We start from the raw sequence: 72089 nt of genomic DNA, 5'->3' as shown, positions 1-72089 counted from the left end.
CATCACATTGGCCGCTCTTCTCCCTGAAACGGTTGTACTTATCGTCTGAAAGCTATGTCGCGTGCTGCGGTATGCGGAGACACTAAAAGCACCATAGCAGAACACAGATGAAGCTTCTAAGATGATGTAATAGCCAGTAAGAATTAGTAAAACTCAAGTTTTAGGTATCGATTATTGACTTTTTAGCTGGCTTTGGTGCCTTGGACATGAGCTAGGACCTTAAGATTCTGCATGAAAGGAGGACTAGCAGCCGAATTGCACAGGAGAATGTGAAAAGTGTTCATATGTAGTAAAAACCTGAGAAATCCGTCCGTTTTCGTCATTTGTTATCGAATCGACTTAAAGCCAGATCGTCACATTGGCCGCTCTTCTCTCTGAAACGGTTGTACTTATCGTCTGAAAGCTATGTCGCGTGCTGCGGTATGCGGAGACACTAAAAGCACCATAGTAGAACACAGATGAAGCTTCTAAGATGATGTAATAGCCAGTAAGAATTAGTACAATACCAGTTTTAGGTATCGATTATTGACTTATTAGCTGGCTTTGGTGCCTTGGACATGACCTAGGACATTAAGATTCTGCATGAAAGGAGGACTAGCAGCCGAATTGCACGGGAGAATATGAAAAGTGTTCATATGTAGTAAAAACCTGAGAAATCCGTCCGTTTTCGTCATTTGTTATCGAATCGACTTAATGCCAGATCGTCACATTGGCCGCTCTTCTCTCTGAAACGGTTGTACTTATCGTCTGCAAAGCTATGTCGCGTGCTGCGGTATGTGGAGACACTAAAAGCACCATAGTAGAACACAGATGAAGCTTCTAAGATGATGTAACAGCCAGTAAGAAGTAGTACAACTAAAGTTGTATGTATCGATTATTGACTTTTTATCTGGCTTTGGTGCCTTGGACATGAGCTATGACCATAAGATTCTGCATGAAAGGATGACTAGCAGCCGAGTTGCACGGGAGAATGTGAAAAGTGTTCATATGTAGTAAAAACCTGAGAAATCCGTCCGTTTTCGTCATTTGTTATCGAATCGACTTAAAGCCAGATCATCACATTGGCCGCTCTTCTATCTGAAACGGTTGTACTTATCGTCTGAAAGCTATATCGCGTGCTGCGGTATACGGAGACACTAAAAGCACCATAGTAGAACACAGATGAAGCTTCTAAGATGATGTAATAGCCAGTAAGAATTAGTACAACTCAAGTTTTAGGTATCGATTATTGACTTTTTAGCTGGCTTTGGTGCCTTGCACATGGGCAAGGACCTTAAGATTCTGCATGAAAGGAGGACTAGCAGCCGAATTGCACGGGAGAATGTGAAAAGTGTTCATATGTAGTAAAAACCTGAGAAATCCGTCCATTTTCGTCATTTGTTATCGAATCGACTTAAAGCCAGATCGTCACATTGGCCGCTCTTCTCTCTGAAACGGTTGTACTTATCGTCTGCAAAGCTATGTCGCGTGCTGCGGTATGCGGAGACACTAAAAGCACCATAGTAGAACACAGATGAAGCTTCTAAGATGATGTAATAGCCAGTAAGAAGTAGTACAATTCAAGTTTTAGGTATCGATTATTGACTTTTTAGCTGGCTTTGGTGCATTGGACGTGAGCTAGGACCTTAAGATTCTGTATGAAAGGAGGACTAGCAGCCGAGTTGCACGGGAGAATGTGAAAAGTGTACATATGTAGTAAAAAAATGAGAAATCCTTCCGTTTTCGTCATTTGTTAACGAATCGACTTAAAGCCAGATCGTCACATTGGCCGCTCTCCTCTCTGAAACGGTTGTACTTATCGTCTGAAAGCTATCTCGCGTGCTGCGGTATGCGGAGACACTAAAAGCACCATAGTAGAACACAGATGAAGTTTCTAAGTTGATGTAATAGCTAGTAAGAAGTAGTACAATTGGAATTTTAGACATCGATTATTGACTTTTTAGCTGGCTCTGGTGAATTGGACATGAGCTAGGACCTTAAGATTCTGCATGAAAGGAGGACTAGCAGCCGAGTTGCATGGGAGAAAGTGAAAAGTGTTCATATGTAGTAAAAACCCGAGAAATCCGTACGTTTTCGTCATTGGTTATCGAATCGTCTTAAAGGCAGATCGTCACATTGGCCGCTCTTCTCTCTGAAACGGTTGTACTTATCGTCTGCAAAGCTATGTCGAGTGCTGCGGTATGTGGAGACACTAAAATCACCATAGTAGAACACAGATGAAGCTTCTAAGTTGATGTAATAGCCAGTAAGAAGTAGTACAATTCAAGTTTTAGGTATCGATTATTGACGTTTTAGCTGGCTGTCGTGACTTGGTCATGAGCTAGGACCTTAAGATTCTGCATGAAAGGAGGACTAGCAGCTGACGTGCCTGGGAGAATATGAAAAGTGTTCATATGTAGTAAAAACCTGAGAAATCCTTCCGTTTTCGTCATTTGTTATCGAATCGACCTAAAGCCAGATCGTGACATTGGCCGTTCTTCTCTCTGAAACGGTTGCACTTATCGTCTGCAAAGCTATGTCGCGTGCTGCAGTATGCGGAGACACTAAATGCAGCATAGTAGAACACAGATGAAGCTTCTAAGTTGATGTAATAGCTAGTAAGAAGTAGTACAATTGAAATTTTAGATATCGATTATTGACTTTTTAGCTGGCTTTGGTGCCTTGGACATGAGCTAGGACCTTAAGATTCTGCATGAAAGGAGGACTAGGAGGCGAGCTGCACATTAGGATGTGAAAAGTTTACATATGTAGTAAAAACCTGAGAAATCCGTCCATTTTCGTCATTTGTTATCGAATCGACTTAAAGCCGGATCGTCACATTGGCCACTCTTCTCTCTGAAACGGATGTACTTATCGTCTGCAAAGCTATGTCGCGTGCTGCGGTATGCGGAGACACCAAAATAACCATAGTAGAACACAGATGAAGCTTTTAAGTTGATGTAATAGCCAGTAAGAAGTAGTACAATTCAAGATTTGGGCATCGATTATTGACTTTTTAGCTGGCTTTGGTGCCTTGGACATGAGCTAGGACCTTAAGATTCGGCATGAAAGGAGGACTAGCAGCCGAATTGCACAGGAGAATGTGAAAAGTTTTCATATGTAGTAAAAACCTGAGAAATCCGTCCGTTTTCGTCATTTGTTATCGAATCGACTTAAAGCCAGATCGTCACATTGGCCGCTCTTCTCTCTGAAACAGTTGTACTTATCGTCTGAAAGCCATGTCGCGTGCTGCGGTATGCGGAGACACTAAAAGCACAATAGTAGAACACAGATGAAGCTTCTAAGATGATGTAATAGCCAGTAAGAATTAGTACAATACCAGTTTTAAGTATCGATTATTGACTTTTTAGCTGGCTTTGGTGCCTTGCACATGAGCTAGGACCTTAAGATTCTGCATGAAAGGAGGACTAGCAGCCGAATTGCACGGGAGAATGTGAAAAGTGTTCATATGTAGTAAAAACCTGAGAAATCCGTCCGTTTTCGTCATTTGTTATCGAATCGACTTAATGCCAGATCGTCACATTGGCCGCTCTTCTCTCTGAGACGGTTGTACTTATCATCTGCAAAGCTATGTCGCGTGCTGCGGTATGCGGAGACACTAAAAGCACCATAGTAGAACACAGATGAAGTTTCTAAGTTTATGTAATAGCTAGTAAGAAGTAGTACAATTGGAATTTTAGATATCGATTATTGACTTTTTGCTGGCTCTGGTGCCTTGGACATGAGCTAGGACCTTAAGATTCTGCATGAAAGGAGGACTAGCAGCCGAGTTGCACTGGAGAATGTGAAAAGTGTTCATACGTAGTAAAAACCTGAGAAGTCCGTCGGTTTTGTCATTTGTTATCGAATCGACTTAAAGCCAGATCGTCACATTGGCCGCTCTTCTCTCCGAAACGGTTGTACTTATCGTCTGAAAGCTATGTCGCGTGCTGCGGTATACGGAGACACTAAAAGCGCCATAGTAGAACACAGATGAAGCTTCTAAGATGATGTAATAGCCAGTAACAATTAGTACAATACCAGTTTTAGGTATCGATTATTGACTTTTAGCTGGCTCTGGTGTCTTGGACATGAGCTAGGACCTTAAGATTCTGCATGAAAGGAGGACTAGCAGCCAAGTTGCACGGGAGATTGTGAAAAGTGTTCATATGTAGTAAAAACCTGAGACATCCGTTCGCCATCGTCATTTGTTAACGAATCGACTTAAAGCCAGATCGCCACATTGGCCGCTCTCCTCTCTGAAACGGTTGTACTTATCGTCTGCAAAGGTATGTCGCGTGCTGCGGTATGTGGAGACACTAAAACCACCATAGTAGAACACAGATGAAGATTCTAAGTTGATGTAATAGCCAGTAAGAAGTAGTACAAATCAAGTTTTAGGTATCGATTATAGACTTTTTAGCTGGCTTTGGTGCCTTGGGCATGAGCTAGGACCTTAAGATTCTGCATGAAAGGAGGACTAACAGCCGCGTTGCACGTGAGAATGTGAAAAGTGTTCATATGTAGTAAAAACCCGAGAAATCCGTCCGTTTTCGTCATTTGTTATCGAATCGACTTAAAGCCAGATCGTCACATTGGCCGCTCTACTCTCTGAAACGGTTGCACTTATCGTCTGCAAAGCTATGTCGCGTGCTGCGGTATGTGGAGACACTAAAAGCACAATAGTAGGACACAGATGAAGCTTCTAAGTTGATGTAATAGCCAATAAGCAGTAGTACAATTCAAGTTATAGGTATCGATTATTGACTTTTTAGATGGCTTTGGTGCCTTGGACATGAGCTAGGACCTTAAGATTCTGCATGAAAGGAGGACTAGCAGCCGAGCTGCACGGGAGGATGTGAAAAGTGTTAATATGTAGTAAAAACCTGAGAAATCCGTCCGTTTTCGTCATTTGTTATCGAACCGACTTAAAGCCAGATCGTCACATTGGCTGCTCTTCTCTCTGAAACGGTTGTACTTATCGTCTGCAAAGCTATGTCGCATGCTGTGGTATGAAGAGACACTAAAATCACCATAGTAGGACACAGATGAAGCTTCTAAGTTGATGTAATAGCCAGTAAGAAGTGGTACAATTCAAGTTTTAGGTATCGATTATTGACTTTTTAGCTGGCTTTGGTGCCTTGGACATGAGCTAAGTCCTTACGAATCTGCATGAGAGGAGGACTAGCAGAAAAGTTGCACGGGAGAATGTGAAATGTGTTAATATGTAGTATTAACCTGAGAAATCCGTCCGTTTTCGTCTTTTGTTATCGAATCGACTTAAAGCCAGAGCGTCACATTGTCCGCCCTTCTCTCTGAAACGGTTGTACTTATCTTCTGCAAAGCTATGTCGTGTGCTGCGGTATGCGGAGACACTAAAAATACCATAGTAGAACACGGATGAAGCTTCTAAGTTGATGTAATAGCCAGTAAGAAGTAGTACAATTCAAGTTTTAGGCATCGATTATTGACTTTTTAGCTGGCTTTGGTGCCTTGGACATGAGCTAGGACCTTAAGATTCTGTATGAAAGGAGGACTAGCAGCAGAGTTGCACGGGAGAATGTGAAAAGTGTTCATATGTAGTAAAAACATGAGAAATCCGTCCGTTTTCGTCATTTGTTATCGAATCGACTTAAAGCCAGATCGTCACATTGGAAGCTCTTCTCTCTGAAACGGTTGTACTTATCGTCTGCAAAGCGATGTCGCGTGCTGCGGTATGTGGAGACACTAAAAGCACCATAGTAGAACACAGCTGAAGCTTCTAAGTTGATGTAATAGCTAGTAAGAAGTAGTACAATTTAAATTTTAGATATCGATTATTGACTTTTTAGCTGGCTTTGGTGCCTTGGACATGAGCTAGGACCTTAAGAATCTGCATGAAAGGAGGACTAGCAGCCGAGTTGCACCGGAGAATGTGAAAAGTGTTCATATGTAGTAAAAACCTGAGAAACCCGTCCGTTTTCGTCATTTGTTATCGAATCGACTTAAAGCCAGATCGTCACATTGGCCGCTCTTCTCTCTGAAACGGTTGTACTTATCGTCTGAAAGCTATGTCGCGTGCTGCGGTTTGCGGAGACACTAAAAGCACCATAGTAGAACACAGATGAAGCTTCTAAGATGATGTAATAGCCAGTAAGAATTAGTACAATACCAGTTTTAGGTATCGATTATTGACTTTTTAGCTGGCTTTGGAGCCTTGGACATGAGCTAGGACCTTAAGATTCTGCACGAAAGGAGGACTAGCAGCTGACTTGCCTGGGAGAATATGAAAAGTGTTTATATGTAGTAAAAACCTGAGAAATCCTTCCATTTCGTCATTTGTTATCGAATCGACCTAAAGCCAAATCGTGACATTGGCCGCTCTTCTCTCTGAAACGGTTGTACTTATCGTCTGCAAAGCTATGTCTCGTGCTGCGGCATGTGGAGACACTAAAAGCACCATAGTGGAACACAGATGAAGCTTCTAAGTTAATGTAATAGCCAGTAAGAAGTAGTACAACTCAAGTTTTAGGTATCGATTATTGACTTTTTAGCTGGCTTTGGTGCCTTCGACATGAGCTAGGACCTTAAGATTCTGCATGAAAGGAGGACTAGCAGCCGAGTTGCACGGGAGAGTGTGAAAAGTGTTCATATGTAGTAAAAACCCGAGAAATATGTACGTTTTCGTCATTGGTTATCGAATCGTCTTAAAGCCAGATCGTCACATTGGCCGCTCTTCTCTCTGAAACGGTAGTACTTATCGTCTGCAAAGCTATGTCGAGTGCTGCGGTATGTGGAGACACTAAAAGCACCATAGTAGAACACAGATGAAGCTTCTAAGTTGATGTAATAGCCAGTAAGAGGTAGTACAATTCAAGTTTTAGGTATCGATTATTGACTTTTTATCTGGCTTTCGTGCCTTGGACATGAGCTAGGACCTTAAGATTCTGCATGAAAAGAGGACTAGCAGCTGACTTGCCTGGGAGAATATGAAAAGTGTTCATTTGTAGTAAAAACCTGAGAAATCCTTCCGTTTTCGTCATTTGTTATCGAATCGACCTAAAGCCAGATCGTGACATTGGCCGCTCTTCTCTCCGAAACGGTTGTACTTATCGTCTGAAAGCTATGTCGCGTGCTGCGGTATACGGAGACACTAAAAGCGCCATAGTAGAACACAGATGAAGCTTCTAAGATGATGTAACAGCCAGTAACAATTAGTACAATACCAGTTTTAGGTATCGATTATTGACTTTTAGCTGGCTCTGGTGTCTTGGACATGAGCTAGGACCTTAAGATTCTGCATGAAAGGAGGACTAGCAGCCAAGTTGCACGGGAGATTGTGAAAAGTGTTCATATGTAGTAAAAACCTGAGACATCCGTTCGCCATCGTCATTTGTTAACGAATCGACTTAAAGCCAGATCGCCACATTGGCCGCTCTCCTCTCTGAAACGGTTGTACTTATCGTCTGCAAAGGTATGTCGCGTGCTGCGGTATGTGGAGACACTAAAACCACCATAGTAGAACACAGATGAAGATTCTAAGTTGATGTAATAGCCAGTAAGAAGTAGTACAAATCAAGTTTTAGGTATCGATTATAGACTTTTTAGCTGGCTTTGGTGCCTTGGGCATGAGCTAGGACCTTAAGATTCTGCATGAAAGGAGGATTAACAGCCGCATTGCACGTGAGAATGTGAAAAGTGTTCATATGTAGTAAAAACCCGAGAAATCCGTCCGTTTTCGTCATTTGTTATCGAATCGACTTAAAGCCAGATCGTCACATTGGCCGATCTACTCTCTGAAATGGTTGCACTTATCGTCTGCAAAGCTATGTCGCGTGCTGCGGTATGTGGAGACACTAAAAGCACAATAGTAGGACACAGATGAAGCTTCTAAGTTGATGTAATAGCCAATAAGCAGTAGTACAATTCAAGTTATAGGTATCGATTATTGACTTTTTAGATGGCTTTGGTGCCTTGGACATGAGCTAGGACCTTAAGATTCTGCATGAAAGGAGGACTAGCAGCCGAGCTGCACGGGAGGATGTGAAAAGTGTTCATATGTAGTAAAAACCTGAGAAATCCGTCCGTTTTCGTCATTTGTTATCGAACCGACTTAAAGCCAGATCGTCACATTGGCTGCTCTTCTCTCTGAAACGGTTGTACTTATCGTCTGCAAAGCTATGTCGCATGCTGTGGTATGAAGAGACACTAAAATCACCATAGTAGGACACAGATGAAGCTTCTAAGTTGATGTAATAGCCAGTAAGAAGTGGTACAATTCAAGTTTTAGGTATCGATTATTGACTTTTTAGCTGGCTTTGGTGCCTTGGACATGAGCTAAGACCTTACGAATCTGCATGAGAGGAGGACTAGCAGAAAAGTTGCACGGGAGAATGTGAAATGTGTTAATATGTAGTATTAACCTGAGAAATCCGTCCGTTTTCGTCTTTTGTTATCGAATCGACTTAAAGCCACATCGTCACATTGTCCGCCCTTCTCTCTGAAACGGTTGTACTTATCTTCTGCAAAGCTATGTCGTGTGCTGCGGTATGTGGAGACACTAAAAAAACCATAGTAGAACACGGATGAAGCTTCTAAGTTGATGTAATAGCCAGTAAGAAGTAGTACAATTCAAGTTTTAGGCATCGATTATTGACTTTTTAGCTGGCTTTGGTGCCTTGGACATGAGCTAGGACCTTAAGATTCTGTATGAAAGGAGGACTAGCAGCAGAGTTGCACGGGAGAATGTGAAAAGTGTTCATATGTAGTAAAAACATGAGAAATCCGTCCGTTTTCGTCATTTGTTATCGAATCGACTTAAAGCCAGATCGTCACATTGGAAGCTCTTCTCTCTGAAACGGTTGTACTTATCGTCTGCAAAGCGATGTCGCGTGCTGCGGTATGTGGAGACACTAAAAGCACCATAGTAGAACACAGCTGAAGCTTCTAAGTTGATGTAATAGCTAGTAAGAAGTAGTACAATTTAAATTTTAGATATCGATTATTGACTTTTTAGCTGGCTTTGGTGCCTTGGACATGAGCTAGGACCTTAAGAATCTGCATGAAAGGAGGACTAGCAGCCGAGTTGCACCGGAGAATGTGAAAAGTGTTCATATGTAGTAAAAACCTGAGAAACCCGTCCGTTTTCGTCATTTGTTATCGAATCGACTTAAAGCCAGATCGTCACATTGGCCGCTCTTCTCTCTGAAACGGTTGTACTTATCGTCTGAAAGCTATGTCGCGTGCTGCGGTTTGCGGAGACACTAAAAGCACCATAGTAGAACACAGATGAAGCTTCTAAGATGATGTAATAGCCAGTAAGAATTAGTACAATACCGGTTTTAGGTATCGATTATTGACTTTTTAGCTGGCTTTGGAGCCTTGGACATGAGCTAGGACCTTAAGATTCTGCACGAAAGGAGGACTAGCAGCTGACTTGCCTGGGAGAATATGAAAAGTGTTTATATGTAGTAAAAACCTGAGAAATCCTTCCATTTCGTCATTTGTTATCGAATCGACCTAAAGCCAAATCGTGACATTGGCCGCTCTTTTCTCTGAAACGGTTGTACTTATCGTCTGCAAAGCTATGTCTCGTGCTGCGGCATGTGGAGACACTAAAAGCACCATAGTGGAACACAGATGAAGCTTCTAAGTTAATGTAATAGCCAGTAAGAAGTAGTACAACTCAAGTTTTAGGTATCGATTATTGACTTTTTAGCTGGCTTTGGTGCCTTCGACATGAGCTAGGACCTTAAGATTCTGCATGAAAGGAGGACTAGCAGCCGAGTTGCACGGGAGAGTGTGAAAAGTGTTCATATGTAGTAAAAACCCGAGAAATATGTACGTTTTCGTCATTGGTTATCGAATCGTCTTAAAGCCAGATCGTCACATTGGCCGCTCTTCTCTCTGAAACGGTAGTACTTATCGTCTGCAAAGCTATGTTGAGTGCTGCGGTATGTGGAGACACTAAAAGCACCATAGTAGAACACAGATGAAGCTTCTAAGTTGATGTAATAGCCAGTAAGAGGTAGTACAATTCAAGTTTTAGGTATCGATTATTGACTTTTTATCTGGCTTTCGTGCCTTGGACATGAGCTAGGACCTTAAGATTCTGCATGAAAAGAGGACTAGCAGCTGACTTGCCTGGGAGAATATGAAAAGTGTTCATTTGTAGTAAAAACCTGAGAAATCCTTCCGTTTTCGTCATTTGTTATCGAATCGACCTAAAGCCAGATCGTGACATTGGCCGCTCTTCTCTCTGAAACGGTTGTACTTATCGTCTGCAAAGCTATGTCTCGTGCTGCGGTACGTGGAGACACTAAAAGCACCATAGTGGAACACAGATGAAGCTTCTAAGTTGATGTAATAGCCAGTAAGAAGTAATACAACTCAAGTTTTAGGTATCGATTATTGACTTTTTAGCTGGCTTTGGTGCCTTGGACATGAGCTAGGACCTTAAGATTCTGCATGAAAGGAGGACTAGCAGCCGAGCTGCACGGGAGGATGTGAAAAGTGTTCATATGTAGTAAAAACCTGAGAAATCCGTCCGTTTTCGTCATTTGTTATCGAACCGACTTAAAGCCAGATCGTCACATTGGCCGCTCTTCTCTCTGAAACGGTTGTACTTATCGTCTGCAAAGCTATGTCGCATGCTGTGGTATGCAGCGACACTAAAATCACCATAGTAGGACACAGATGAAGCTTCTAAGTTGATGTAATAGCCAGTAAGAAGTGGTACAATTCAAGTTTTAGGTATCGATTATTGACTTTTTAGCTGGCTTTGGTGCCTTGGACATGAGCTAGGACCTTACGAATCTGCATGAGAGGAGGACTAGCAGAAAAGTTGCACCGGAGAATGTGAAATGTGTTAATATGTAGTATTAACATGAGAAATCCGTCCGTTTTCGTCTTTTGTTATCGAATCGACTTAAAGCCAGAGCGTCACATTGTCCGCCCTTCTCTCTGAAACGGTTGTACTTATCTTCTGCAAAGCTATATCGTGTGCTGCGGTATGCGGAGACACTAAAAATACCATAGTAGAACACGGATGAAGCTTCTAAGTTGATGTAATAGCCAGTAAGAAGTAGTACAATTCAAGTTTTAGGCATCGATTATTGACTTTTAGCTGGCTTTGGTGCCTTGGACATGAGCTAGGACCTTAAGATTCTGTATGAAAGGAGGACTAGCAGCAGAGTTGCACGGGAGAATGTGAAAAGTGTTCATATGTAGTAAAAACATGAGAAATCCGTCCGTTTTCGTCATTTGTTATCGCATCGACTTAAAGCCAGATCGTCACATTGGAAGCTCTTCTCTCTGAAACGGTTGTACTTATCGTCTGCAAAGCGATGTCGCGTGCTGCGGTATGTGGAGACACTAAAAGCACCATAGTAGAACACAGATGAAGCTTCTAAGTTGATGTAATAGCTAGTAAGAAGTAGTACAATTTAAATTTTAGATATCGATTATTGACTTTTTAGCTGGCTTTGGTGCCTTGGACATGAGCTAGGACCTTAAGAATCTGCATGAAAGGAGGGCTAGCAGCCGAGTTGCATGGGAGAATGTGAAAAGTGTTCATATGTAGTAAAAACCTGACAAACCCGTCCGTTTTCGTCATTTGTTATCGAATCGACTTAAAGCCAGATCGTCACATTGGCCGCTCTTCTCTCTGAAACGGTTGTACTTATCGTCTGAAAGCTATGTCGCGTGCTGCGGTTTGCGGAGACACTAAAAGCACCATAGGAGAACACAGATTAAGCTTCTAAGATGATGTAATAGCCAGTAAGAATTAGTACAATACCAGTTTTAGGTATCGATTATTGACTTTTTAGCTGGCTTTGGAGCCTTGCACATGAGCTAGGACCTTATGATTCTGCATGAAAGGAGGGCTAGCAGCTGAGTTGCACGGGAGAATGTGAAAAGTGTTCATATGTAGTAAAAACCTGAGAAATCCGTCCGTTTTCGTCGTTTGTTATCGAATCGACTTAAAGCCTGATCGTCACATTGGGCGCCCTTCTCTCTGAAACGGTTGCACTTATCGTCTGCAAAGCTATGTCGCGTGCTGCAGTACGCGGAGACACTAAAAGCAGCATAGTAGAACACAGATGAAGCTTCTAAGTTGATGTAATAGCTAGTAAGAATTAGTACAATTGAAATTTTAGATATCGATTATTGACTTTTTAGCTGGCTTTGGTGCCTTGGACATGAGCTAGGACCTTAAGATTCTGCACGAAAGGAGGACTAGCAGCCGAGTTGCATAGGAGAATGTGAAAAGTGTTCATATGTAGTAAAAACCCAAGAAATCCGTACGTTTTCGTCATTGGTTATCGAATCGTCTTAAAGATAGGTCGTCACATTGGCCGCTCTTCTCTCTGAAACGGTTGTACTTATCGTCTGCAAAGCTAGGTCGAGTGCTGCGGAATGTCGAGACACTAAAAGCACCATAGTAGAACACAGATGAAGCTTCTAAGTTGATGTAATAGCCAGTAAGAGGTAGTACAATTCAAGTTTTAGGTATCGATTATTGACTTTTTAGCTGGCTTTCGTGCCTTGGACATGAGCTAGGACCTTAAGATTCTGCACGAAAGGAGGACTAGCAGCAGAGTTGCACGGGAGAATATGAAAAGTGTTTATATGTAGTAAAAACCTGAGAAATCCTTCCGTTTTCGTCATTTGTTATCGAATCGACCTAAAGCCAGATCGTGACATTGGCCGCTCTTCTCTCTGAAACGGTTGTACTTATCGTCTGCAAAGCTATGTCTCGTGCTGCGGCATGTGGAGACACTAAAAGCACCATAGTGGAACACAGATGAAGCTTCTAAGTTAATGTAATAGCCAGTAAGAAGTAGTACAACTCAAGTTTTAGGTATCGATTATTGACTTTTTAGCTGGCTTTGGTGCCTTGGACATGAGCTAGGACCTTAAGATTCGGCATGAAAGGAGGACTAGCAGCCGAGCTGCATGGGAGAATGTGAAAAGTGTTCATATGTAGTAAAAACCTGAGAAATCCGTCCGTTTTCGTCATTTGTTATCGAATCGACTTAAAGCCAGATCGTCACATTGGCCGCTCTTCTCTCTGAAACGGTTGTACTTATCGTCTGCAAAGCTATGTCGCATGCTGTGGTATGCGGAGACACTAAAATCACCATAGTAGGACACGGATGAAGCTTCTAAGTTGATGTAATAGCCAGTAAGAAGTGGTACAATTCAAGTTTTAGGTATCGATGATTGACTTTTAGCTGCCTTTGGTGCCTTGGACATGAGCTAGGACCTTACGAATCTGCATGAGAGGAGGACTAGCAGAAAAGTTGCACGGGAGAATGTGAAATGTGTTAATATGTAGTATTAACCTGAGAAATCCGTCCGTTTTCGTCTTTTCTTATCGAATCGACTTAAAGCCAGAGCGTCACATTGTCCGCCCTTCTCTCTGAAACGGTTGTACTTATCTTCTGCAAAGCTATGTCGTGTGCTGCGGTATGCGGAGACACTAAAAATACCATAGTAGAACACGGATGAAGCTTCTAAGTTGATGTAATAGCCAGTAAGAAGTAGTACAATTCAAGTTTTAGCCATCGATTATTGACTTTTAGCTGGCTTTGGTGCCTTGGAGAGGAGCTAGGACCTTAAGAATCTGCATGAAAGGAGGACTAGCAGCCGAGATGCACGGGAGAATGTGAAAAGTGTTCATATGTAGTAAAAACCTGAGAAACCCGTCCGTTTTCGTCATTTGTTATCGAATCGACTTAAAGCCAGATCGTCACATTGGCCGCTCTTCTCTCTGAAACGGTTGTACTTATCGTCTGAAAGCTATGTCGCGTGCTGCGGTTTGCGGAGACACTAAAAGCACCATAGTAGAACACAGATGAAGCTTCTAAGATGATGTAATAGCCAGTAAGAATTAGTACAATACCAGTGTTAGGTATCGATTATTGACTTTTTAGCTGGCTTTGGAGCCTTGCACATGAGCTAGGACCTTATGATTCTGCATGATAGGAGGGCTAGCAGCTGAGTTGCACGGGAGAATGTGAAACGTGTTCATATGTAGTAAAAACCTGAGAAATCCGTCCGTTTTCGTCATTTGTTATCGAATCGACTTAAAGCCTGATCGTCACATTGGGCGCCCTTCTCTCTGAAACGGTTGCACTTATCGTCTGCAAAGCTATGTCGCGTGCTGCAGTACGCGGAGACACTAAAAGCAGCATAGTAGAACACAGATGAAGCTTCTAAGTTAATGTAATAGCTAGTAAGAAGTAGTACAATTGAAATTTTAGATATCGATTATTGACTTTTTAGCTGGCTTTGGTGCCTTGGACATGAGCTACGACCTTAAGATTCTGCATGAAAGGAGGACTAGCAGCCGAGTTGCATGGGAGAATGTGAAAAGTGTTCATATGTAGTAAAAACCCAAGAAATCCGTACGTTTTCGTCATTGGTTATCGAATCGTCTTAAAGCCAGGTCGTCACATTGGCCGCTCCTCTCTCTGAAACGGTTGTACTTATCGTCTGCAAAGCTAGGTCGAGTGCTGCGGTATGTCGAGACACTAAAAGCACCATAGTAGAACACAGATGAAGCTTCTAAGTTGATGTAATAGCCAGTAAGAGGTAGTACAATTCAAGTTTTAGGTATCGATTATTGACTTTTTATCTGGCTTTCGTGCCTTGGACATGAGCTAGGACCTTAAGATTCTGCATGAAAAGAGGACTAGCAGCTGACGTGCCTGGGAGAATATGAAAAGTGTTCATTTGTAGTAAAAACCTGAGAAATCCTTCCGTTTTCGTCATTTGTTATCGAATCGACATAAAGCCAGATCGTGACATTGGCCGCTCTTCTCTCTGAAACGGTTGTACTTATCGTCTGCAAAGCTATGTCTCGTGCTGCGGTACGTGGAGACACTAAAAGCACCATAGTGGAACACAGATGAAGCTTCTAAGTTGATGTAATAGCCAGTAAGAAGTAATACAACTCAAGTTTTAGGTATCGATTATTGACTTTTTAGCTGGCTTTGGTGCCTTGGACATGAGCTAGGACCTTAAGATTCTGCATGAAAGGAGGACTAGCAGCCGAGATGCACGGGAGGATGTGAAAAGTGTTCATATGTAGTAAAAACCTGAGAAATCCGTCCGTTTTCGTCATTTGTTATCGAACCGACTTAAAGCCAGATCGTCACATTGGCCGCTCTTCTCTCTGAAACGGTTGTACTTATCGTCTGCAAAGCTATGTCGCATGCTGTGGTATGCAGAGACACTAAAATCACCATAGTAGGACACAGATGAAGCTTCTAAGTTGATGTAATAGCCAGTAAGAAGTGGTACAATTCAAGTTTTAGGTATCGACTATTGACTTTTTAGCTGGCTTTGGTGCCTTGGACATGAGCTAGGACCTTACGAATCTGCATGAGAGGAGGACTAGCAGAAAAGTTGCACGGGAGAATGTGAAATGTGTTAATATGTAGTATTAACCTGAGAAATCCGTCCGTTTTCGTCTTTTGTTATCGAATCGACTTAAAGCCAGAGCGTCACATTGTCCGCCCTTCTCTCTGAAACGGTTGTACTTATCTTCTGCAAAGGTATGTCGTGTGCTGCGGTATGCGGAGACACTAAAAATACCATAGTAGAACACGGATGAAGCTTCTAAGTTGATGTAATAGCCAGTAAGAAGTTGTACAATTCAAGTTTTAGGCATCGATTATTGACTTTTAGCTGGCTTTGGTGCCTTGGACATGAGCTAGGACCTTAAGATTCTGTATGAAAGGAGGACTAGCAGCAGAGTTGCACGGGAGAATGTGAAAAGTGTTCATATGTAGTAAAAACCTGAGAAATCCGTCCGTTTTCGTCATTTGTTATCGCATCGACTTAAAGCCAGATCGTCACATTGGAAGCTCTTCTCTCTGAAACGGTTGTACTTATCGTCTGCAAAGCGATGTCGCGTGCTGCGGTATGTGGAGACACTAAAAGCACCATAGTAGAACACAGATGAAGCTTCTAAGTTGATGTAATAGCTAGTAAGAAGTAGTACAATTTAAATTTTAGATATCGATTATTGACTTTTTAGCTGGCTTTGGTGCCTTTGACATGAGCTAGGACCTTAAGAATCTGCATGAAAGGAGGACTAGCAGCCGAGTTGCACGGGAGAATGTGAAAAGTGTTCATATGTAGTAAAAACCTGAGAAACCCGTCCGTTTTCGTCATTTGTTATCGAATCGACTTAAAGCCAGATCGTCACATTGGCCGCTCTTCTCTCTGAAACGGTTGTACTTATCGTCTGAAAGCTATGTCACGTGCTGCGGTTTGCGGAGACACTAAAAGCACCATAGTAGAACACATATGAAGCTTCTAAGATGATGTAATAGCCAGTAAGAATTAGTACAATACCAGTTTATATATCGATTATTGACTTTTTAGCTGGCTTTGGAGCCTTGCACATGAGCTAGGACCTTAAGATTCTGCATGAAAGGAGGGCTAGCAGCTGAGTTGCACGGGAGAATGTGAAAAGTGTTCATATGTAGTAAAAACCTGAGAAATCCGTCCGTTTTCGTCCTTTCTTATCGAATCGACTTAAAGCCTGATCGTCACATTGGGCGCCCTTAACTCTGAAACGGTTGCACTTATCGTCTGCAAAGCTATGTCGCGTGCTGCAGTACGCGGAGACACTAAAAGCAGCATAGTAGAACACAGATGAAGCTTCTAAGTTGATGTAATAGCTAGTAAGAAGTAGTACAATTGAAATTTTAGATATCGATTATTGACTTTTTAGCTGGCTTTGGTGCCTTGGACATGAGCTAGGACCTTAAGATTCTGCATGAAAGGAGGATTAGCAGCCGAGTTGCACGGGAGAATGTGAAAAGTGTTCATATGTAGTAAAAACCCAAGAAATCCGTACGTTTTCGTCATTGGTTATCGAATCGTCTTAAAGCCAGGTCGTCACATTGGCCGCTCTTCTCTCTGAAACGGTTGTACTTATCGTCTGCAAAGCTAGGTCGAGTGCTGCGGTATGTCGAGACACTAAAAGCACCATAGTAGAACACAGATGAAGCTTCTAAGTTGATGTAATAGCCAGTAAGAGGTAGTACAATTCAAGTTTTAGGTATCGATTATTGACTTTTTAGCTGGCTTTCGTGCCTTGGACATGAGCTAGGACCTTAAGATTCTGCACGAAAGGAGGACTAGCAGCTGACTTGCCTGGGAGAATATGAAAAGTGTTTATATGTAGTAAAAACCTGAGAAATCCTTCCGTTTTCGTCATTTGTTATCGAATCGACCTAAAGCCAGATCGTGACATTGGCCGCTCTTCTCTCTGAAACGGTTGTACTTATCGTCTGCAAAGCTATGTCTCGTGCTGCGGCATGTGGAGACACTAAAAGCACCATAGTGGAACACAGATGAAGCTTCTAAGTTAATGTAATAGCCAGTAAGAAGTAGTACAACTCAAGTTTTAGGTATCGATTATTGACTTTTTAGCTGGCTTTGGAGCCTTGGACATGAGCTAGGACCTTAAGATTCGGCATGAAAGGAGGACTAGCAGCCGAGATGCATGGGAGAATGTGAAAAGTGTTCATATGTAGTAAAAACCTGAGAAATCCGTCTGTTTTCGTCATTTGTTATCGAATCGACTTAAAGCCAGATCGTCACATTGGCCGCTCTTCTCTCTGAAACGGTTGTACTTATCGTCTGCAAAGCTATGTCACATGCTGTGGTATGCGGAGACACTAAAATCACCATAGTAGGACACAGATGAAGCTTCTAAGTTGATGTAATAGCCAGTAAGATGTGGTACAATTCAAGTTTTAGATATCGATTATTGACTTTTTAGCTGGCTTTGGTGCCTTGGACATGAGCTAGGACCTTAAGAATCTGCATGAAAGGAGGACTAGCAGCCGAGTTGCACGGGAGAATGTGAAAAGTGTTCATATGTAGTAAAAAACTGAGAAACCCGTCCGTTTTCGTCATTTGTTATCGAATCGACTTAAAGCCAGATCGTCACATTGGCCGCTCTTCTCTCTGAAACGGTTGTACTTATCGTCTGCAAAGCTATGTCACATGCTGTGGTATGCGGAGACACTAAAATCACCATAGTAGGACACAGATGAAGCTTCTAAGTTGATGTAATAGCCAGTAAGAAGTGGTACAATTCAAGTTTTAGATATCGATTATTGACTTTTTAGCTGGCTTTGGTGCCTTGAACATGAGCTAGGACCTTAAGATTCTGCATGAAAGGAGGACTAGCAGCCGAGATGCACGGGAGGATGTGAAAAGTGTTCATATGTAGTAAAAACCTGAGAAATCCGTCCGTTTTCGTCATTTGTTATCGAACCGACTTAAAGCCAGATCGTCACATTGGCCGCTCTTCTCTCTGAAACGGTTGTACTTATCATCTGCAAAGCTATGTCGCATGCTGTGGTATGCAGAGACACTAAAATCACCATAGTAGGACACAGATGAAGCTTCTAAGTTGATGTAATAGCCAGTAAGAAGTGGTACAATTCAAGTTTTAGGTATCGACTATTGACTTTTTAGCTGGCTTTGGTGCCTTGGACATGAGCTAGGACCTTACGAATCTGCATGAGAGGAGGACTAGCAGAAAAGTTGCACGGGAGAATGTGAAATGTGTTAATATGTAGTATTAACCTGAGAAATCCGTCCGTTTTCGTCTTTTGTTATCGAATCGACTTAAAGCCAGAGCGTCACATTGTCCGCCCTTCTCTCTGAAACGGTTGTACTTATCTTCTGCAAAGCTATGTCGTGTGCTGCGGTATGCGGAGACACAAAAAATACCATAGTAGAACACGGATGAAGCTTCTAAGTTGATGTAATAGCCAGTAAGAAGTTGTACAATTCAAGTTTTAGGCATCGATTATTGACTTTTAGCTGGCTTTGGTGCCTTGGACATGAGCTAGGACCTTAAGATTCTGTATGAAAGGAGGACTAGCAGCAGAGTTGCACGGGAGAATGTGAAAAGTGTTCATATGTAGTAAAAACACGAGAAATCCGTCCGTTTTCGTCATTTGTTATCGCATCGACTTAAAGCCAGATCGTCACATTGGAAGCTCTTCTCTCTGAAACGGTTGTACTTATCGTCTGCAAAGCGATGTCGCGTGCTGCGGTATGTGGAGACACTAAAAGCACCATAGTAGAACACAGATGAAGCTTCTAAGTTGATGTAATAGCTAGTAAGAAGTAGTACAATTTAAATTTTAGATATCGATTATTGACTTTTTAGCTGGCTTTGGTGCCTTGGACATGAGCTAGGACCTTAAGAATCTGCATGAAAGGAGGACTAGCAGCCGAGTTGCACGGGAGAATGTGAAAAGTGTTCATATGTAGTAAAAACCTGAGAAACCCGTCCGTTTTCGTCATTTGTTATCGAATCGACTTAAAGCCAGATCGTCACATTGGCCGCTCTTCTCTCTGAAACGGTTGTACTTATCGTCTGAAAGCTATGTCGCGTGCTGCGGTTTGCGGAGACACTAAAAGCACCATAGTAGAACACAGATGAAGCTTCTAAGATGATGTAATAGCCAGTAAGAATTAGTACAATACCAGTTTATATATCGATTATTGACTTTTTAGCTGGCTTTGGAGCCTTGCACATGAGCTAGGACCTTAAGATTCTGCATGAAAGGATGGCTAGCAGCTGAGTTGCACGGGAGAATGTGAAAAGTGTTCATATGTAGTAAAAACCTGAGAAATCCGTACGTTTTCGTCGTTTGTTATCGAATCGACTTAAAGCCTGATCGTCACATTGGGTGCCCTTAACTCTGAAACGGTTGCAATTATCGTCTGCAAAGCTATGTCGCGTCCTGCAGTACGTGGAGACACTAAAAGCAGCATAGTAGAACACAGATGAAGCTTCTAAGTTGATGTAATAGCTAGTAAGAAGTAGTACAATTGAAATTTTAGATATCGATTATTGACTTTTTAGCTGGCTTTGGTGCCTTGGACATGAGCTAGGACCTTAAGATTCTGCATGAAAGGAGGATTAGCAGCCGAGTTGCACGGGAGAATGTGAAAAGTGTTCATATGTAGTAAAAACCCAAGAAATCCGTACGTTTTCGTCATTGGTTATCGAATCGTCTTAAAGCCAGGTCGTCACATTGGCCGCTCTTCTCTCTGAAACGGTTGTACTTATCGTCTGCAAAGTTAGGTCGAGTGCTGCGGTATGTCGAGACACTAAAAGCACCATAGTAGAACACAGATGAAGCTTCTAAGTTGATGTAATAGCCAGTAAGAGGTAGTACAATTCAAGTTTTAGGTATCGATTATTGACTTTTTAGCTGGCTTTCGTGCCTTGGACATGAGCTAGGACCTTAAGATTCTGCACGAAAGGAGGACTAGCAGCTGACTTGCCTGGGAGAATATGAAAAGTGTTTATATGTAGTAAAAACCTGAGAAATCCTTCCGTTTTCGTCATTTGTTATCGAATCGACCTAAAGCCAGATCGTGACATTGGCCGCTCTTCTCTCTGAAACGGTTGTACTTATCGTCTGCAAAGCTATGTCTCGTGCTGCGGCATGTGGAGACACTAAAAGCACCATAGTGGAACACAGATGAAGCTTCTAAGTTAATGTAATAGCCAGTAAGAAGTAGTACAACTCAAGTTTTAGGTATCGATTATTGACTTTTTAGCTGGCTTTGGTGCCTTGGACATGAGCTAGGACCTTAAGATTCGGCATGAAAGGAGGACTAGCAGCCGAGCTGCACGGGAGAATGTGAAAAGTGTTCATATGTAGTAAAAACCTGAGAAATCCGTCTGTTTTCGTCATTTGTTATCGAATCGACTTAAAGCCAGATCGTCACATTGGCCGCTCTTCTCTCTGAAACGGTTGTACTTATCGTCTGCAAAGCTATGTCACATGCTGTGGTATGCGGAGACACTAAAATCACCATAGTAGGACACAGATGAAGCTTCTAAGTTGATGTAATAGCCAGTAAGAAGTGGTACAATTCAAGTTTTAGATATCGATTATTGACTTTTTAGCTGGCTTTGGTGCATTGGACATGAGCTAGGACCTTAAGAATCTGCATGAAAGGAGGACTAGCAGCCGAGTTGCACGGGAGAATGTGAAAAGTGTTCATATGTAGTAAAAAACTGAGAAACCCGTCCGTTTTCGTCATTTGTTATCGAATCGACTTAAAGCCAGATCGTCACATTGGCCGCTCTTCTCTCTGAAACGGTTGTACTTATCGTCTGCAAAGCTATGTCACATGCTGTGGTATGCGGAGACACTAAAATCACCATAGTAGGACACAGATGAAGCTTCTAAGTTGATGTAATAGCCAGTAAGAAGTGGTACAATTCAAGTTTTAGATATCGATTATTGACTTTTTAGCTGGCTTTGGTGCCTTGAACATGAGCTAGGACCTTAAGATTCTGCATGAAAGGAGGACTAGCAGCCGAGATGCACGGGAGGATGTGAAAAGTGTTCATATGTAGTAAAAACCTGAGAAATCCGTCCGTTTTCGTCATTTGTTATCGAACCGACTTAAAGCCAGATCGTCACATTGGCCGCTCTTCTCTCTGAAACGGTTGTACTTATCGTCTGCAAAGCTATGTCGCATGCTGTGGTATGCAGAGACACTAAAATCACCATAGTAGGACACAGATGAAGCTTCTAAGTTGATGTAATAGCCAGTAAGAAGTGGTACAATTCAAGTTTTAGGTATCGACTATTGACTTTTTAGCTGGCTTTGGTGCCTTGGACATGAGCTAGGACCTTACGAATCTGCATGAGAGGAGGACTAGCAGAAAGGTTGCACGGGAGAATGTGAAATGTGTTAATATGTAGTATTAACCTGAGAAATCCGTCCGTTTTCGTCTTTTGTTATCGAATCGACTTAAAGCCAGAGCGTCACATTGTCCGCCCTTCTCTCTGAAACGGTTGTACTTATCTTCTGCAAAGCTATGTCGTGTGCTGCAGTATGCGGAGACACTAAAAATACCATAGTAGAACACGGATGAAGCTTCTAAGTTGATGTAATAGCCAGTAAGAAGTTGTACAATTCAAGTTTTAGGCATCGATTATTGACTTTTAGCTGGCTTTGGTGCCTTGGACATGAGCTAGGACCTTAAGATTCTGTATGAAAGGAGGACTAGCATCAGAGTTGCACGGGAGAATGTGAAAAGTGTTCATATGTAGTAAAAACATGAGAAATCCGTCCGTTTTCGTCATTTGTTATCGCATCGACTTAAAGCCAGATCGTCACATTGGAAGCTCTTCACTCTGAAACGGTTGTACTTATCGTCTGCAAAGCTAGGTCGAGTGCTGCGGTATGTCGAGACACTAAAAGCACCATAGTAGAACACAGATGAAGCTTCTAAGTTGATGTAATAGCCAGTAAGAGGTAGTACAATTCAAGTTTTAAGTATCGATTATTGACTTTTTAGCTGGCTTTCGTGCCTTGGACATGAGCTAGGACCTTAAGATTCTGCACGAAAGGAGGATTAGCAGCAGACTTGCCTGGGAGAATATGAAAAGTGTTTATATGTAGTAAAAACCTGAGAAATCCTTCCGTTTTCGTCATTTGTTATCGAATCGACCTAAAGCCAGATCGTGACATTGGCCGCTCTTCTCTCTGAAACGGTTGTACTTATCGTCTGCAAAGCTATGTCTCGTGCTGCGGTACGTGGAGACACTAAAAGCACCATAGTGGAACACAGATGAAGCTTCTAAGTTGATGTAATAGCCAGTAAGAAGTAATACAACTCAAGTTTTAGGTATCGATTATTGACTTTTTAGCTGGCTTTGGTGCCTTGGACATGAGCTAGGACCTTAAGATTCTGCATGAAAGGAGGACTAGCAGCCGAGATGCACGGGAGGATGTGAAAAGTGTTCATATGTAGTAAAAACCTGAGAAATCCGTCCGTTTTCGTCATTTGTTATCGAACCGACTTAAAGCCAGATCGTCACATTGGCCGCTCTTCTCTCTGAAACGGTTGTACTTATCGTCTGCAAAGCTATGTCGCATGCTGTGGTATGCAGAGACACTAAAATCACCATAGTAGGACACAGATGAAGCTTCTAAGTTGATGTAATAGCCAGTAAGAAGTGGTACAATTCAAGTTTTAGGTATCGACTATTGACTTTTTAGCTGGCTTTGGTGCCTTGGACATGAGCTAGGACCTTACGAATCTGCATGAGAGGAGGACTAGCAGAAAAGTTGCACGGGAGAATGTGAAATGTGTTAATATGTAGTATTTACCTGAGAAATCCGTCCGTTTTCGTCTTTTGTTATCGAATCGACTTAAAGACAGAGCGTCACATTGGCCGCCCTTCTCTCTGAAACGGTTGTACTTATCTTCTGCAAAGCTATGTCGTGTGCTGCGGTATGCGGAGACACTAAAAATACCATAGTAGATCACGGATGAAGCTTCTAAGTTGATGTAATAGCCAGTAAGAAGTTGTACAATTCAAGTTTTAGGCATCGATTATTGACTTTTAGCTGGCTTTGGTGCCTTGGACATGAGCTAGGACCTTAAGATTCTGTATGAAAGGAGGACTAGCAGCAGAGTTGCACGGGAGGATGTGAAAAGTGTTCATATGTAGTAAAAACCTGAGAAATCCGTCCGTTTTCGTCATTTGTTATCGAACCGACTTAAAGCCAGATCGTCATATTGGAAGCTCTTCTCTCTGAAACGGTTGTACTTATCGTCTGCAAAGCGATGTCGCGTGCTGCGGTATGTGGAGACACTAAAAATACCATAGTAGATCACGGATGAAGCTTCTAAGTTGATGTAATAGCCAGTAAGAAGTTGTACAATTCAAGTTTTAGGCATCGATTATTGACTTTTAGCTGGCTTTGGTGCCTTGGACATGAGCTAGGACCTTAAGATTCTGTATGAAAGGAGGACTAGCAGCAGAGTTGCACAGGAAAATGTGAAAAGTGTTCATATGTAGTAAAAACATGAGAAATCCGTCCGTTTTCGTCATTTGTTATCGCATCGACTTAAAGCCAGATCGTCACATTGGAAGCTCTTCTCTCTGAAACGGTTGTACTTATCGTCTGCAAAGCGATGTCGCGTGCTGCGGTATGTGGAGACACTAAAAGCACCATAGTAGAACACAGATGAAGCTTCTAAGTTGATGTAATAGCTAGTAAGAAGTAGTACAATTTAAATTTTAGATATCGATTATTGACTTTTTAGCTGGCTTTGGTGCCTTGGACATGAGCTAGGACCTTACGAATCTGCATGAGAGGAGGACTAGCAGAAAAGTTGCACGGGAGAATGTGAAATGTGTTAATATGTAGTATTAACCTGAGAAATCCGTCCGTTTTCGTCTTTTCTTATCGAATCGACTTAAAGCCAGATCGTCACATTGGCCGCTCTTCTCTCTGAAACGGTTGTACTTATCGTCTGAAAGCTATGTCGCGTGCTGCGGTTTGCGGAGACACTAAAAGCACCATAGTAGAACACAGATGAAGCTTCTAAGATGATGTAATAGCCAGTAAGAATTAGTACAATACCAGTTTTAGGTATCGATTATTGACTTTTTAGCTGGCTTTGGAGCCTTGCACATGAGCTAGGACCTTATGATTCTGCATGATAGGAGGGCTAGCAGCTGAGTTGCACGGGAGAATGTGAAACGTGTTCATATGTAGTAAAAACCTGAGAAATCCGTCCGTTTTCGTCGTTTGTTATCGAATCGACTTAAAGCCTGGTCGTCACATTGGGCGCCCTTCTCTCTGAAACGGTTGCACTTATCGTCTGCAAAGCTATGTCGCGTGCTGCAGTACGCGGAGACACTAAAAGCAGCATAGTAGAACACAGATGAAGCTTCTAAGTTGATGTAATAGCTAGTAAGAAGTAGTACAATTCAAGTTTTAGGTATCGATTATTGACTTTTTAGCTGGCTTTCGTGCCTTGGACATGAGCTAGGACCTTAAGATTCTGCACGAAAGGAGGACTAGCAGCTGACTTGCCTGGGAGAAAATGAAAAGTGTTTATATGTAGTAAAAACCTGAGAAATCCTTCCGTTTTCGTCATTTGTTATCGAATCGACCTAAAGCCAGATCGTGACATTGGCCGCTCTTCTCTCTGAAACGGTTGTACTTATCGTCTGCAAAGCTATGTCTCGTGCTGCGGCATGTGGAGACACTAAAAGCACCATAGTGGAACACAGATGAAGCTTCTAAGTTAATGTAATAGCCAGTAATAAGTAGTACAACTCAAGTTTTAGGTATCGATTATTGGCTTTTTAGCTGGCTTTGGTGCCTTGGACATGAGCTCGGACCTTAAGATTCGCCATGAAAGGAGGACTAGCAGCCGAGTTGCACGGGAGAATGTAAAAAGTGTTCATATGTAGTAAAAACCCGAGAAATATGTACGTTTTCGTCATTGGTTATCGAATCGTCTTAAAGCCAGATCGTCACATTGGCCGCTCTTCTCTCTGAAACGGTAGTACTTATCGTCTGCAAAGCTATGTCGAGTGCTGCGGTATGTGGAGACACTAAAAGCACCATAGTAGAACACAGATGAAGCTTCTACGTTGATGTAATAGCCAGTAAGAGGTAGTACAATTCAAGTTTTAGGTATCGATTATTGACTTTTTATCTGGCTTTCGTGCCTTGGACATGAGCTAGGACCTTAAGATTCTGCATGAAAAGAGGACTAGCAGCTGACTTGCCTGGGAGAATATGAAAAGTGTTCATTTGTAGTAAAAACCTGAGAAATCCTTCCGTTTTCGTCATTTGTTATCGAATCGACATAAAGCCAGATCGTGACATTGGCCGCTCTTCTCTCTGAAACGGTTGTACTTATCGTCTGCAAAGCTATGTCTCGTGCTGCGGTACGTGGAGACACTAAAAGCACCATAGTGGAACACAGATGAAGCTTCTAAGTTGATGTAATAGCCAGTAAGAAGTAATACAACTCAAGTTTTAGGTATCGATTATTGACTTTTTAGCTGGCTTTGGTGCCTTGGACATGAGCTAGGACCTTAAGATTCTGCATGAAAGGAGGACTAGCAGCCGAGATGCACGGGAGGATGTGAAAAGTGTTCATATGTAGTAAAAACCTGAGAAATCCGTCCGTTTTCGTCATTTGTTATCGAACCGACTTAAAGCCAGATCGTCACATTGGCCGCTCTTCTCTCTGAAACGGTTGTACTTATCGTCTGCAAAGCTATGTCGCATGCTGTGGTATGCAGAGACACTAAAATCACCATAGTAGGACACAGATGAAGCTTCTAAGTTGATGTAATAGCCAGTAAGAAGTGGTACAATTCAAGTTTTAGGTATCGACTATTGACTTTTTAGCTGGCTTTGGTGCCTTGGACATGAGCTAGGACCTTACGAATCTGCATGAGAGGAGGACTAGCAGAAAAGTTGCACGGGAGAATGTGAAATGTGTTAATATGTAGTATTAACCTGAGAAATCCGTCCGTTTTCGTCATTTGTTATCGAATCGACTTAAAGCCAGATCGTCACATTGGAAGCTCTTCTCTCTGAAACGGTTGTACTTATCGTCTGCAAAGCGATGTCGCCTGCTGCGGTATGTGGAGACACTAAAAGCACCATAGTAGATTACAGATGAAGCTTCTAAGTTGATGTAATAGCTAGTAAGAAGTAGTACAATTTAAATTTTAGATATCGATTATTGACTTTTTAGCTGGGTTTGGTGCCTTGGACATGAGCTAGGACCTTAAGAATCTGCATGAAAGGAGGACTAGCAGCCGAGTTGCACGGGAGAATGTGAAAAGTGTTCATATGTAGTAAAAACCTGAGAAACCCGTCCGTTTTCGTCATTTGTTATCGAATCGACTTAAAGCCAGATCGTCACATTGGCCGCTCTTCTCTCTGAAACGGTTGTACTTATCGTCTGAAAGCTATGTCGCGTGCTGCGGTTTGCGGAGACACTAAAAGCACCATAGTAGAACACAGATGAAGCTTCTAAGATGATGTAATAGCCAGTAAGAATTAGTACAATACCAGTTTATATATCGATTATTGACTTTTTAGCTGGCTTTGGAGCCTTGCACATGAGCTAGGACCTTAAGATTCTGCATGAAAGGAGGGCTAGCAGCTGAGTTGCACGGGAGAATGTGAAAAGTGTTCATATGTAGTAAAAACCTGAGAAATCCGTCCGTTTTCGTCGTTTGTTATCGAATCGACTTAAAGCCTGATCGTCACATTGTGCGCCCTTAACTCTGAAACGGTTGCACTTATCGTCTGCAAAGCTATGTCGCGTGCTGCAGTACGCGGAGACACTAAAAGCAGCATAGTAGAACACAGATGAAGCTTCTAAGTTGATGTAATAGCTAGTAAGAAGTAGTACAATTGAAATTTTAGATATCGATTATTGACTTTTTAGCTGGCTTTGGTGCCTTGGACATGAGCTAGGACCTTAAGATTCTGCATGAAAGGAGGACTAGCAGCCGATGTTGCACGGGAGAATGTGAAAAGTGTTCATATGTAGTAAAAACCCAAGAAATCCGTACGTTTTCGTCATTGGTTATCGAATCGTCTTAAAGCCAGGTCGTCACATTGGCCGCTCTTCTCTCTGAAACGGTTGTACTTATTGTCTGCAAAGCTAGGTCGAGTGCTGCGGTATGTCGAGACACTAAAAGCACCATAGTAGAACACAGATGAAGCTTCTAAGTTGATGTAATAGCCAGTAAGAGGTAGTACAATTCAAGTTTTAGGTATCGATTATTGACTTTTTAGCTGGCTTTCGTGCCTTGGACATGAGCTAGGACCTTAAGATTCTGCACGAAAGGAGGACTAGCAGCTGACTTGCCTGGGAGAATATGAAAAGTGTTTATATGTAGTAAAAACCTGAGAAATCCTTCCGTTTTCGTCATTTGTTATCGAATCGACCTAAAGCCAGATCGTGACATTGGCCGCTCTTCTCTCTGAAACGGTTGTACTTATCGTCTGCAAAGCTATGTCTCGTGCTGCGGCATGTGGAGACACTAAAAGCACCATAGTGGAACACAGATGAAGCTTCTAAGTTAATGTAATAGCCAGTAAGAAGTAGTACAACTCAAGTTTTAGGTATCGATTATTGACTTTTTAGCTGGCTTTGGTGCCTTGGACATGAGCTAGGACCTTAAGATTCGGCATGAAAGGAGGACTAGCAGCCGAGCTGCACGGGAGAATGTGAAAAGTGTTCATATGTAGTAAAAACCTGAGAAATCCGTCTGTTTTCGTCATTTGTTATCGAATCGACTTAAAGCCAGATCGTCACATTGGCCGCTCTTCTCTCTGAAACGGTTGTACTTATCGTCTGCAAAGCTATGTCACATGCTGTGGTATGCGGAGACACTAAAATCACCATAGTAGGACACAGATGAAGCTTCTAAGTTGTTGTAATAGCCAGTAAGAAGTGGTACAATTCAAGTTTTAGATATCGATTATTGACTTTTTAGCTGGCTTTGGTGCCTTGGACATGAGCTAGGACCTTAAGAATCTGCATGAAAGGAGGACTAGCAGCCGAGTTGCACGGGAGAATGTGAAAAGTGTTCATATGTAGTAAAAAACTGAGAAACCCGTCAGTTTTCGTCATTTGTTATCGAATCGACTTAAAGCCAGATCGTCACATTGGCCGCTCTTCTCTCTGAAACGGTTGTACTTATCGCCTGAAAGCTATGTCGCGTTCTGCGGTTTGCGGAGACACTAAAAGCACCATAGTAGAACACAGATGAAGCTTCTAAGATGATGTAATAGCCAGTAAGAATTAGTACAATACCAGTTTTAGGTATCGATTATTGACTTTTTGGCTGGCTTTGGAGCCTTGCACATGAGCAAGGACCTTAAGATTCTGCATGAAAGGAGGGCTAGCAGCTGAGTTGCACGGGAGAATGTGAAACGTGTTCATATGTAGTAAAAACCTGAGAAATCCGTCCGTTTTCGTCGTTTGTTATCGAATCGACTTAAAGCCTGATCGTCACATTGGGCGCCCTTCTCTCTGAAACGGTTGCACTTATCGTCTGCAAAGCTATGTCGCGTGCTGCAGTACGCGGAGACACTAAAAGCAGCATAGTAGAACACAGATGAAGCTTCTAAGTTGATGTAATAGCTAGTAAGAAGTAGTACAATTGAAATTTTAGATATCGATTATTGACTTTTTAGCTGGCTTTGGTGCCTTGGACATGAGCTAGGACCTTAAGATTCTGCATGAAAGGAGGACTAGCAGCCGAGTTGCACGGCAGAATGTGAAAAGTGTTCATATGTAGGAAAAACCCAAGAAATCCGTACGTTTTCGTCATTGGTTATCGAATCGTCTTAAAGCCAGGTCGTCACATTGGCCGCTCTTCTCTCTGAAACGGTAGTACTTATCGTCTGCAAAGCTAGGTCGAGTGCTGCGGTATGTCGAGACACTAAAAGCACCATAGTAGAACACAGATGAAGCTTCTAAGTTGATGTAATAGCCAGTAAGAGGTAGTACAATTCAAGTTTTAGGTATCGATTATTGACTTTTTAGCTGGCTTTCGTGCCTTGGACATGAGATAGGACCTTAAGATTCTGCACGAAAGGAGGACTAGCAGCTGACTTGCCTGGGAGAATATGAAAAGTGTTTATATGTAGTAAAAACCTGAGAAATCCTTCCGTTTTCGTCATTTGTTATCGAATCGACCTAAAGCCAGATCGTGACATTTTCCGCTCTTCTCTCTGAAACGGTTGTACTTATCGTCTGCAAAGCTATGTCTCGTGCTGCGGCATGTGGAGACACTAAAAGCACCATAGTGGAACACAGATGAAGCTTCTAAGTTAATGTAATAGCCAGTAAGAAGTAGTACAACTCAAGTTTTAGGTATCGATTATTGACTTTTTGCTGGCTTTGGTGCCTTGGACATGAGCTAGGACCTTAAGATTCGGCATGAAAGGAGGACTAGCAGCCGAGCTGCACGGGAGAATGTGAAAAGTGTTCATATGTAGTAAAAACCTGAGAAATCCGTCTGTTTTCGTCATTTGTTATCGAATCGACTTAAAGCCAGATCGTCACTTTGGCCGCTCTTCTCTCTGAAACGGTTGTACTTATCGTCTGCAAAGCTATGTCGCATGCTGTGGTATGCGGAGACACTAAAATCACCATAGTAGGACACAGATGAAGCTTCTAAGTTGATGTAATAGCCAGTAAGAAGTTGTACAATTCAAGTTTTAGGTATCGATTATTGACTTTTTAGCTGGCTTTGGTGCCTTGTACATGAGCTAGGACCTTACGAATCTGCATGAGAGGAGGACTAGCAGAAAAGTTGCACGGGAGAATGTGAAATGTGTTAATATGTAGTATTAACCTGAGAAATCCGTCCGTTTTCGTCATTGGTTATCGAATCGTCTTATGGCCAGATCGTCACATTGGCCGCTCTTCTCTCTGAAACGGTTGTACTTATCGTCTGCAAAGCTATGTCGAGTGCTGCGGTATGTGGAGACACTAAAAGCACCATAGTAGAACACAGATGAAGCTTCTAAGTTGATGTAATAGCCAGTAAGAGGTAGTACAATTCAAGTTTTATGTATCGATTATTGACTTTTTATCTGGCTTTGGTGCCTTGGACATGAGCTAGGACCTTAAGATTCTGCATGAAAGGAGGACTAGCAGCTGACTTGCCTGGGAGAATATGAAAAGTGTTCATATGTAGTAAAAACCTGAGAAATCCTTCCGTTTTCGTCATTTGTTATCGAATCGACCTAAAGCCAGATCGTGACATTGGCCGCTCTTCTCTCTGAAACGGTTGTACTTATCGTCTGCAAAGCTATGTCGCGTGCTGCGGTATACGGAGACACTAAAAAACCATAGTAGAACACAGATGAAGCTTCTAAGTTGATGTAATAGCCAGTAAGAAGTACTACAATTCAAGATTTGGGCATCGATTATTAACGTTTTAGCGGGCTTTGGTGCCTTGGACATGAGCTAGGACCTTAAGATTCTGTATGAAGGAGGACTAGCAGCCGAGTTGCAAGGGAGAATGTGAAAAGTGTTCATATGTAGTAAAAACCTGAGAAATCCTTCCGTTTTCGTCATTTGTTATCGAATCGACTTAAAGCCAGATCGTCACATTGGCTGCTCTTCTCTCTGAAACGGTTGTACTTATCGTCTGCAAAGCTATGTCGCATGCTGTGGTATGCGGAGACACTAAAATCACCATAGTAGGACACAGATGAAGCTTCTAAGTTGATGTAATAGCCAGTAAGAGGTAGTACAATTCAAGTTTTAGGTATCGATTATTGACTTTTTAGCTGGCTTTCGTGCCTTGGACATGAGCTAGGACCTTAAGATTCTGCACGAAAGGAGGACTAGCAGCTGACTTGCCTGGGAGAATATCAAAAGTGTTTATATGTAGTAAAAACCTGAGAAATCCTTCCGTTTTCGTCATTTGTTATCGAATCGACCTAAAGCCAGATCGTGACATTGGCCGCTCTTCTCTCTGAAACGGTTGTACTTATCGTCTGCAAAGCTAGGTCGAGTGCTGCGGTATGTGGAGACACTAAAAGCACCATAGTGGAACACAGATAAAGCTTCTAAGTTGATGTAATAGCCAGTAAGAAGTAGTACAACTCAAGTTTTAGGTATCGATTAGTGACTTTTTAGCTGGCTTTGGTGCCTTGGACATGAGCTAGGACCTTAAGATTCGGCATGAAAGGAGAACTAGCAGCCGAGCTGCACGGGAGAATGTGAAAAGTGTTCATATGTAGTAAAAACCTGAGAAATCCGTCCGTTTTCGTCATTTGTTATCGAATCGACTTAAAGCCAGATCGTCACATTGGCCGCTCTTCTCTCTGAAACGGTTGTACTTATCATCTGCAAAGCTATGTCACATGCTGTGGTATGCGGAGACACTAAAATCACCATAGTAGGACACAGATGAAGCTTCTAAGTTGATGTAATAGCCAGTAAGAAGTGGTACAATTCAAGTTTTAGGTATCGATTATTGACTTTTTAGCTGGTTTTGGTGCCTTGGACATGAGCTAGGACCTTACGAATCTGCATGAGAGGAGGACTAGCAGAAAAGTTGCACAGGAGAATGTGAAATGTGTTAATATGTAGTATTAACCTGAGAAATCCGTCCGTTTTCGTCATTGGTTATCGAATCGTCTTATGGCAAGATCGTCACATTGGCCGCTCTTCTCTCTGAAACGGTTGTACTTATAGTCTGCAAAGCTATGTCGCGTGATGCGGTATGCGGAGACACTAAAAGCACCATAGTAGGAAACAGATGAAGCTTCTAAGTTGATGTAATGGCCAGTAAAAAGTAGTACAATTCAAGTTTGAGGTACTGATTATTGCCTTTTTAGCTGGCTTTGGTGCCTTGGACATGAGCTATTACCTTAAGATTCTGCATGAAAGGAGGAATAGCAGCCGAGTTGCACGGGAGAATGTGAAAAGTGTTCATATGTAGTAAAAACCTGAGAAATCCTTCCGTTTTTGTCATTTGTTATCGAATCGACCTAAAGCCAGATCGTGACATTGGCCGCTCTTCTCTCTGAAACGGTAGTACTTATAGTCTGCAAAGCTATGTCGCGTGCTGCGGTATGCGGAGACACTAAAAAACCATAGTAGAACACAGATGAAGCTTCTAAGTTGATGTAATAGCCAGTAAGAAGTACTACAATTCAAGATTTGGGCATCGATTATTGACGTTTTAGCTGGCTTTGGTGCCTTGGACATGAGCTAGGACCTTAAGATTCTGTATGAAAGGAGGACTAGCAGCCGAGTTGCACGGGAGAATGTGAAAAGTGTTCATATGTAGTTAAAACCTGAGAAATCCGTCCGTTTTCGTCATTTGTTATCGAATCGGCTTAAAGCCAGATCGTCACATTGACCGCTCTTCTCTCTGAAACGGTTGTACTTATCGTCTGCAAAGCTATGTCACATGCTGTGGTATGCGGAGACACTAAAATCACCATAGTAGGACACAGATGAAGCTTCTAAGTTGATGTAATAGCCAGTAAGAAGTTGTACAATGCAAGTTTTAGGTATCGATTATTGACTTTTTAGCTGGCTTTGGTGCCTTGGACATGAGCTAGGACCTTACGAATCTGCATGAGAGGAGGACTAGCAGAAAAGTTGCACGGGAGAATGTGAAATGTGTTAATATGTAGTATTAACCTGAGAAATCCGTCCGTTTTCGTCATTGGTTATCGAATCGTCTTAAAGCCGGATCGTCACATTGGCCGCTCTTCTCTCTGAAACGGTTGTACTTATCGTCTGCAAAGCTATGTCGCGTGCTGCTGTATGCGGAGACACTAAAATAACCATAGTAGAACACAGATGAAGCTTCTACGATGATGTAATGGCCAGTAAGAAGTAGTACAATTCAAGATTTGGTCATCGATTATTGACTTTTTGCTGGCTTTGGTGCCTTTGACATGAGCTAAGACCTTAAGATTCGGCATGAAAGGAGGACTAGCAGCCGAGTTGCACGGGAGAATGTGAAAAGTGTTCATATGTAGTAAAAACCTGAGAAATCCGTCCGTTTTCGTCATTTGTTATCGAAACGACTTAAAGCCAGATCGCCACAATGGCCGCTCTTCTCTCTGAAGCGGTTATACTTATCGTCTGCAAAGCTATGTCGCGTACTGCAGTATGCGGAGACACTAAAAGCAGCATAGTAGAACACAGATGAAGCTTCTATGTTGATGTAATAGCTAGTAAGAAGTAGTACAATTGAAATTTTAGATATCGATTATTGACTTTTTAGCTGGCTTTGGTGCCTTGGACATGAACTAAGACCTTAAGATTCTGCATGAAAGGAGGACTAGCAGCCGAGTTGCATGGGAGAATGTGAAAAGTGTTCATATGGAGTAAAAACCCAAGAAATCCGTACGTTTTCATCATTGGTTATCGAATCGTCTTAAAGCCAGGTCGTCACATTGGCCGCTCTTCTCTCTGAAACGGTTGTACTTATCGTCTGCAAAGCTATGTCGAGTGCTGCGGTATGTGGAGACACTAAAAGCACCATAGTAGAACACAGATGAAGCTTCTAAGTTGATGTAATAGCCAGTAAGAGGTAGTACAATTCAAGTTTTAGGTATCGATTATTGACTTTTTAGCTGGCTTTGGTGAATTGGACATGAGCTAGGACCTTAAGATTCTGCATGAAAGGAGGACTAGCAGCTGACTTGCCTGTGAGAATATGAAAAGTGTTCATATGTATTAAAAACCTGAGAAATCCTTCCGTTTTCGTCATTTGTTATCGAATCGACCTAAAGCCAGATCGTGACATTGGCCGCTCTTCTCTCTGAAACGGTTGCACTTATCGTCTGCAAAGCTATGTCTCGTGCAGCGGTATGTGGAGACACTAAAAGCACCATGGTTTAACACAGATGAAGCTTCTAAGTTGATGTAATAGCCAGTAAGAAGTAGTACAACTCAAGTTTTAGGTATCGATTATTGACTTTTTAGCTGGCTTTGGTGCCTTGGACATGAGCTAGGACCTTAAGATTCTGCATGAAAGGAGGACTAGCTTCCGAGCTGCACGGGAGGATGTGAAAAGTTTTCATATGTAGTAAAAACCTGAGAAATCCGTCCATTTTCGTCATTTGTTATCGAATCGACTTAAAGCCGGATCGTCACATTGGCCGGTCTTCTCTCTGAAACGGTTGTACTTATCGTCTGCAAAGCTATGTCGCGTGCTGCTGTATGCGGAGACACTAAAATAACCATAGTAGAACACAGATGAAGCTTCTAAGTTGATGTAATGGCCAGTAAGAAGTAGTACAATTCAAGATTTGGGCATCGATTATTGACTTTTTAGCTGGCTTTGGTGCCTTTGACATGAGCTAGGACCTTAAGATTCGGCAAGAAAGGAGGACTAGGAGCCGAGTTGCACGGGAGAATGTGAAAAGTGTTCATATGTAGTAAAAACCTGAGAAATCCGTCCGTTTTCGTCATTTGTTATCGAATCGACTTAAAGCCAGATCGTCACATTGGCCGCTCTTCTCTCTGAAGCGGTTGTACTTATCGTCTGCAAAGCTATGTCGCGTGCTGCGGTATGTGGAGACAATAAAAGCACCATAGTAGAACACAGATGAAGCTTCTAAGTTGATGTAATAGCTAGTAAGAAGTAGTACGATTTAAATTTAATATATCGATTATTGACGTTTTAGCTGGCTTTGGTGCCTTGGACATGAGCTAGGACCTTAAGAATCTGCATGAAAGGAGAACTTGCAGCCGAGTTGCACGGGAGAATGTGAAAAGTGTTCATATGTAGTAAAAACCTGAGAAACCCGTCCGTTTTCGTCATTTGTTATCGAATCGACTTAAAGCCAGATCGTCACATTGGCAGCTCTTCTCTCTGAAACGGTTGTACTTATCGTCTGAAAGCTATGTCGCGTGCTGCGGTTTGTGGAGACACTAAAAGCACCATTGTAGAACACAGATGAAGCTTCTAATTTGATGTAATAGCCAGTAAGAAGTAGTACAATTCAAGTTTTACTTATCGATTATTGACTTTTTAGCTGGCTGTGGTGCCTTGGACATGAGGTACGACCTTAAGATTCTGCATGAAAGGAGGACTAGCAGCCGAGTTGCACGGGAGAATGTGAAAAGTGTTCATATGTAGTAAAAACCTGAAAAATACGTCTGTTTTCGTCAGTTGTTATCGAATCGATTTAATGCCAGATCGTCACATTTGCCGCTCTTCTCTCTGAAACGGTTGTACTTATAGTCTGCAAAGCTATGTCGCGTGCTGCGGTATGCAGAGACACTAAAAGCACCATAGTAGAACACAGATGAAGCATCTAAGTTGATGTAATAGCCAGTAAGATGTAGTACAATTCAAGTTTTAGGTATCGATTATTGACTTTGTAGCTGGCTTTGGTGCCTTGGACATGAGCTAGGACCTTAAGATTCTGCATGAAAGAAAGACTAGCAGCCGAGTTGTACGGGAGAATATGAAAAGTGTTCGTATGTAGTAAAAACCTGAGAAATCCGTCCGTTTTCGTCATTGGTTATCGAATCGTCTTATGGCCAGATCGTCACATTGGCCGCTCTTCTCTCTGAAACGGTTGTACTTATCGTCTGCAAAGCTATGTTGAGTGCTGCGGTATGTGGAGACACTAAAAGCACCATAGTAGAACACAGATGAAGCTTCTAATTTGATGTAATAGCCAGTAAGAGGTAGTACAATTCAAGTTTTATGTATCGATTATTGACTTTTTATCTGGCTTTGGTTCCTTGGACATGAGCTAGGACCTTAAGATTCTGCATGAAAGGAGGACTAGCAGCTGACTTGCCTGGGAGAATATGAAAAGTGTTCATATGTAGTAAAAACCTGAAAAATCCTTCCGTATTTGTCATTTGTTATCGAATCGACCTAAAGCCAGATCGTGACATTGGCCGCTCTTCTCTCTGAAACGGTTGTACTTATCGTCTGCAAAGCTATGTCGCGTGCTGCGGTATGCGGAGACACTAAAAAACCATAGTAGAACACAGATGAAGCTTCTAAGTTGATGTAATAGCCAGTAAGAAGTACTACAATTCAAGATTTGGGCATCGATTATTGACGTTTTAGCTGGCTTTGGTGCCTTGGACATGAGCTAGGACCTTAAGATTCTGTATGAAAGGAGGACTAGCAGCCGAGTTGCACGGGAGAATGTGAAAAGTGTTCATATGTAGTTAAAACCTGAGAAATCCGTCCGTTTTCGTCATTTGTTATCGAATCGGCTTAAAGCCAGATCGTCACATTGACCGCTCTTCTCTCTGAAACGGTTGTACTTATCGTCTGCAAAGCTATGTCACATGCTGTGGTATGCGGAGACACTAAAATCACCATAGTAGGACACAGATGAAGCTTCTAAGTTGATGTAATAGCCAGTAAGAAGTTGTACAATTCAAGTTTTAGGTATCGATTATTGACTTTTTAGCTGGCTTTGGTGCCTTGGACATGAGCTAGGACCTTACGAATCTGCATGAGAGGAGGACTAGCAGAAAAGTTGCACGGGAGAATGTGAAATGTGTTAATATGTAGTATTAACCTGAGAAATCCGTCCGTTTTCGTCATTGGTTATCGAATCGTCTTAAAGCCGGATCGTCACATTGGCCGCTCTTCTCTCTGAAACGGTTGTACTTATCGTCTGCAAAGCTATGTCGCGTGCTGCTGTATGCGGAGACACTAAAATAACCATAGTAGAACACAGATGAAGCTTCTAAGTTGATGTAATGGCCAGTAAGAAGTAGTACAATTCAAGATTTGGTCATCGATTATTGACTTTTTAGCTGGCTTTGGTGCCTTTGACATGAGCTAAGACCTTAAGATTCGGCATGAAAGGAGGACTAGCAGCCGAGTTGCACGGGAGAATGTGAAAAGTGTTCATATGTAGTAAAAACCTGAGAAATCCGTCCGTTTTCGTCATTTGTTATCGAATCGACTTAAAGCCAGATCGTCACATTGGCCGCTCTTCTCTCTGAAGCGGTTGTACTTATCGTCTGCAAAGCTATGTCGCGTGCTGCGGTATGTGGAGACAATAAAAGCACCATAGTAGAACACAGATGAAGCTTCTAAGTTGATGTAATAGCTAGTAAGAAGTAGTACGATTTAAATTTAATATATCGATTATTGACGTTTTAGCTGGCTTTGGTGCCTTGGACATGAGCTAGGACCTTAAGAATCTGCATGAAAGGAGAACTTGCAACCGAGTTGCACGGGAGAATGTGAAAAGTGTTCATATGTAGTAAAAACCTCAGAAACCCGTCCGTTTTCGTCATTTGTTATCGAATCGACTTAAAGCCAGATCGTCACATTGGCAGCTCTTCTCTCTGAAACGGTTGTACTTATCGTCTGAAAGCTATGTCGCGTGCTGCGGTTTGTGGAGACACTAAAAGCACCATTGTAGAACACAGATGAAGCTTCTAATTTGATGTAATAGAAAGTAAGAAGTAGTACAATTCAAGTTTTACTTATCGATTATTGACTTTTTAGCTGGCTGTGGTGCCTTGGACATGAGGTACGACCTTAAGATTCTGCATGAAAGGAGGACTAGCAGCCGAGTTGCACGGGAGAATGTGAAAAGTGTTCATATGTAGTAAAAACCTGAAAAATACGTCTGTTTTCGTCAGTTGTTATCGAATCGATTTAATGCCAGATCGTCACATTTGCCGCTCTTCTCTCTGAAACGGTTGTACTTATAGTCTGCAAAGCTATGTCGCGTGCTGCGGTATGCAGAGACACTAAAAGCACCATAGTAGAACACAGATGAAGCATCTAAGTTGATGTAATAGCCAGTAAGATGTAGTACAATTCAAGTTTTAGGTATCGATTATTGACTTTGTAGCTGGCTTTGGTGCCTTGGACATGAGCTAGGACCTTAAGATTCTGCATGAAAGAAAGACTAGCAGCCGAGTTGTACGGGAGAATATGAAAAGTGTTCGTATGTAGTAAAAACCTGAGAAATCCGTCCGTTTTCGTCATTGGTTATCGAATCGTCTTATGGCCAGATCGTCACATTGGCCGCTCTTCTCTCTGAAACGGTTGTACTTATCGTCTGCAAAGCTATGTTGAGTGCTGCGGTATGTGGAGACACTAAAAGCACCATAGTAGAACACAGATGAAGCTTCTAATTTGATGTAATAGCCAGTAAGAGGTAGTACAATTCAAGTTTTATGTATCGATTATTGACTTTTTATCTGGCTTTGGTTCCTTGGACATGAGCTAGGACCTTAAGATTCTGCATGAAAGGAGGACTAGCAGCTGACTTGCCTGGGAGAATATGAAAAGTGTTCATATGTAGTAAAAACCTGAGAAATCCTTCCGTTTTTGTCATTTGTTATCGAATCGACCTAAAGCCAGATCGTGACATTGGCCGCTCTTCTCTCTGAAACGGTAGTACTTATCGTCTGCAAAGCTATGTCGCGTGCTGCGGTATGCGGAGACACTAAAAAACCATAGTAGAACACAGATGAAGCTTCTAAGTTGATGTAATAGCCAGTAAGAAGTACTACAATTCAAGATTTGGGCATCGATTATTGACGTTTTAGCTGGCTTTGGTGCCTTGGACATGAGCTAGGACCTTAAGATTCTGTATGAAAGGAGGACTAGCAGCCGAGTTGCACGGGAGAATGTGAAAAGTGTTCATATGTAGTTAAAACCTGAGAAATCCGTCCGTTTTCGTCATTTGTTATCGAATCGGCTTAAAGCCAGATCGTCACATTGACCGCTCTTCTCTCTGAAACGGTTGTACTTATCGTCTGCAAAGCTATGTCACATGCTGTGGTATGCGGAGACACTAAAATCACCATAGTAGGACACAGATGAAGCTTCTAAGTTGATGTAATAGCCAGTAAGAAGTTGTACAATTCAAGTTTTAGGTATCGATTATTGACTTTTTAGCTGGCTTTGGTGCCTTGGACATGAGCTAGGACCTTACGAATCTGCATGAGAGGAGGACTAGCAGAAAAGTTGCACGGGAGAATGTGAAATGTGTTAATATGTAGTATTAACCTGAGAAATCCGTCCGTTTTCGTCATTGGTTATCGAATCGTCTTAAAGCCGGATCGTCACATTGGCCGCTCTTCTCTCTGAAACGGTTGTACTTATCGTCTGCAAAGCTATGTCGCGTGCTGCTGTATGCGGAGACACTAAAATAACCATAGTAGAACACAGATGAAGCTTCTAAGTTGATGTAATGGCCAGTAAGAAGTAGTACAATTCAAGATTTGGTCATCGATTATTGACTTTTTAGCTGGCTTTGGTGCCTTTGACATGAGCTAAGACCTTAAGATTCGGCATGAAAGGAGGACTAGCAGCCGAGTTGCACGGGAGAATGTGAAAAGTGTTCATATGTAGTAAAAACCTGAGAAATCCGTCCGTTTTCGTCATTTGTTATCGAAACGACTTAAAGCCAGATCGCCACATTGGCCGCTCTTCTCTCTGAAGCGGTTATACTTATCGTCTGCAAAGCTATGTCGCGTACTGCAGTATGCGGAGACACTAAAAGCAGCATAGTAGAACACAGATGAAGCTTCTATGTTGATGTAATAGCTAGTAAGAAGTAGTACAATTGAAATTTTAGATATCGATTATTGACTTTTTAGCTGGCTTTGGTGCCTTGGACATGAACTAAGACCTTAAGATTCTGCATGAAAGGAGGACTAGCAGCCGAGTTGCATGGGAGAATGTGAAAAGTGTTCATATGTAGTAAAAACCCAAGAAATCCGTACGTTTTCGTCATTGGTTATCGAATCGTCTTAAAGCCAGGTCGTCACATTGGCCGCTCTTCTCTCTGAAACGGTTGTACTTATCGTCTGCAAAGCTATGTCGAGTGCTGCGGTATGTGGAGACACTAAAAGCACCATAGTAGAACACAGATGAAGCTTCTAAGTTGATGTAATAGCCAGTAAGAGGTAGTACAATTCAAGTTTTAGGTATCGATTATTGACTTTTTAGCTGGCTTTGGTGAATTGGACATGAGCTAGGACCTTAAGATTCTGCATGAAAGGAGGACTAGCAGCTGACTTGCCTGCGAGGATATGAAAAGTGTTCATATGTATTAAAAACCTGAGAAATCCTTCCGTTTTCGTCATTTGTTATCGAATCGACCTAAAGCCAGATCGTGACATTGGCCGCTCTTCTCTCTGAAACGGTTGTACTTATCGTCTGCAAAGCTATGTCTCGTGCAGCGGTATGTGGAGACACTAAAAGCACCATGGTGGAACACAGATGAAGCTTCTAAGTTGATGTAATAGCCAGTAAGAAGTAGTACAACTCAAGTTTTAGGTATCGATTATTGACTTTTTAGCTGGCTTTGGTGCCTTGGACATGAGCTAGGACCTTAAGATTCTGCATGAAAGGAGGACTAGCATCCGAGCTGCACGGGAGGATGTGAAAAGTTTTCATATGTAGTAAAAACCTGAGAAATCCGTCCATTTTCGTCATTTGTTATCGAATCGACTTAAAGCCGGATCGTCACATTGGCCGGTCTTCTCTCTGAAACGGTTGTACTTATCGTCTGCAAAGCTATGTCGCGTGCTGCTGTATGCGGAGACACTAAAATAACCATAGTAGAACACAGATGAAGCTTGTAAGTTGATGTAATGGCCAGTAAGAAGTAGTACAATTCAAGATTTGCTCATCGATTATTGACTTTTTAGCTGGCTTTGGTGCCTTTGACATGAGCTAGGACCTTAAGATTCGGCATGAAAGGAGGACTAGCAGCCGAGTTGCACTGGAGAATGTGAAAAGTGTTCATATGTAGTAAAATCCTGAGAAATCCGTCCGTTTTCGTCATTTGTTATCGAATCGACTTAAAGCCAGATCGTCACATTTGCCGCTCTTCTCTCTGAAGCGGTTGTACTTATCGTCTGCAAAGCTATGTCGCGTGCTGCGGTATGTGGAGACAATAAAAGCACCATAGTAGAACACAGATGAAGCTTCTAAGTTGATGTAATAGCTAGTAAGAAGTAGTACGATTTAAATTTAATATATCGATTATTGACGTTTTAGCTGGCTTTGGTGCCTTGGACATGAGCTAGGACCTTAAGAATCTGCATGAAAGGAGGACTTGCAGCCGAGTTGCACGGGAGAATGTGAAAAGTGTTCATATGTAGTAAAAACCTGAGAAACCCGTCCGTTTTCGTCATTTGTTATCGAATCGACTTAAAGCCAGATCGTCACATTGGCAGCTCTTCTCTCTGAAACGGTTGTACTTATCGTCTGAAAGCTATGTCGCGTGCTGCGGTTTGTGGAGACACTAAAAGCACCATTGTAGAATACAGATGAAGCTTCTAATTTGATGTAATAGCCAGTAAGAAGTAGTACAATTCAAGTTTTACTTATCGATTATTGACTTTTTAGCTGGCTGTGGTGCCTTGGACATGAGGTACGACCTTAAGATTCTGCATGAAAGGAGGACTAGCAGCCGAGTTGCACTGGAGAATGTGAAAAGTGTTCATATGTAGTAAAAACCTGAAAAATACGTCTGTTTTCGTCAGTTGTTATCGAATCGATTTAATGCCAGATCGTCACATTTGCCGCTCTTCTCTCTGGAACGGTTGTACTTATAGTCTGCAAAGCTATGTCGCGTGCTGCGGTATGCAGAGACACTAAAAGCACCATAGTAGAACACAGATGAAGCATCTAAGTTGATGTAATAGCCAGTAAGATGTAGTACAATTCAAGTTTTAGGTATCGATTATTGACTTTGTAGCTGGCTTTGGTGCCTTGGACATGAGCTAGGACCTTAAGATTCTGCATGAAAGAAGGACTAGCAGCCGAGTTGTACGGGAGAATGTGAAAAGTGTTCGTATGTAGTAAAAACCTGAGAAATCCGTACGTTTTCGTCATTGGTTATCGATTCGTCTTAATGCCAGATCGTCACATTGGCTGCTCTTCTCTCTGAAACGGTTGTGCTTATCGTCTGCAAAGCTATGTCGCGTGCTGCGGTATGCGGAGACACTAAAAGCACCATAGTAGAACACAGATGAAGCTTCTAATTTGATGTAATAGCCAGTAAGAAGTAGTACAATTCTAGTTTTAGGTATCGATTATTGACTTTTTAGCTGGCTGTGGTGCCTTGGACATGAGCTACGACCTTAAGATTCTGCATGAAAGGAGGACTAGCAGCCGAGTTGCACGGGAGAATGTGAAAAGTGTTCATATGTAGTAAAAACCTGAGAAATACGTCTGTTTTCGTCAGTTGTTATCATTCGACTTAAAGACAGATCGTCACATTTGCCGCTCTTCTCTCTGAAACGGTTGTACTTATAGTCTGCAAAGCTATGTTGCGTCCTGCGGTATGCAGAGCCAGTAAAAGCACCATAGTAGAACACAGATGAAGCTTCTAAGTTGATGTAATAGCCCGTAAGATGTAGTACAATTCAAGTTTTAGATATCGATTATTGACTTTGTAGCTGGCTTTGGTGCCTTGGACATGAGCTAGGACCTTAAGATTCTGCATGAAAGAAGGACTAGCAGCCGAGTTGTACGGGAGAATGTGAAAAGTGTTCGATTGTAGTAAAAACGTGAGAAATCCGTACGTTTTCGTCATTGGTTATCGATTCCTCTTAAAACCAGATCGTCACATTGGCTGCTCTTCTCTCTGAAACGATTGTACTTATCGTCTGCAAAGCTATGTCGCGTGCTGCGGTATGTGGAGACACTAAAAGCACCGTAGTAGAACACAGATGAAGCTTCTAAGTTGATGTAATAGCTAGTAAGAGGTAGCACAATTCAAGTTTTAGGTATCGATTATTGACTTTTTAGCTGGCTTTGGTGCCTTGGACATGAGCTAGGACCTTAAGATTCTGCATGTAAGGAGGAGTAGCAGCCTGGTTGCACGGGAGAATGTGAAAAGAGTTCATATGTAGTAAAACCCTGAGAAATACGTCCGTTTTCGTCATTTGTTATCGATTCGACTTAAAGCCAGATCGTCACATGGGCCGCTCTTCTCTCTGAAACGGCTGTACTTATAGTCTGCAAAGCTATGTCGCGTGTTGCGGTATGCGGAGACACTAAAAGCACCACAGTAGAACACAGATGAAGCTTCTAAGTTGATGTAATAGCCAGTAAGAAGTAGTAAAATTCAAGTTTTAGGTATCGATTATTGACTTTTTAGCTGGCTTTGGTGCCTTGGACATGAGCTAGGACCTTAAGATTCAGCATGAAAAGAGGACTAGCAGCCGAGTTGCACGGGAGAATGTGAAAAGTGTTCATATGTAGTAAAAACCTGAGAAATCCGTTCGTTATCGTCATTTCTTATCGAATCGACTTAAAGCCAGATCGTGACATTGGCCACTCTTCTCTCTGAAACGGTTGTACTTATCGTCTGCTAAGCTATGTCGCGTGCTGCGGTATGTGGAGACACTAAAAGCACCATTGTAGAACACAGATGAAACTTCTAAGTTGATGTAATAGCCTGTAAGAAGTAGTACAATTCCAGTTTTAGGTATCGACTATTGACTTTTTAGCTGGCTTTGGTGCCTTGGACATGAGCTAGGACCTTAAGATTCTGCATGAAAGCAGTACTAGCAGCCGAGTTGCACGGGAGAATGTGAAAAGTGTTCATATGTAGTAAAAACCTGAGAAATCCGTCCGTTTTCGTCGTTTGTTATCGAATCGACTTAAAGCCTGATCGTCACATTGGGCGCTTTTCTCTCTGAAACGGTTGCACTTATCGTCTGCAAAGCTATGTCGCGTGCTGCAGTATGCGGAGACACTAAAAGCAGCATAGTAGAACTCAGATGAAGCTTCTAAGTTGATGTAATAGCTAGTAGGAAGTAGTACAATTGAAATTTTAGATATCGATTATTGACATTTTAGCTGGCTTTGGTGCCTTTGACATGAGCTAGGACTTTAAGATTCTGCATGAAAGGAGGACTAGCAGCCGAATTGCACGGGAGAATGTGAAACGTGTTCATATGTAGTAAAAACCCGAGAAATCCGTACGTTTTCGTCATTGGTTATCGAATCGTCTTAAAGCCAGGTCGTCACATTGGCCGCTCTTCTCTCTAAAACGGTTGTACTTATCGTCTGCAAAGTTATGTCGAGTGCTGCGGTATGTGGAGACACTAAAAGCACCATAGTAGAACACAGATGAAGCTTCTAAGTTGATGTAATAGCCAGTAAGAGGTAGTACAATTCAAGTTTTAGGTATCGATTATTGACTTTTTAGCTGGCTTTGGTGCCTTGGACATGAGCTAGGACCTTAAGATTCTGCATGAAAGGAGGACTAGCAGCTGACGTGCCTGCGAGAATATGAAAAGTGTTCATATGTATTAAAAACCTGAGAAATCCTTCCGTTTTCGTCATTTGTTATCGAATCGACCTAAAGCCAGATCGTGACATTGGCCGCTCTTCTCTCTGAAACGGTTGTACTTATCGTCTGCAAAGCTATGTCGCGTGCTGCTGTATGCGGAGACACTAAAATAACCATAGTAGAACACAGATGAAGCTTCTAAGTTGATGTAATGGCCAGTAAGAAGTAGTACAATTCAAGATTTGGGCATCGATTATTGACTTTTTAGCTGGCTTTGGTGCCTTGGACATGAGCTAGGACCTTAAGATTCGGCATGAAAGGAGGACTAGCAGCCGAGTTGCACGGGAGAATGTGAAAAGAGTTCATATGTAGTAAAAACCGGAGAAATCCGTCCGTTTTCGTCATTTGTTATCGAATCGACTTAAAGCCAGATCGTGACATTGGCCGCTCTTCTCTCTGAAACGGTTGTACTTATCGTCTGCAAAGCTATGTCGCGTGCTGCGGTATGTGGAGACACTAAAAGCACCATAGTAGAACACAGATGAAGCTTCTAAGTTGATGTAATAGCTAGTAAGAAGTAGTACAATTTAAATTTTATATATCGATTATTGACTTTTTAGCTGGCTTTGGTGCCTTGGACATGAGCTAGGACCTTAAGATTCTGCATGAAAGGAGGACTAGCAGCTGAGTTGCACGGGAGAATGTGAAAAGTGTTCATATGTAGTAAAAACCTAAGAAATACGTCTGTTTTCGTCAGTTGTTATCGAATCGATTTAAAGCCAGATCGTCACATTTGCCGCTCTCCTCTCTGAAACGGTTGTACTTATAGTCTGCAAAGCTATGTCGCGTGCTGCGGTATGCAGAGACACTAAAAGCACCATAGTAGACCACAGATGAAGCTTCTAAGTTGATGTAATAGCCAGTAAGATGTAGTACAATTCAAGTTTTAGGTATCGATTATTGACTTTGTAGCTGGCTTTGGTGCCTTGGACATGAGCTAGGACCGTAAGATTCTGCATGAAAGAAGGACTAGCAGCCGAGTTGTACGGGAGAATGTGAAAAGTGTTCGTATGTAGTAAAAACCTGAGAAATCCGTACGTTTTCGTCATTGGTTATCGATTCGTCTTAATGCCAGATCGTCACATTGGCTGCTCTTCTCTCTGAAACGGTTGTACTTATCGTCTGCAAAGCTATGTCGCGTGCTGCGGTATGCGGAGACACTAAAAGCACCGTAGTAGAACACAGATGAAGCTTCTAATTTGATGTAATAGCCAGTAAGAAGTAGTACAATTCAAGTTTTACTTACCGATTATTGACTTTTTAGCTGGCTGTGGTGCCTTGGACATGAGCTACGACCTTAAGATTCTGCATGAAAGGAGGACTTGCAGCCGAGTTGCACGGGAGAATGTGAAAAGTGTTCATATGTAGTAAAAACCTGAGAAACCCGTCCGTTTTCGTCATTTGTTATCGAATCGACTTAAAGCCAGATCGTCACATTGGCAGCTCTTCTCTCTGAAACGGTTGTACTTATCGTCTGAAAGCTATGTCGCGTGCTGCGGTTTGTGGAGACACTAAAAGCACCATTGTAGAACACAGATGAAGCTTCTAATTTGATGTAATAGCCAGTAAGAAGTAGTACAATTCAAGTTTTACTTATCGATTATTGACTTTATAGCTGGCTGTGGTGCCTTGGACATGAGCTACGACCTTAAGATTCTGCATGAAAGGAGGACTAGCAGCCGAGTTGCACGGGAGAATGTGAAAAGTGTTCATATGTAGTAAAAACCTGAGAAATACGTCTGTTTTCGTCAGTTGTTATCGAATCGATTTAAAGCCAGATCGTCACATTTGCCGCTCTTCTCTCTGAAACGGTTGTACTTATAGTCTGCAAAGCTATGTCGCGTGCTGCGGTATGCAGAGACACTAAAAGCACCATAGTAGAACACAGATGAAGCTTCTAAGTTGATGTAATAGCCAGTAAGATGTAGTACAATTCAAGTTTTAGGTATCGATTATTGACTTTGTAGCTGGCTTTGGTGCCTTGGACATGAGCTAGGACCTTAAGATTCTGCATGAAAGGAGGACTAGCAGCCGAGTTGCACGGGAGAATGTGAAAAGTGTTCATATGTAGTAAAAACCTGAGAAATCCGTCCGTTTTCGTCATTTGTTATCGAATCGACTTAAAGCCAGATCGTCACATTGGCCGCTCTTCTCTCTGAAGCGGTTGTACTTATCGTCTGCAAAGCTATGTCGCGTGCTGCGGTATGTGGAGACAATAAAAGCACCATAGTAGAACACAGATGAAGCTTCTAAGTTGATGTAATAGCTAGTAAGAAGTAGTACGATTTAAATTTAATATATCGATTATTGACGTTTTAGCTGGCTTTGGTGCCTTGGACATGAGCTAGGACCTTAAGAATCTGCATGAAAGGAGAACTTGCAGCCGAGTTGCACGGGAGAATGTGAAAAGTGTTCATATGTAGTAAAAACCTGAGAAACCCGTCCGTTTTCGTCATTTGTTATCGAATCGACTTAAAGCCAGATCGTCACATTGGCAGCTCTTCTCTCTGAAACGGTTGTACTTATCGTCTGAAAGCTATGTCGCGTGCTGCGGTTTGTGGAGACACTAAAAGCACCATTGTAGAACACAGATGAAGCTTCTAATTTGATGTAATAGCCAGTAAGAAGTAGTACAATTCAAGTTTTACTTATCGATTATTGACTTTTTAGCTGGCTGTGGTGCCTTGGACATGAGGTACGACCTTAAGATTCTGCATGAAAGGAGGACTAGCAGCCGAGTTGCACGGGAGAATGTGAAAAGTGTTCATATGTAGTAAAAACCTGAAAAATACGTCTGTTTTCGTCAGTTGTTATCGAATCGATTTAATGCCAGATCGTCACATTTGCCGCTCTTCTCTCTGAAACGGTTGTACTTATAGTCTGCAAAGCTATGTCGCGTGCTGCGGTATGCAGAGACACTAAAAGCACCATAGTAGAACACAGATGAAGCATCTAAGTTGATGTAATAGCCAGTAAGATGTAGTACAATTCAAGTTTTAGGTATCGATTATTGACTTTGTAGCTGGCTTTGGTGCCTTGGACATGAGCTAGGACCTTAAGATTCTGCATGAAAGAAAGACTAGCAGCCGAGTTGTACGGGAGAATATGAAAAGTGTTCGTATGTAGTAAAAACCTGAGAAATCCGTCCGTTTTCGTCATTGGTTATCGAATCGTCTTATGGCCAGATCGTCACATTGGCCGCTCTTCTCTCTGAAACGGTTGTACTTATCGTCTGCAAAGCTATGTTGAGTGCTGCGGTATGTGGAGACACTAAAAGCACCATAGTAGAACACAGATGAAGCTTCTAATTTGATGTAATAGCCAGTAAGAGGTAGTACAATTCAAGTTTTATGTATCGATTATTGACTTTTTATCTGGCTTTGGTTCCTTGGACATGAGCTAGGACCTTAAGATTCTGCATGAAAGGAGGACTAGCAGCTGACTTGCCTGGGAGAATATGAAAAGTGTTCATATGTAGTAAAAACCTGAGAAATCCTTCCGTTTTTGTCATTTGTTATCGAATCGACCTAAAGCCAGATCGTGACATTGGCCGCTCTTCTCTCTGAAACGGTAGTACTTATCGTCTGCAAAGCTATGTCGCGTGCTGCGGTATGCGGAGACACTAAAAAACCATAGTAGAACACAGATGAAGCTTCTAAGTTGATGTAATAGCCAGTAAGAAGTACTACAATTCAAGATTTGGGCATCGATTATTGACGTTTTAGCTGGCTTTGGTGCCTTGGACATGAGCTAGGACCTTAAGATTCTGTATGAAAGGAGGACTAGCAGCCGAGTTGCACGGGAGAATGTGAAAAGTGTTCATATGTAGTTAAAACCTGAGAAATCCGTCCGTTTTCGTCATTTGTTATCGAATCGGCTTAAAGCCAGATCGTCACATTGACCGCTCTTCTCTCTGAAACGGTTGTACTTATCGTCTGCAAAGCTATGTCACATGCTGTGGTATGCGGAGACACTAAAATCACCATAGTAGGACACAGATGAAGCTTCTAAGTTGATGTAATAGCCAGTAAGAAGTTGTACAATTCAAGTTTTAGGTATCGATTATTGACTTTTTAGCTGGCTTTGGTGCCTTGGACATGAGCTAGGACCTTACGAATCTGCATGAGAGGAGGACTAGCAGAAAAGTTGCACGGGAGAATGTGAAATGTGTTAATATGTAGTATTAACCTGAGAAATCCGTCCGTTTTCGTCATTGGTTATCGAATCGTCTTAAAGCCGGATCGTCACATTGGCCGCTCTTCTCTCTGAAACGGTTGTACTTATCGTCTGCAAAGCTATGTCGCGTGCTGCTGTATGCGGAGACACTAAAATAACCATAGTAGAACACAGATGAAGCTTCTAAGTTGATGTAATGGCCAGTAAGAAGTAGTACAATTCAAGATTTGGTCATCGATTATTGACTTTTTAGCTGGCTTTGGTGCCTTTGACATGAGCTAAGACCTTAAGATTCGGCATGAAAGGAGGACTAGCAGCCGAGTTGCACGGGAGAATGTGAAAAGTGTTCATATGTAGTAAAAACCTGAGAAATCCGTCCGTTTTCGTCATTTGTTATCGAATCGACTTAAAGCCAGATCGTCACATTGGCCGCTCTTCTCTCTGAAGCGGTTGTACTTATCGTCTGCAAAGCTATGTCGCGTGCTGCGGTATGTGGAGACAATAAAAGCACCATAGTAGAACACAGATGAAGCTTCTAAGTTGATGTAATAGCTAGTAAGAAGTAGTACGATTTAAATTTAATATATCGATTATTGACGTTTTAGCTGGCTTTGGTGCCTTGGACATGAGCTAGGACCTTAAGAATCTGCATGAAAGGAGAACTTGCAGCCGAGTTGCACGGGAGAATGTGAAAAGTGTTCATATGTAGTAAAAACCTGAGAAACCCGTCCGTTTTCGTCATTTGTTATCGAATCGACTTAAAGCCAGATCGTCACATTGGCAGCTCTTCTCTCTGAAACGGTTGTACTTATCGTCTGAAAGCTATGTCGCGTGCTGCGGTTTGTGGAGACACTAAAAGCACCATTGTAGAACACAGATGAAGCTTCTAATTTGATGTAATAGCCAGTAAGAAGTAGTACAATTCAAGTTTTACTTATCGATTATTGACTTTTTAGCTGGCTGTGGTGCCTTGGACATGAGGTACGACCTTAAGATTCTGCATGAAAGGAGGACTAGCAGCCGAGTTGCACGGGAGAATGTGAAAAGTGTTCATATGTAGTAAAAACCTGAAAAATACGTCTGTTTTCGTCAGTTGTTATCGAATCGATTTAATGCCAGATCGTCACATTTGCCGCTCTTCTCTCTGAAACGGTTGTACTTATAGTCTGCAAAGCTATGTCGCGTGCTGCGGTATGCAGAGACACTAAAAGCACCATAGTAGAACACAGATGAAGCATCTAAGTTGATGTAATAGCCAGTAAGATGTAGTACAATTCAAGTTTTAGGTATCGATTATTGACTTTGTAGCTGGCTTTGGTGCCTTGGACATGAGCTAGGACCTTAAGATTCTGCATGAAAGAAAGACTAGCAGCCGAGTTGTACGGGAGAATATGAAAAGTGTTCGTATGTAGTAAAAACCTGAGAAATCCGTCCGTTTTCGTCATTGGTTATCGAATCGTCTTATGGCCAGATCGTCACATTGGCCGCTCTTCTCTCTGAAACGGTTGTACTTATCGTCTGCAAAGCTATGTTGAGTGCTGCGGTATGTGGAGACACTAAAAGCACCATAGTAGAACACAGATGAAGCTTCTAATTTGATGTAATAGCCAGTAAGAGGTAGTACAATTCAAGTTTTATGTATCGATTATTGACTTTTTATCTGGCTTTGGTTCCTTGGACATGAGCTAGGACCTTAAGATTCTGCATGAAAGGAGGACTAGCAGCTGACTTGCCTGGGAGAATATGAAAAGTGTTCATATGTAGTAAAAACCTGAGAAATCCTTCCGTTTTTGTCATTTGTTATCGAATCGACCTAAAGCCAGATCGTGACATTGGCCGCTCTTCTCTCTGAAACGGTAGTACTTATCGTCTGCAAAGCTATGTCGCGTGCTGCGGTATGCGGAGACACTAAAAAACCATAGTAGAACACAGATGAAGCTTCTAAGTTGATGTAATAGCCAGTAAGAAGTACTACAATTCAAGATTTGGGCATCGATTATTGACGTTTTAGCTGGCTTTGGTGCCTTGGACATGAGCTAGGACCTTAAGATTCTGTATGAAAGGAGGACTAGCAGCCGAGTTGCACGGGAGAATGTGAAAAGTGTTCATATGTAGTTAAAACCTGAGAAATCCGTCCGTTTTCGTCATTTGTTATCGAATCGGCTTAAAGCCAGATCGTCACATTGACCGCTCTTCTCTCTGAAACGGTTGTACTTATCGTCTGCAAAGCTATGTCACATGCTGTGGTATGCGGAGACACTAAAATCACCATAGTAGGACACAGATGAAGCTTCTAAGTTGATGTAATAGCCAGTAAGAAGTTGTACAATTCAAGTTTTAGGTATCGATTATTGACTTTTTAGCTGGCTTTGGTGCCTTGGACATGAGCTAGGACCTTACGAATCTGCATGAGAGGAGGACTAGCAGAAAAGTTGCACGGGAGAATGTGAAATGTGTTAATATGTAGTATTAACCTGAGAAATCCGTCCGTTTTCGTCATTGGTTATCGAATCGTCTTAAAGCCGGATCGTCACATTGGCCGCTCTTCTCTCTGAAACGGTTGTACTTATCGTCTGCAAAGCTATGTCGCGTGCTGCTGTATGCGGAGACACTAAAATAACCATAGTAGAACACAGATGAAGCTTCTAAGTTGATGTAATGGCCAGTAAGAAGTAGTACAATTCAAGATTTGGTCATCGATTATTGACTTTTTAGCTGGCTTTGGTGCCTTTGACATGAGCTAAGACCTTAAGATTCGGCATGAAAGGAGGACTAGCAGCCGAGTTGAACGGGAGAATGTGAAAAGTGTTCATATGTAGTAAAAACCTGAGAAATCCGTCCGTTTTCGTCATTTGTTATCGAAACGACTTAAAGCCAGATCGCCACATTGGCCGCTCTTCTCTCTGAAGCGGTTATACTTATCGTCTGCAAAGCTATGTCGCGTACTGCAGTATGCGGAGACACTAAAAGCAGCATAGTAGAACACAGATGAAGCTTCTATGTTGATGTAATAGCTAGTAAGAAGTAGTACAATTGAAATTTTAGATATCGATTATTGACTTTTTAGCTGGCTTTGGTGCCTTGGACATGAACTAAGACCTTAAGATTCTGCATGAAAGGAGGACTAGCAGCCGAGTTGCATGGGAGAATGTGAAAAGTGTTCATATGTAGTAAAAACCCAAGAAATCCGTACGTTTTCGTCATTGGTTATCGAATCGTCTTAAAGCCAGGTCGTCACATTGGCCGCTCTTCTCTCTGAAACGGTTGTACTTATCGTCTGCAAAGCTATGTCGAGTGCTGCGGTATGTGGAGACACTAAAAGCACCATAGTAGAACACAGATGAAGCTTCTAAGTTGATGTAATAGCCAGTAAGAGGTAGTACAATTCAAGTTTTAGGTATCGATTATTGACTTTTTAGCTGGCTTTGGTGAATTGGACATGAGCTAGGACCTTAAGATTCTGCATGAAAGGAGGACTAGCAGCTGACTTGCCTGCGAGAATATGAAAAGTGTTCATATGTATTAAAAACCTGAGAAATCCTTCCGTTTTCGTCATTTGTTATCGAATCGACCTAAAGCCAGATCGTGACATTGGCCGCTCTTCTCTCTGAAACGGTTGTACTTATCGTCTGCAAAGCTATGTCTCGTGCAGCGGTATGTGGAGACACTAAAAGCACCATGGTGGAACACAGATGAAGCTTCTAAGTTGATGTAATAGCCAGTAAGAAGTAGTACAACTCAAGTTTTAGGTATCGATTATTGACTTTTTAGCTGGCTTTGGTGCCTTTGACATGAGCTAGGACCTTAAGATTCGGCATGAAAGGAGGACTAGCAGCCGAGTTGCACTGGAGAATGTGAAAAGTGTTCATATGTAGTAAAATCCTGAGAAATCCGTCCGTTTTCGTCATTTGTTATCGAATCGACTTAAAGCCAGATCGTCACATTTGCCGCTCTTCTCTCTGAAGCGGTTGTACTTATCGTCTGCAAAGCTATGTCGCGTGCTGCGGTATGTGGAGACAATAAAAGCACCATAGTAGAACACAGATGAAGCTTCTAAGTTGATGTAATAGCTAGTAAGAAGTAGTACGATTTAAATTTAATATATCGATTATTGACGTTTTAGCTGGCTTTGGTGCCTTGGACATGAGCTAGGACCTTAAGAATCTGCATGAAAGGAGGACTTGCAGCCGAGTTGCACGGGAGAATGTGAAAAGTGTTCATATGTAGTAAAAACCTGAGAAACCCGTCCGTTTTCGTCATTTGTTATCGAATCGACTTAAAGCCAGATCGTCACATTGGCAGCTCTTCTCTCTGAAACGGTTGTACTTATCGTCTGAAAGCTATGTCGCGTGCTGCGGTTTGTGGAGACACTAAAAGCACCATTGTAGAATACAGATGAAGCTTCTAATTTGATGTAATAGCCAGTAAGAAGTAGTACAATTCAAGTTTTACTTATCGATTATTGACTTTTTAGCTGGCTGTGGTGCTTTGGACATGAGGTACGACCTTAAGATTCTGCATGAAAGGAGGACTAGCAGCCGAGTTGCACGGGAGAATGTGAAAAGTGTTCATATGTAGTAAAAACCTGAAAAATACGTCTGTTTTCGTCAGTTGTTATCGAATCGATTTAATGCCAGATCGTCACATTTGCCGCTCTTCTCTCTGGAACGGTTGTACTTATAGTCTGCAAAGCTATGTCGCGTGCTGCGGTATGCAGAGACACTAAAAGCACCATAGTAGAACACAGATGAAGCATCTAAGTTGATGTAATAGCCAGTAAGATGTAGTACAATTCAAGTTTTAGGTATCGATTATTGACTTTGTAGCTGGCTTTGGTGCCTTGGACATGAGCTAGGACCTTAAGATTCTGCATGAAAGAAGGACTAGCAGCCGAGTTGTACGGGAGAATGTGAAAAGTGTTCGTATGTAGTAAAAACCTGAGAAATCCGTACGTTTTCGTCATTGGTTATCGATTCGTCTTAATGCCAGATCGTCACATTGGCTGCTCTTCTCTCTGAAACGGTTGTGCTTATCGTCTGCAAAGCTATGTCGCGTGCTGCGGTATGCGGAGACACTAAAAGCACCATAGTAGAACACAGATGAAGCTTCTAATTTGATGTAATAGCCAGTAAGAAGTAGTACAATTCTAGTTTTAGGTATCGATTATTGACTTTTTAGCTGGCTGTGGTGCCTTGGACATGAGCTACGACCTTAAGATTCTGCATGAAAGGAGGACTAGCAGCCGAGTTGCACGGGAGAATGTGAAAAGTGTTCATATGTAGTAAAAACCTGAGAAATACGTCTGTTTTCGTCAGTTGTTATCATTCGACTTAAAGACAGATCGTCACATTTGCCGCTCTTCTCTCTGAAACGGTTGTACTTATAGTCTGCAAAGCTATGTTGCGTCCTGCGGTATGCAGAGCCAGTAAAAGCACCATAGTAGAACACAGATGAAGCTTCTAAGTTGATGTAATAGCCCGTAAGATGTAGTACAATTCAAGTTTTAGATATCGATTATTGACTTTGTAGCTGGCTTTGGTGCCTTGGACATGAGCTAGGACCTTAAGATTCTGCATGAAAGAAGGACTAGCAGCCGAGTTGTACGGGAGAATGTGAAAAGTGTTCGATTGTAGTAAAAACGTGAGAAATCCGTACGTTTTCGTCATTGGTTATCGATTCGTCTTAAAACCAGATCGTCACATTGGCTGCTCTTCTCTCTGAAACGATTGTACTTATCGTCTGCAAAGCTATGTCGCGTGCTGCGGTATGTGGAGACACTAAAAGCACCGTAGTAGAACACAGATGAAGCTTCTAAGTTGATGTAATAGCTAGTAAGAGGTAGCACAATTCAAGTTTTAGGTATCGATTATTGACTTTTTAGCTGGCTTTGGTGCCTTGGACATGAGCTAGGACCTTAAGATTCTGCATGTAAGGAGGAGTAGCAGCCTGGTTGCACGGGAGAATGTGAAAAGAGTTCATATGTAGTAAAACCCTGAGAAATACGTCCGTTTTCGTCATTTGTTATCGATTCGACTTAAAGCCAGATCGTCACATGGGCCGCTCTTCTCTCTGAAACGGCTGTACTTATAGTCTGCAAAGCTATGTCGCGTGTTGCGGTATGCGGAGACACTAAAAGCACCACAGTAGAACACAGATGAAGCTTCTAAGTTGATGTAATAGCCAGTAAGAAGTAGTAAAATTCAAGTTTTAGGTATCGATTATTGACTTTTTAGCTGGCTTTGGTGCCTTGGACATGAGCTAGGACCTTAAGATTCAGCATGAAAAGAGGACTAGCAGCCGAGTTGCACGGGAGAATGTGAAAAGTGTTCATATGTAGTAAAAACCTGAGAAATCCGTTCGTTATCGTCATTTCTTATCGAATCGACTTAAAGCCAGATCGTGACATTGGCCACTCTTCTCTCTGAAACGGTTGTACTTATCGTCTGCTAAGCTATGTCGCGTGCTGCGGTATGTGGAGACACTAAAAGCACCATTGTAGAACACAGATGAAACTTCTAAGTTGATGTAATAGCCTGTAAGAAGTAGTACAATTCCAGTTTTAGGTATCGACTATTGACTTTTTAGCTGGCTTTGGTGCCTTGGACATGAGCTAGGACCTTAAGATTCTGCATGAAAGCAGTACTAGCAGCCGAGTTGCACGGGAGAATGTGAAAAGTGTTCATATGTAGTAAAAACCTGAGAAATCCGTCCGTTTTCGTCGTTTGTTATCGAATCGACTTAAAGCCTGATCGTCACATTGGGCGCTTTTCTCTCTGAAACGGTTGCACTTATCGTCTGCAAAGCTATGTCGCGTGCTGCAGTATGCGGAGACACTAAAAGCAGCATAGTAGAACACAGATGAAGCTTCTAAGTTGATGTAATAGCTAGTAGGAAGTAGTACAATTGAAATTTTAGATATCGATTATTGACATTTTAGCTGGCTTTGGTGCCTTTGACATGAGCTAGGACCTTAAGATTCTGCGTGAAAGGAGGACTAGCAGCTGACTTGCCTGCGAGAATATGAAAAGTGTTCATATGTATTAAAAACCTGAGAAATCCTTCCGTTTTCGTCATTTGTTATCGAATCGACCTAAAGCCAGATCGTGACATTGGCCGCTCTTCTCTCTGAAACGGTTGTACTTATCGTCTGCAAAGCTATGTCGCGTGCTGCTGTATGCGGAGACACTAAAATAACCATAGTAGAACACAGATGAAGCTTCTAAGTTGATGTAATGGCCAGTAAGAAGTAGTACAATTCAAGATTTGGGCATCGATTATTGACTTTTTAGCTGGCTTTGGTGCCTTGGACATGAGCTAGGACCTTAAGATTCGGCATGAAAGGAGGACTAGCAGCCGAGTTGCACGGGAGAATGTGAAAAGAGTTCATATGTAGTAAAAACCGGAGAAATCCGTCCGTTTTCGTCATTTGTTATCGAATCGACTTAAAGCCAGATCGTGACATTGGCCGCTCTTCTCTCTGAAACGGTTGTACTTATCGTCTGCAAAGCTATGTCGCGTGCTGCGGTATGTGGAGACACTAAAAGCACCATAGTAGAACACAGATGAAGCTTCTAAGTTGATGTAATAGCTAGTAAGAAGTAGTACAATTTAAATTTTATATATCGATTATTGACTTTTTAGCTGGCTTTGGTGCCTTGGACATGAGCTAGGACCTTAAGATTCTGCATGAAAGGAGGACTAGCAGCTGAGTTGCACGGGAGAATGTGAAAAGTGTTCATATGTGGTAAAAACCTAAGAAATACGTCTGTTTTCGTCAGTTGTTATCGAATCGATTTAAAGCCAGATCGTCACATTTGCCGCTCTCCTCTCTGAAACGGTTGTACTTATAGTCTGCAAAGCTATGTCGCGTGCTGCGGTATGCAGAGACACTAAAAGCACCATAGTAGACCACAGATGAAGCTTCTAAGTTGATGTAATAGCCAGTAAGATGTAGTACAATTCAAGTTTTAGGTATCGATTATTGACTTTGTAGCTGGCTTTGGTGCCTTGGACATGAGCTAGGACCGTAAGATTCTGCATGAAAGAAGGACTAGCAGCCGAGTTGTACGGGAGAATGTGAAAAGTGTTCGTATGTAGTAAAAACCTGAGAAATCCGTACGTTTTCGTCATTGGTTATCGATTCGTCTTAATGCCAGATCGTCACATTGGCTGCTCTTCTCTCTGAAACGGTTGTACTTATCGTCTGCAAAGCTATGTCGCGTGCTGCGGTATGCGGAGACACTAAAAGCACCGTAGTAGAACACAGATGAAGCTTCTAATTTGATGTAATAGCCAGTAAGAAGTAGTACAATTCAAGTTTTACTTACCGATTATTGACTTTTTAGCTGGCTGTGGTGCCTTGGACATGAGCTACGACCTTAAGATTCTGCATGAAAGGAGGACTTGCAGCCGAGTTGCACGGGAGAATGTGAAAAGTGTTCATATGTAGTAAAAACCTGAGAAACCCGTCCGTTTTCGTCATTTGTTATCGAATCGACTTAAAGCCAGATCGTCACATTGGCAGCTCTTCTCTCTGAAACGGTTGTACTTATCGTCTGAAAGCTATGTCGCGTGCTGCGGTTTGTGGAGACACTAAAAGCACCATTGTAGAACACAGATGAAGCTTCTAATTTGATGTAATAGCCAGTAAGAAGTAGTACAATTCAAGTTTTACTTATCGATTATTGACTTTATAGCTGGCTGTGGTGCCTTGGACATGAGCTACGACCTTAAGATTCTGCATGAAAGGAGGACTAGCAGCCGAGTTGCACGGGAGAATGTGAAAAGTGTTCATATGTAGTAAAAACCTGAGAAATACGTCTGTTTTCGTCAGTTGTTATCGAATCGATTTAAAGCCAGATCGTCACATTTGCCGCTCTTCTCTCTGAAACGGTTGTACTTATAGTCTGCAAAGCTATGTCGCGTGCTGCGGTATGCAGAGACACTAAAAGCACCATAGTAGAACACAGATGAAGCTTCTAAGTTGATGTAATAGCCAGTAAGATGTAGTACAATTCAAGTTTTAGGTATCGATTATTGACTTTGTAGCTGGCTTTGGTGCCTTGGACATGAGCTAGGACCTTAAGATTCTGCATGAAAGAAGGACTAGCAGCCGAGTTGTACGGGAGAATGTGAAAAGTGTTCGTATGTAGTAAAAACCTGAGAAATCCGTACGTTTTCGTCATTGGTTATCGATTCGTCTTAATGCCAGATCGTCACATTGGCTGCTCTTCTCTCTGAAACGGTTGTACTTATCGTCTGCAAAGCTATGTCGCGTGCTGCGGTATGCGGAGACACTAAAAGCACCATAGTAGAACACAGATGAAGCTTCTAATTTGATGTAATAGCCAGTAAGAAGTAGTACAATTCTAGTTTTAGGTATCGATTATTGACTTTTTAGCCGGCTGTGGTTCCTTGGACATGAGCTACGACCTTAAGATTCTGCATGAAAGGAGGACTAGCAGCCGAGTTGCACGGGAGAATGTGAAAAGTGTTCATATGTAGTAAAAACCTGAGAAATACGTCTGTTTTCGTCAGTTGTTATCGAATCGACTTAAAGACAGATCGTCACATTTGCCGCTCTTCTCTCTGAAACGGTTGTACTTATAGTCTGCAAAGCTATGTCGCATGCTGCGATATGCAGAGCCAGTAAAAGCACCATAGTAGAACACAGATGAAGCTTCTAAGTTGATGTAATAACCAGTAAGATGTAGTACAATTCAAGTTTTAGGTATCGATTATTGACTTTGTAGCTGGCTTTGGTGCCTTGGACATGAGCTAGGACCTTAAGATTCTGCAAGAAAGAAGGACTAGCAGCCGAGTTGTACGGGAGAATGTGAAAAGTGATCGATTGTAGTAAAAACGTGAGAAATCCGTACGTTTTCGTCATTGGTTATCGATTCGTCTTAAAACCAGATCGTCACATGGGCTGCTCTTCTCTCTGAAACGGTTGTACTTATCGTCTGCAAAGCTATGTCGCGTGCTGCGGTATGTGGAGACACTAAAAGCACCATAGTAGAACACAGATGAAGCTTCTAAGTTGATGTAATAGCTAGTAAGAGGTAGTACAATTCAAGTTTTAGGTATCGATTATTGACTTTTTAGCTGGCTTTGGTGCCTTGGACATGAGCTAGGACCTTAAGATTCTGCATGAAAGCAGTACTAGCAGCCGAGTTGCACGGGAGAATGTGAAAAGTGTTCATATGTAGTAAAAACCTGAGAAATCCGTCCGTTTTCGTCATTTGTTATCGAATCGACTTAGAACCGGATCGTGACATTGGCCGCTGTTCTCTCTGAAACGGTTGTACTTATCGTCTGCAAAGCTATGTCGCGTGCTGCGGTATGCGGAGACACTAAAAGCACCATAGTAGAACACAGATGAAACTTCTAAGTTGATGTAATAGCCAGTAAGAAGTAGTACAATTCCAGTTTTAGGTATCGACTATTGACTTTTTACCTGGCTTTGGTGCCTTGGACATGAGCTAGGACCTTAAGATTCTGCATGAAAGCAGTACTAGCAGCCGAGTTGCACGGGAGAATGTGAAAAGTGTTCATATGTAGTAAAAACCTGAGAAATCCGTCCGTTTTCGTCATTTGTTATCGAATCGACTTAAAGCCTGATCGTCACATTGGGCGCTTTTCTCTCTGAAACGGTTGCACTTATCGTCTGCAAAGCTATGTCGCGTGCTGCAGTATGCGGAGACACTAAAAGCAGCATAGTAGAACACAGATGAAGCTTCTAAGTTGATGTAATAGCTAGTAAGAAGTAGTACAATTGAAATTTTAGATATCGATTATTGACATTTTAGCTTGCTTTGGTGCCTTGGACATGAGCTAGGACTTTAAGATTCTGCATGAAAGGAGAACTAGCAGCCGAATTGCACGGGAGAATGTGAAAAGTGTTCATATGTAGTAAAAACCCGAGAAATCCGTACGTTTTCGTCATTGGTTATCGAATCGTCTTAAAGCCAGATCGTCACATTGGTCGCTCTTCTCTCTGAAACGGTTGTACTTATCGTCTGCAAAGCTATGTCGAGTGCTGCGGTATGTGGAGACACTAAAAGCACCATAGTAGGCCACAGATGAAGCTTCTAAGTTGATGTAATAGCCAGTAAGAAGTAGTACAACTCAAGTTTTAGGTATCGATTATTGACTTTTTAGCTGGCTTTGGTGCCTTGGACATGAGCTAGGACCTTAGGATTCTGCATGTAAGGAGGAGTAGCAGCCTAGTTGCACGGGAGAATGTGAAAAGTGTTCATATGTAGTAAAAACCTGAGAAATCCGTTCGTTATCGTCATTTGTTATCGAATCGTCTTAAAACCAGATCGTGACATTGGTCGCTCTTCTCTCTGAAAAGGTTGTACTTATCGTCTACCAAGCTACTTCGCGTGCTGCGGTATGCGGAGACACTAAAATCACCATAGTAGAACGCAGATGAGGCTTCTAAGCTGATGTAATAGCCAGTAAGAAGTAGTACAATTCAAGTTTTAGGTATCGATTATTGACTTTTTAGCTAGCTTTGGTGCCTTGGACATGAGCTAGGACCTTAAGATTCTGCATGAAAGGAGGACTAGCAACCGAATTGCAGGGGAGAATGTGAAAAGTGTTAATGTGTAGTATTAAACTGAGAAATCCGTACGTTTTCGTCATTTGTTATGGAATTGACTTAAAGCCAGATAGTCACATTGGCCGCTCTTCTCTCTGAATCGGTTGTACTTATCGTCTGCAAAGCTATGTCGCGTGCTGCGGTATTCGGAGACACTAAAAGCACCATAGTAGAACACAGATGAAGCTTCTAAGTTAAAGTAATAGCCAGTAAGAGGTAGTACAATTCAAGTTTTAAGTATCGATTATTGACTTTTTAGCCGGCTTTGGTGCCTTGGACATGAGCTAGGACCTTAACTTTCTGCATTAAAGGAGGAGTAGCAGCCGAGTTGCACGGGAGAATGTGAAAAGTGTTCATATGTAGTAAAACCCTGAGAAATACTTCCGTTTTCGTCATTTGTTATCGAATCGACTTAAAGCCAGATCGTGCCATTGGCCACTCTTCTCTCTGAAACGGTTGTACTTATCGTCTGCTAAGCTATGTCGCGTGCTGCGGTATGTGGAGACACTAAAAGCACCATGGTAGAACACAGATGAAACTTCTAAGTTGATGTAATAGCTAGTACGAAGTAGTACAATTGAAATTTTAGATATCGATTATTGACTTTTTAGCTGGCTTTGGTGCCTTGGACATGAGCTAGGACCTTAAGATTCTGCATGAAAGGAGGACTAGTAGCCGAGTTGCACGGGAGAATGTGAAAAGTGTTCATATGTAGTAAAAACCCGAGAAATCAGTATGTTTTCGTCATTGGTTATCGTATGGTCTTAAAGCCAGATCGTCACATTGGCCGCTCTTCTCCCTGAAACGGTTGTACTTATCGTCAGCAAAGCTATGTCGCGTGCTGCGGTATTTGGAGACACTAAAATCACCATAGTAGGAGACAGATGAAGCTTCTTAGTTGAGGTAATAGCCAGTAAGAAGTAGTACAATTCAAGTTTTAGTTATCGATTATTGACTTTTTTGCTGGCTTTGGTGCCTTGGACATGAGCTAGGACCCTAACAATCTGCATGAGAGGGAGACTAGCAGAAACGTTGCTTGGGAGAATGTGAAAAGTGCTCATATGTAGTATTAACCTGAGAAATCCGTCCGTTTTCGTCTTTTGTTATCGAATCGACTTAAAGCCAGATCGTCACATTGGCCGCTCTTCTCTCTGAAACGGTTGTACTTATGGTCTGAAAGCTATGTCGCGTGCTGCGGTATGCGGAGACACTAAAAGCACCATAGTAGAACACAGATGAAGCTTCTAAGATGATGTAATAGCCAGTAAGAATTAGTACAATACCAGTTTTAGGTATCGATTATTGACTTTTTGGCTGGCTTTGGTGCCTTGGACATGAGCTAGGACCTTAACATTCTGCATTAAAGGAGGAGTAGCAGCCGCGTTGCACGGGAGAATGTGAAAAGTGTTCATATGTATTAAACCCTGAGAAATACGTCCGTTTTCGTCATTTCTTATCGAATGGACTTAAAGCCAGATCGTCACATTGGCCGCTCTTCTCTCTGAAACGGTTGTACTTATGGTCTGCAAAGCCATGTCAAATGCTGCGGTATGCGGAGACACTAAAATCACCATAGTAGAACACAGATGAAGCTTCTAAGTTAAAGTAATAGCCAGTAAGAGGTAGTACAACTCAAGTTTTAGTTATCGATTATTGACTTTTTAGCTGGCTTTGGTGCCTTGGACATGAGCTAGGACCTTAAGATTCTGCATGAAAGGTGGACTAGCAGCCGAATTGCAAGGGAGAATGTGAAAAGTGTTAATATGTAGTAAAAACCTGAGAAATCCGTCTGTTTTCGTCATTGTTATGGAATTGACTTAAAGCCACATCGTCACATTGGCCGCTCTTCTCTCTGAATCGGTTGTACTTATCGTCTGCAAAGCTATGTCGCGTGCTGCGGTGTTCGGAGACACTAAAAGCACCTTAGTAGAACACAGATGAAGCTTCTAAGATGATGTAATAGCCAGTAAGAAGTAGTACAATTCAAGTTTTAGGTATCGATTATTGACTTTTTAGCTGGCTTTGGTGCCTTGGACATGAGCTAGGACCTTAAGATTCTGCATGAAAGGAGGACTGGCAGCCGAATTGCAGGGGAGAATGTGAAAAGTGTTAATGTGTAGTATTAAACTGAGAAATCCGTACGTTTTCGTCATTTGTTATGGAATTGACTTAAAGCCAGATAGTCACATTGGCCGCTCTTCTCTCTGAATCGGTTGTACTTATCGTCTGCAAAGCTATGTCGCGTGCTGCGGTATTCGGAGACACTAAAAGCACCATAGTAGAACACAGATGAAGCTTCTAAGTTAAAGTAATAGCCAGTAAGAGGTAGTACAATTCAAGTTTTAGGTATCGATTATTGACTTTTTAGCCGGCTTTGGTGCCTTGGACATGAGCTAGGACCTTAACATTCTGCATTAAAGGAGGAGTAGCAGCCGAGTTGCACGGGAGAATGTGAAAAGTGTTCATATGTAGTAAAACCCTGAGAAATACTTCCGTTTTCGTCATTTGTTATCGAATCGACTTAAAGCCAGATCGTGACATTGGCCACTCTTCTCTCTGAAACGGTTGTACTTATCGTCTGCTAAGCTATGTCGCGTGCTGCGGTATGTGGAGACACTAAAAGCACCATGGTAGAACACAGATGAAACTTCTAAGTTGATGTAATAGCTAGTACGAAGTAGTACAATTGAAATTTTAGATATCGATTATTGACTTTTTAGCTGGCTTTGGTGCCTTGGACATGAGCTAGGACCTTAAGATTCTGCATGAAAGGAGGACTAGTAGCCGAGTTGCACGGGAGAATGTGAAAAGTGTTCATATGTAGTAAAAACCCGAGAAATCAGTACGTTTTCGTCATTGGTTATCGAATCGTCTTAAAGCCAGGTCGTCACATTGGCCGCTCTTCTCTCTGAAACGGTTGTACTTATCGTCTGCAAAGCTATGTCGCTTGCTGCGGTATGCGGAGACGCTAAAAGCACCATAGTAGAACACAGATGAAGCTACTAAGATGATGTAATAGCCAGCAAGAAGTAGTACAATTCAAGTTTTAGGTATCGATTATTGACTTTTTAGCTGGCTTTGGTGCTTTGGACATGAGCTAGGACCTTAAGATTCTGCATGAAAGGCGGACGTGCAGCCGAGTTGCACGGGAGAATGTGAAAAGTGTTCATATGTAGTAAAAACCTGAGAAATCCGTTCGTTATCGTCATTTGTTATGGAATTGACTTAAAGCCAAATTGTCACATTGGCCGCTCTTCTCTCTGAATCGGTTGTACTTATCGTCTGCAAAGCTATGTCGCGTGCTGCGGTATGCGGAGACACTAAAAATACCATAGTAGAACACGGATGAAGCTTCTAAGTTGATGTAATAGCCAGTAAGAAGTAGTACAATTCCAATTTTAGGTATCAATTATTGACTTTTTAGCTGGCTTTGGTGCCTTGGACATGAGCTAGGACCTTAAGATTCTGCATGAAAGGAGGACTAGCAGCCGAGCTGCACGGGAGGATGTGAAAAGTTTTCATATGTAGTAAAAACCTGAGGAAACCGTCTGATTTCGTCATTTGTTATCGAATTGACTTAAAGCCAGATCGTCACATTGTCCGCTCTTCTCTCTGAATCGGTTGTACTTATCGTCTGCAAAGCTATGTCGCGTGCTGCGGTATTCGGAGACACTAAAAGCACCATAGTAGAACACAGATGAAGCTTCTAAGTTAAAGTAATAGCCAGTAAGAGGTAGTACAATTCAAGTTTTAAGTATCGATTATTGACTTTTTAGCCGGCTTTGGTGCCTTGGACATGAGCTAGGACCTTAACTTTCTGCATTAAAGGAGGAGTAGCAGCCGAGTTGCACGGGAGAATGTGAAAAGTGTTCATATGTAGTAAAACCCTGAGAAATACTTCCGTTTTCGTCATTTGTTATCGAATCGACTTAAAGCCAGATCGTGCCATTGGCCACTCTTCTCTCTGAAACGGTTGTACTTATCGTCTGCTAAGCTATGTCGCGTGCTGCGGTATGTGGAGACACTAAAAGCACCATGGTAGAACACAGATGAAACTTCTAAGTTGATGTAATAGCTAGTACGAAGTAGTACAATTGAAATTTTAGATATCGATTATTGACTTTTTAGCTGGCTTTGGTGCCTTGGACATGAGCTAGGACCTTAAGATTCTGCATGAAAGGAGGACTAGTAGCCGAGTTGCACGGGAGAATGTGAAAAGTGTTCATATGTAGTAAAAACCCGAGAAATCAGTATGTTTTCGTCATTGGTTATCGTATGGTCTTAAAGCCAGATCGTCACATTGGCCGCTCTTCTCCCTGAAACGGTTGTACTTATCGTCAGCAAAGCTATGTCGCGTGCTGCGGTATTTGGAGACACTAAAATCACCATAGTAGGAGACAGATGAAGCTTCTTAGTTGAGGTAATAGCCAGTAAGAAGTAGTACAATTCAAGTTTTAGTTATCGATTATTGACTTTTTTGCTGGCTTTGGTGCCTTGGACATGAGCTAGGACCCTAACAATCTGCATGAGAGGGAGACTAGCAGAAACGTTGCTTGGGAGAATGTGAAAAGTGCTCATATGTAGTATTAACCTGAGAAATCCGTCCGTTTTCGTCTTTTGTTATCGAATCGACTTAAAGCCAGATCGTCACATTGGCCGCTCTTCACTCTGAAACGGTTGTACTTATGGTCTGAAAGCTATGTCGCGTGCTGCGGTATGCGGAGACACTAAAAGCACCATAGTAGAACACAGATGAAGCTTCTAAGATGATGTAATAGCCAGTAAGAATTAGTACAATACCAGTTTTAGGTATCGATTATTGACTTTTTGGCTGGCTTTGGTGCCTTGGACATGAGCTAGGACCTTAACATTCTGCATTAAAGGAGGAGTAGCAGCCGCGTTGCACGGAAGAATGTGAAAAGTGTTCATATGTATTAAACCCTGAGAAATACGTCCGTTTTCGTCATTTCTTATCGAATGGACTTAAAGCCAGATCGTCACATTGGCCGCTCTTCTCTCTGAAACGGTTGTACTTATGGTCTGCAAAGCCATGTCAAATGCTGCGGTATGCGGAGACACTAAAATCACCATAGTAGAACACAGATGAAGCTTCTAAGTTAAAGTAATAGCCAGTAAGAGGTAGTACAACTCAAGTTTTAGTTATCGATTATTGACTTTTTAGCTGGCTTTGGTGCCTTGGACATGAGCTAGGACCTTAAGATTCTGCATGAAAGGTGGACTAGCAGCCGAATTGCAAGGGAGAATGTGAAAAGTGTTAATATGTAGTAAAAACCTGAGAAATCCGTCTGTTTTCGTCATTGTTATGGAATTGACTTAAAGCCACATCGTCACATTGGCCGCTCTTCTCTCTGAATCGGTTGTACTTATCGTCTGCAAAGCTATGTCGCGTGCTGCGGTGTTCGGAGACACTAAAAGCACCTTAGTAGAACACAGATGAAGCTTCTAAGATGATGTAATAGCCAGTAAGAAGTAGTACAATTCAAGTTTTAGGTATCGATTATTGACTTTTTAGCTGGCTTTGGTGCCTTGGACATGAGCTAGGACCTTAAGATTCTGCATGAAAGGAGGACTGGCAGCCGAATTGCAGGGGAGAATGTGAAAAGTGTTAATGTGTAGTATTAAACTGAGAAATCCGTACGTTTTCGTCATTTGTTATGGAATTGACTTAAAGCCAGATAGTCACATTGGCCGCTCTTCTCTCTGAATCGGTTGTACTTATCGTCTGCAAAGCTATGTCGCGTGCTGCGGTATTCGGAGACACTAAAAGCACCATAGTAGAACACAGATGAAGCTTCTAAGTTAAAGTAATAGCCAGTAAGAGGTAGTACAATTCAAGTTTTAGGTATCGATTATTGACTTTTTAGCCGGCTTTGGTGCCTTGGACATGAGCTAGGACCTTAACATTCTGCATTAAAGGAGGAGTAGCAGCCGAGTTGCACGGGAGAATGTGAAAAGTGTTCATATGTAGTAAAACCCTGAGAAATACTTCCGTTTTCGTCATTTGTTATCGAATCGACTTAAAGCCAGATCGTGACATTGGCCACTCTTCTCTCTGAAACGGTTGTACTTATCGTCTGCTAAGCTATGTCGCGTGCTGCGGTATGTGGAGACACTAAAAGCACCATGGTAGAACACAGATGAAACTTCTAAGTTGATGTAATAGCTAGTACGAAGTAGTACAATTGAAATTTTAGATATCGATTATTGACTTTTTAGCTGGCTTTGGTGCCTTGGACATGAGCTAGGACCTTAAGATTCTGCATGAAAGGAGGACTAGTAGCCGAGTTGCACGGGAGAATGTGAAAAGTGTTCATATGTAGTAAAAACCCGAGAAATCAGTACGTTTTCGTCATTGGTTATCGAATCGTCTTAAAGCCAGGTCGTCACATTGGCCGCTCTTCTCTCTGAAACGGTTGTACTTATCGTCTGCAAAGCTATGTCGCTTGCTGCGGTATGCGGAGACGCTAAAAGCACCATAGTAGAACACAGATGAAGCTACTAAGATGATGTAATAGCCAGCAAGAAGTAGTACAATTCAAGTTTTAGGTATCGATTATTGACTTTTTAGCTGGCTTTGGTGCTTTGGACATGAGCTAGGACCTTAAGATTCTGCATGAAAGGCGGACGTGCAGCCGAGTTGCACGGGAGAATGTGAAAAGTGTTCATATGTAGTAAAAACCTGAGAAATCCGTTCGTTATCGTCATTTTTTATGGAATTGACTTAAAGCCAAATTGTCACATTGGCCGCTCTTCTCTCTGAATCGGTTGTACTTATCGTCTGCAAAGCTATGTCGCGTGCTGCGGTATGCGGAGACACTAAAAATACCATAGTAGAACACGGATGAAGCTTCTAAGTTGATGTAATAGCCAGTAAGAAGTAGTACAATTCCAATTTTAGGTATCAATTATTGACTTTTTAGCTGGCTTTGGTGCCTTGGACATGAGCTAGGACCTTAAGATTCTGCATGAAAGGAGGACTAGCAGCCGAGCTGCACGGGAGGATGTGAAAAGTTTTCATATGTAGTAAAAACCTGAGGAAACCGTCTGATTTCGTCATTTGTTATCGAATTGACTTAAAGCCAGATCGTCACATTGTCCGCTCTTCTCTCTGAATCGGTTGTACTTATCGTCTGCAAAGCTATGTCGCGTGCTGCGGTATTCGGAGACACTAAAAGCACCATAGTAGAACACAGATGAAGCTTCTAAGTTAAAGTAATAGCCAGTAAGAGGTAGTACAATTCAAGTTTTAAGTATCGATTATTGACTTTTTAGCCGGCTTTGGTGCCTTGGACATGAGCTAGGACCTTAACTTTCTGCATTAAAGGAGGAGTAGCAGCCGAGTTGCACGGGAGAATGTGAAAAGTGTTCATATGTAGTAAAACCCTGAGAAATACTTCCGTTTTCGTCATTTGTTATCGAATCGACTTAAAGCCAGATCGTGCCATTGGCCACTCTTCTCTCTGAAACGGTTGTACTTATCGTCTGCTAAGCTATGTCGCGTGCTGCGGTATGTGGAGACACTAAAAGCACCATGGTAGAACACAGATGAAACTTCTAAGTTGATGTAATAGCTAGTACGAAGTAGTACAATTGAAATTTTAGATATCGATTATTGACTTTTTAGCTGGCTTTGGTGCCTTGGACATGAGCTAGGACCTTAAGATTCTGCATGAAAGGAGGACTAGTAGCCGAGTTGCACGGGAGAATGTGAATAGTGTTCATATGTAGTAAAAACCCCAGAAATCAGTATGTTTTCGTCATTGGTTATCGTATGGTCTTAAAGCCAGATCGTCACATTGGCCGCTCTTCTCCCTGAAACGGTTGTACTTATCGTCAGCAAAGCTATGTCGCGTGCTGCGGTATTTGGAGACACTAAAATCACCATAGTAGGAGACAGATGAAGCTTCTTAGTTGAGGTAATATCCAGTAAGAAGTAGTACAATTCAAGTTTTAGTTATCGATTATTGACTTTTTTGCTGGCTTTGGTGCCTTGGACATGAGCTAGGACCCTAACAATCTGCATGAGAGGGAGACTAGCAGAAACGTTGCTTGGGAGAATGTGAAAAGTGCTCATATGTAGTATTAACCTGAGAAATCCGTCCGTTTTCGTCTTTTGTTATCGAATCGACTTAAAGCCAGATCGTCACATTGGCCGCTCTTCTCTCTGAAACGGTTGTACTTATGGTCTGAAAGCTATGTCGCGTGCTGCGGTATGCGGAGACACTAAAAGCACCATAGTAGAACACAGATGAAGCTTCTAAGATGATGTAATAGCCAGTAAGAATTAGTACAATACCAGTTTTAGGTATCGATTATTGACTTTTTGGCTGGCTTTGGTGCCTTGGACATGAGCTAGGACCTTAACATTCTGCATTAAAGGAGGAGTAGCAGCCGCGTTGCACGGGAGAATGTGAAAAGTGTTCATATGTATTAAACCCTGAGAAATACGTCCGTTTTCGTCATTTCTTATCGAATGGACTTAAAGCCAGATCGTCACATTGGCCGCTCTTCTCTCTGAAACGGTTGTACTTATGGTCTGCAAAGCCATGTCAAATGCTGCGGTATGCGGAGACACTAAAAGCACCATAGTAGAACACAGATGAAGCTTCTAAGTTAAAGTAATAGCCAGTAAGAGGTAGTACAACTCAAGTTTTAGTTATCGATTATTGACTTTTTAGCTGGCTTTGGTGCCTTGGACATGAGCTAGGACCTTAAGATTCTGCATGAAAGGTGGACTAGCAGCCGAATTGCAAGGGAGAATGTGAAAAGTGTTAATATGTAGTAAAAACCTGAGAAATCCGTCTGTTTTCGTCATTGTTATGGAATTGACTTAAAGCCACATCGTCACATTGGCCGCTCTTCTCTCTGAATCGGTTGTACTTATCGTCTGCAAAGCTATGTCGCGTGCTGCGGTGTTCGGAGACACTAAAAGCACCTTAGTAGAACACAGATGAAGCTTCTAAGATGATGTAATAGCCAGTAAGAGGTAGTACAATTCAAGGTTTAGGTATCGATTATTGACTTTTTAGCTGGCTTTGGTGCCTTGGACATGAGCTAGGACCTTAAGATTCTGCATGAAAGGAGGACTGGCAGCCGAATTGCAGGGGAGAATGTGAAAAGTGTTAATGTGTAGTATTAAACTGAGAAATCCGTACGTTTTCGTCATTTGTTATGGAATTGACTTAAAGCCAGATAGTCACATTGGCCGCTCTTCTCTCTGAATCGGTTGTACTTATCGTCTGCAAAGCTATGTCGCGTGCTGCGGTATTCGGAGACACTAAAAGCACCATAGTAGAACACAGATGAAGCTTCTAAGTTAAAGTAATAGCCAGTAAGAGGTAGTACAATTCAAGTTTTAGGTATCGATTATTGACTTTTTAGCCGGCTTTGGTGCCTTGGACATGAGCTAGGACCTTAACATTCTGCATTAAAGGAGGAGTAGCAGCCGAATTGCACGGGAGAATGTGAAAAGTGTTCATATGTAGTAAAACCCTGAGAAATACTTCCGTTTTCGTCATTTGTTATCGAATCGACTTAAAGCCAGATCGTGACATTGGCCACTCTTCTCTCTGAAACGGTTGTACTTATCGTCTGCTAAGCTATGTCGCGTGCTGCGGTATGTGGAGACACTAAAAGCACCATGGTAGAACACAGATGAAACTTCTAAGTTGATGTAATAGCTAGTACGAAGTAGTACAATTGAAATTTTAGATATCGATTATTGACTTTTTAGCTGGCTTTGGTGCCTTGGACATGAGCTAGGACCTTAAGATTCTGCATGAAAGGAGGACTAGTAGCCGAGTTGCACGGGAGAATGTGAAAAGTGTTCATATGTAGTAAAAACCCGAGAAATCAGTACGTTTTCGTCATTGGTTATCGAATCGTCTTAAAGCCAGGTCGTCACATTGGCCGCTCTTCTCTCTGAAACGGTTGTACTTATCGTCTGCAAAGCTATGTCGCTTGCTGCGGTATGCGGAGACGCTAAAAGCACCATAGTAGAACACAGATGAAGCTACTAAAATGATGTAATAGCCAGCAAGAAGTAGTACAATTCAAGTTTTAGGTATCGATTATTGACTTTTTAGCTGGCTTTGGTGCCTTGGACATGAGCTAGGACCTTAAGATTCTGCATGAAAGGCGGACGTGCAGCCGAGTTGCACGGGAGAATGTGAAAAGTGTTCATATGTAGTAAAAACCTGAGAAATCCGTTCGTTATCGTCATTTGTTATGGAATTGACTTAAAGCCAAATTGTCACATTGGCCGCTCTTCTCTCTGAATCGGTTGTACTTATCGTCTGCAAAGCTATGTCGCGTGCTGCGGTATGCGGAGACACTAAAAATACCATAGTAGAACACGGATGAAGCTTCTAAGTTGATGTAATAGCCAGTAAGAAGTAGTACAATTCCAATTTTAGGTATCAATTATTGACTTTTTAGCTGGCTTTGGTGCCTTGGACATGAGCTAGGACCTTAAGATTCTGCATGAAAGGAGGACTAGCAGCCGAGCTGCACGGGAGGATGTGAAAAGTTTTCATATGTAGTAAAAACCTGAGAAAACCGACTGATTTCGTCATTTGTTATCGAATTGACTTAAAGCCAGATCGTCACATTGTCCGCTCTTCTCTCTGAATCGGTTGTACTTATCGTCTGCAAAGCTATGTCGCGTGCTGCGGTATTCGGAGACACTAAAAGCACCATAGTAGAACACAGATGAAGCTTCTAAGTTAAAGTAATAGCCAGTAAGAGGTAGTACAACTCAAGTTTTAGGTATCGATTATTGACTTTTTAGCTCGCTTTGGTGCCTTGGACATGAGCTAGGACATTAAGATTCTGCATGAAAGGAGGACTAGCAGCCGAGCTGCACGGGAGGATGTGAAAAGTTTTCATATGTAGTAAAAACCTGAGAATTCCGTCCATTTTTGTCATTTGTTATCGAATCGACTTAAAACCGGATCGTCACATTGGCCGCTCTTCTCTCTGAAACGGTTGTACTTATCGTCTGCAAAGCTATGTCGCGTGCTGCGGTATGCGGAGACACTAAAATAACCATAGTAGAACACAGATGAAGCTTCTAAGTTGATGTAATAGCCAGTAAGAAGTAGTACAATTCAAGATTTGGGCATCGATTATTGACTTTTAGCTGGCTTTGGTACCTTGGACATGAGCTAGGACCTTAAGATTCTGCATGAAAGGAGGACTAGCAGCCGAATTGCAGGGGAGAATGTGAAAAGTGTTAATGTGTAGTATTAAACTGAGAAATCCGTACGTTTTCCTCATTTGTTATGGAATTGACTTAAAGCCAGATAGTCACATTGGCCGCTCTTCTCTCTGAATCGGTTGTACTTATCGTCTGCTAAGCCATGTCGCGTGCTGCGGTATTCGGAGACACTAAAAGCACCATAGTAGAACACAGATGAAGCTTCTAAGTTAAAGTAATAGCCAGTAAGAGGTAGTACAATTCAAGTTTAAGGTATCGATTATTGACTTTTTAGCCGGCTTTGGTGCCTTGGACATGAGCTAGGACCTTAACATTCTGCATTAAAGGAGGAGTAGCAGCCGAGTTGCACGGGAGAATGTGAAAAGTGTTCATATGTAGTAAAACCCTGAGAAATACTTCCGTTTTCGTCATTTGTTATCGAATCGACTT

The sequence above is a fragment of the Schistocerca gregaria genome, unplaced genomic scaffold (genome assembly GCF_023897955.1).
Source record: "Schistocerca gregaria isolate iqSchGreg1 unplaced genomic scaffold, iqSchGreg1.2 ptg000327l, whole genome shotgun sequence".
NCBI lineage: Eukaryota > Metazoa > Arthropoda > Insecta > Orthoptera > Acrididae > Schistocerca > Schistocerca gregaria.
The sequence above is the reverse complement of the archived record's forward strand: the minus strand, read 5'-3'. Positions refer to the sequence as shown.